The sequence below is a fragment of the Taudactylus pleione genome, unplaced genomic scaffold, assembly GCF_031769625.1.
Source record: "Taudactylus pleione unplaced genomic scaffold, aTauple2 ptg001441l, whole genome shotgun sequence".
Taxonomy (NCBI): Eukaryota; Metazoa; Chordata; class Amphibia; order Anura; family Myobatrachidae; genus Taudactylus; species Taudactylus pleione.
The window spans coordinates 593,799-665,887 of NW_028285840.1; the positions used below are offsets into that span (position 1 = coordinate 593,799).

Below are 72,089 nucleotides of genomic sequence, written 5' to 3' on the forward strand. Positions count from 1 at the left end.
GTTTTTGGAGAGGGGAGACCCCTTCTTGTGACAGTCCCAACCTCCCTTGAGATCCCTGGCTTGGCCTGACCGGCCTGGGGTGAGAACGCTTTGGCCCTGGAGACCTGGTAATAGGGTCTCCTGGCTGTGGCATTACACCCTGGTCAGTTTGGGTCTGGTGCTGGTTTTACATATAGGGGGGCCCCTACGCAATTTTTATCCCCCTATATTTAAAACCAGGATTGGCCCTGCAGCCTGGTGCTGGTTCCTAAATTACGGTGAAACCCCACTCGTTTTGTTGCCCATAATTTTAGGAACCAGGACTGGCTGGCAAGTCCGGGGCTGGTTATGCTTTTGGGGGGGACCCTACGTCATTTTATTATTATTTTTTAACCCGTTTTTTAGTGGTACAACACAAGCAGTCTTCAAATATCTCACTGACATGTGCAGGCTGCTTGTTTGGGTGAGTTTGGCAGAGAGAAAACACTACAATCTCGGGTGAGTAATCTCATCTAAACTCGCAACTAGGGGAAGAAATCTCGATCTACTTTACCATCGGAAAAGTCACTTTCACCTAAACTCACTTCTTAGTAAATTTGCAAAGTTGAAAAACGGAAAACTCATTCCAGTTTCGGCAAAGTAAAAAGTGTTTTAAAAAAAAAATAAAACTCGACCAAACTCGATTCTTATTAAATTTACCCCCTAGGTATCAATGGGTAATTGCAAATGAGATTTCCCTATTCATTACCTCCTGCTTCCTGTATATACCAAATATTATCTCCACCATCACTACCTAACCCCACAGCCCACACCCATGGTCCTGTCAGTTAATGTAATGTGTGCACCTGTCTACATGTTTCCCTCTAAGAATGGGCTTCAAGGGGCTGCAAGATGGATTTCTGCCTGAAATTTCCAGCTGAGAACATGTTATCTGTAGGTTCTGGGATCATCCTCCCCATACACTGTACATTACCACTGAGGGTCACTCACTATGGCGACAGTCCCTGAAACGTCCAAACAAGTACTTATCCTTCCTCCTGGCAGCATTATCAGAGGAAAAGGCCTTTTCCAGGGTCACTGCTTCCTGAATCTCTCTACAGTAACCCATGAGCGCGTATGTTGCTGCCAGTGGGTCTGTGCAAGGTGCCCCCAGTGCTGGTATAATGATGTGTAGGAAGAACCAGAGTAATTAGGGGCCCCAGTGCTGGTATAATTAAATATAGGAAGAACCAGAGCAATTAGGGGGCACAGTGCTGGTATAAAGAAATATATGAAGTACCAGAGTAATTAGGAGGCACAGTGCTGGTATAATGAAATATAGGAAGTACCAGAGTAATTAGTGGGCACAGAGCTGGTATAATGATGTGTAGGAAGTAATTAGGGGGCCCAGTGCTGGTATAATAATGTCCAAGACTTATCAGAGTAATTAGTGGGCACAGCGCTGATGTAATAATGTGCGCAAAGGACTATCAGAGTAATTAGAGGGCACAGTGCTGGTATAATGATGTGTGGGAAGTACTATCAGAGTAACTAGGAGGCACAGTGCTGGTATAATGATGTGTGGGAAATACTATCTGAGTAATTAGAGGGCACAGTGCTGGTATAATGATGTGTGGGAAGTACTATCTGAGTAATTAGAGGGCATAGTGCTGGTATAATGATGAGTGGGACGTACCAGAGTAATTAGAGGGCACAGTGCTGGTATAATGATGTGTGGGAAGTACTATCTGAGTAATTAGGAGGCACAGTGCTGGTATAATGATGTGTGGGAAGTACTATCTGAGTAATTAGGGGGCACAGTGCTGGTATAATGATGTGTGCAAAGTACCAGAGTAATTAAAGGGCACAGTGCTGGTATAATGATGTGTGGGAAGTACTATCTGAGTAATTAGGGGGCACAGTGCTGGTATAATGATGTGTGCGAAGTACCAGAGTAATTAAAGGGCACAGTGCTGGTATAATGATGTGTGGGAAGTACTATCAGAGTAATTAGGAGGCACAGTGCTGGTATAATGATGTGCGGGAAGTACTATCTGAGTAATTAGATGGCACAGTGCTGGTATAATGATGTGTGGGAAGTACTATCAGAGGAATTAGGGGGCACAGTGCTGGTATAATAATGTGCGAGAAGTACTATCAGAGTAATTAGGGGGCACAGTGCTGGTATAATGATGCGTGGGAAGTACCAGAGTAATTAAAGGGCACAGTGCTGGTATAATGATGTGCGGGAAGTACTATTAGAGTAATTAGGAGGCACAGTCCTGGTATAATAATGTGCGAGAAGTACTATCAGAGTAATTAGGAGGCACAGTGCTGGTATAATGATGTGCGGGAAGTACTATCTGAGTAATTAGAGGGCACAGTGTTGGTATAATGATGTGTGGGAAATACTAAGAGTAATTAGGAGGCACAGTGCTGGTATAATAATGTGCAAGAATTACTATCAGAGTAATTAGGAGGCACAGTGCTGGTATAACGATGTGCAGGAAGTACTATCAGAGTAATTATTGGGCACAGTGCTGGTATAATGATGTGTGATAAGTACCAGAGTAATTATTGGGCACAGTGCTGGTATAATGATGTGCGATAAGTACCAGAGTAATTATTGGGCACAGTGCTGGTATAATGATGTGTGATAATTACTGGAGTAATTATTGGGCACATTGCTGGTATAATGATTTGTTATAAGTGCCAGTGTAATTTTTGGGCACAGTGCTGGTATAATGATGTGTGGGAAGTACTATCACAGTAATTATTGGGCACAGTACTGGTATAATGATGTTTTATAAGTACCGGTGTAATTATTGGGCAAAGTGCTGGTATAATGATGTGTGATAAGTGCCAGTGTAATTATTGGGCACAGTGCTGGTATAATGATGTGTGGGAAGTACTATCACAGTACTTATTGGGCACAGTGCTGGTATAATGATGTGTGATAAGTACCGGTGTGATTATTGGGCACAGTGCTGGTATAATGATGTGTGATAAGTACCGGTGTAATTATTGGGCACATTGCTGGTATAATGATTAGTTATAAGTGCCAGTGTAATTATTGGGCACAGTGCTGGTATAATGATGTGTGGGAAGTACTATCACAGTAATTATTGGGCACAGTGCTGGTATAACGATATGTGATAAGTACCGGTGTAATTATTGGGCACAGTGCTGGTATAATGATGTGTGGGAAATATCAGAGTAATTATTGGGCACATTGCAGGTATAATGATGTGTGATAAGTACCAGAGTAATTATTGGGCACAGTGCTGGTATAATGATGTGTGATAAGTACTGGAGTAATTATTGGGCACAGTGCTGGTATAATGATGTGTGATAAGTACTGGAGTAATTATTGGGCACAGTGCAGGTATAATGATGTGTGATAAGTACCAGAGTAATTATTGGACACAGTGCTGGTATAATGATGTGTGATAAGTACCGGTATAATTATTGGGCACAGTGCTGGTATAATGATGTGTGATAAGTACCAGTGTAATTATTGGGCACAGTGCTGGTATAATGATGTGTGATAAGTACCGGTGTAATTATTGGGCACAGAGCTGGTATAATGATGTGTGGGAAGTACTATCACAGTAATTATTGGGCACAGTGCTGATATAATGATGTGTTATAAGTACCGGTGTAATTATTGGGCACAGTGCTGGTATAATGATGTGTGGGAAGTACTATCACAGTAATTATTGGGCACAGTGCTGATATAATGATGTGTTATAAGTACCTGTGTAATTATTGGGCAAAGTGCTGGTATAACGATATGTGATAAGTACCGGTGTAATTATTGGGCACAGTGCTGGTATAATGATGTGTGGGAAGTACTATCACACTAATTATTGGGCACAGTGGTGATATAATGATGTGTTATAAGTACCTGTGTAATTATTGGGCAAAGTGCTGGTATAACGATGTGTGATAAGTACCGGTGTAATTATTGGGCACAGTGCTGGTATAATGATGTGTGATAAGTACTGGAGTAATTTTTGGGCACAGTGCTGGCAAAATGATGAGGAGTGCTGTGGACAATGGAGGTGGGTGCTCAGACTTTGCCCCTATCCTACATCTTCATATGAGTATAGTCTGTGTTGTACATCCTACTGTATGGGATCTATAGGTGAATTTACACCATGGACAGGCTGAGGCCTCCTGTCTGTATGTTGTCTATCTCCATGAGGTTAGTGTGCAGGTCTAGGAGCCAGGTCTGGGTGTTGGGCAGGGAGACACCTCAGGCCTCTTCCTAGAAAGGAGAACTAGATAGAGGGAAAGTTTCCCTTCCATAAATAAGCAGCTGAGCTGTGAGTTATTGTCTAAGAAGTGAAAGGACAATTTCTGTCCCGGATGCAGAAAGCAGAAGAGAAAGTTGCCAGAGCCATCACCCCCTGGTTTCTGGGCTACCGCTGATGGGGGACAATAAGTGAGAGATGAAAATACGGGATCTGAAACCTCACTTTCTTCTTCTGTACGGAAAGTGACCACTTGGTCCTGTGCAGGAAATTCTTGCAGAATCTGTCTCATGAATTCCCGACCCACATAGAGCTGTCCGTCACTTTGGCAGATCCCCACTGACTTACTGGGTGAGGTGAGTACACGCTGAACGCATAAAAACTAAATATCAGACCGTCAGACAATCTGCCAGAGATTCATTATTTTTAAGCTTTGTTCTCTGTCCCTCAGATCAGTGCATAGGAAACCTGAATATTATTTGTGACCCTTCATAATCAGCACAGAGGTCAGAGCTATCGGGGAAGATTTATCAAAGCTTGGGGAGAGATAAAGTACCAACCAATCAGCTCCTAGCTGTCTTGTTACAGGCTGTGTTTGAAAACTGACAGTTAGGAGCTGGTTGGTTGGTACTTTATCTCTCTGCAAGCTTTGATAAATCTCCCCCAAAGTCAGCTCACCCTGAGAAAACCTTCTGAGAGCTGGCAATGATTATTCTGTCTCTTGACTGGGATAATTATTTGGCATAGTGCTGGTGGTGGGTTGAAGGGGGGGTTGTGTTGCTCTATATTAGGAGAAGAGCTGAGATGATCTCTGTAATGGAGAAGAAATTGTGCCATCCTGTCCTGCATGTGAAGACAGTGGGCGTTGCCCGTATGAGGGTGGCTATGCCCTGAGCGCTGTAATATACAGGTGTGACTGGCTGGGCATGAGGAGACCGGTCTGAGCACCTGGAGACAGGGCTATCCTCGCTTCCGGTTATGAGTACTCCATGTATAAGACTTCTCTCCTTGTCATGAGTTGGACACATGTGCCCTGAGAATATACGTAGGAAAGGATGCACAAGGCGCTCTCACATGTATATGTGGTATAAGACTCATCTTTAGGTGTACAAGAATATATACTACACCCTGTGTGACCTAGAAATGCTGCTTGGCAGTGATAGTAATAAATTCAGAAGTCACCTTGTCCTAATTATACACAATAATATATTATCGAGCATTCACGTGAATATTTACTACCACCAGAAAAGATGGCTGTACGGCGTAATCTGGAGTACCAACAGAAAAGATGGTGGTACTGCGTACTCTGGAGTACCAACAGAAAAGATGGCAGTACTGCATACTCTGGAGTACCAACAGAAAAGATGGCAGTACGGCGTAATCTGGAGTACCAACAGAAAAGATGGTGGTACTGCGTACTCTGGAGTACCAACAGAAAAGATGGCAGTACTGCGTACTCTGGAGTACCAACAGAAAAGATGGCAGTACGGCGTAATCTGGAGTACCAACAGAAAAGATGGTGGTACTGCGTACTCTGGAGTACCAACAGAAAAGATGGCGGTACTGCGTACTCTGGAGTACCAACAGAAAAGATGGCGGTATGGCGTACTCTGGAGTACCTACAGAAAAGATGGCGGTACTGCGTACTCTGGAGTACCAACAGAAAAGATGGCGGTACTGCATACCGCTGAATGCAGCCAGAAATATCTCTGTTTAACTCTTAACGGGGAAATGTACTAAAAAGTGTTTTGTGTGGCAGTTTCTATTCGAGGGTATCGCAAAGCGCAGCTCTTATGGTGGAGAGCTGTCCTTTACCATTTTATTCGCATTTCTAGGTACATGCCATGGTTATTAACTGCGGTATGTACCCGATAAGATGCGGGATGCCCTATATGAGGACCATGGTAAATTTAGCAAGATGTGAAGTGAATGAGACAGCGACTGTTCTTTTACCTACAGAAGTGTCATTACACATTTTTGCTGCAGTCGCTCTAAGAAGCCCCTCTCGGTGTGCCAGGTCCCGCGAGACTCTGCTAGCGCCAGGCGTTGCGCAGTTATACAAGTGTCGCATAACAAATGAATCAGCACTGTCTGTTAATGCGCGACGCTAGCAGAGTAGCTCAGCACCTGGCGGCTCACTCACGCCAGACAAGTTGCGCTGTGTGGCGTATTGAGGGTAGATGTATGAGGGCGCAGCTGTACAGTAACTCCGGGCAAATGATGAGGCAGATTGGCCCAGCAGATGTACGGTGGAAACTCTCTGTATAGACGTGGGGTATAAAACCAATCGCAGCGCACATTTTTATTGTGTGAATGAGCCCCAGTGTCTTTCTTTACAGACAAGATGATGCTGGGAACTGGGCTTGTTATCCTGGCTCTTCTCGCCTTGGTGAAGAGTGAAGAATCTCCATGCGTGTCGGCCACGCCGGGTCTGCCGGGAATTCCCGGGATACCAGGGAGAGATGGGCGGGATGGCCAGAAAGGAGCCAAGGGGGAGAGAGGTAAGCTCATATTAATCTGATGCTATGAAATGTGCCGGATCCGGGAAATCCGGAGGTATGCCATGTCTGACACTGCATATGTAATGACTGTGTGAGGAGCAGCCGCCATCTTGGTTGTTTTCATGTCTGCAATGATCCATGAAGTAAAATTCCCCCATGAACAGCTTATTATGTGTAGGTGAATGTATGGCGGGGATTGAAGTAGGTACTTATCATAGCATGAAGACACAAGGTGCTTCCTGAGAGCATTAGTGAGCGCTAGGTGACATGAAGTGATAAGCTTAGCATCAATTAGGGAACGGTACAGGGAGACTCTGAAACAAGAAAAAGAACCTCAGGGCCTCTGACCTCATTTCTTTCTGTCTTATTATGAGGAGCCCAATAACTGTCTGCGCGATACATGGAGACCCCAATCTCCAGGATAGAATCAGCACCTCCTATTGTCACAGTCTCTCTCTATCTGGCCTATATGTAATCGCCTGCTAGTTGCAAGCAACGGTGTAATTCCGGCCAACCTGGTTTTGCCTTTTAAGTTATTACTGCTTCTTGCTAAATTGCCAAAATTGGCCTGGTTCCTGCAACTAACAGGCTAGTACCTGAGGACAAATGGGTCTCGGTCTCTCTCTCTCGTGCTCTCTCTCCATCCTCTCCCCCTCTCTCTGTCACTCTCTCCCCCTCCCTCTCTCCCCCTCTCTCCCTCTCTCTCTCCCCCTCTCTCCCTCCCTCTCCCTCCCTCTCTCCCTCTCTCTCCCCCTCTCTCTCTCCACCGCTCTCCCTCCCTCTCTCTCCCTCTCTCTTCTCTCTCCCCCTCTCTCCCTCTCTCTCTCTCACCCCTCTCTACCTCCCTCTCACTCCCTCCCTCTCTCTCTCTCGCTCCCTCTCTCCCCCTCTCTCCCTCCCTCTCCCCCTCTCTCTCCCTCCCTCCCTCCCTTTCTCTCTCCCCCTCTCTCACTCTCCTCCCCTCTCCCTCCCTCTCTCTCTCCCTCTCTCTCTCCCTCCCTCTCTCCCTCTCCCTCCCTCTCTCTCTCTCTCTCTCCCCTTCTCCCTCTCTCCCCCTCTCCCTCCCTTTCTCTATTTCACTCTCTCCCCTTCTCCCTCCCTCTCTCTCTCTCTCTCCCCCTCTCTTTCTCCTACATCTCATATACTGTATCTGAGGTAAACATATGTAAATATAGGAAAAATATCAATCCTGACGCCGGCATCCCGACAGGGGGCCTGATTCACTACCGATTGCAACTGCGATTACGCACGCAATTGGCCGATTGTTGCATTCTGCGCAGGTGTATTTAGCGCAGTGCACATACGTGTACCGAGCACTGCGATCGGGACTGCGGTGACTATGCAGACCCATCGCAGAGTCATTGACAAGAAGTGCCGTTTGTGGGTGGTGACGAGGGGTGGTCAGCGAAACCCAGGCGTACCAGGGCATTTGAACGCCGTTGCAGGGGTGCAGGGGCGTGCATAAATTAGCCACTGCGATGCCGTACGCAGTCTGAGGACTCATAGTGTGCGATGAGGTTAGCAATTCCTGAGTAAGGTCAGAGCCTGTGCAAGTGTGCGTGAGGCTTCGATAGTAGTACCTATGATTTTGCACTTTGCAGTCTTGCTAAAAGGCATAGCGATCGCAATGGATTAGTATACTATCACAGTGAGACTGCGTGTGTAATTGCTATTGCAGTCGCAGTTGAGATCCTTACTGAATCAGGCCCTGGGTTAGGGTACCAACACCTGTCAGTAAGTACCCTCACCCTTCCTGCCACAGCCTAAACCTAACCCCCCCCCTCCGCAGCCTAATCCTAACCCTCCCCCTAGTACCTAAATCTAACCCCAATACTTACTGTATGGGTGCCGGTGCCAGGACTGTGACTGGTGTCGAAATTCCAGCGCCCGCATTCTGAGCGCCAGCATCCCGACAACCAGGATATAAACGACATCTCTAGTAGACATATACAGAGGGAAAGAGCATACGTCTCCATATTGTCATGTTCTGGAATTCTGTAAATAGAAATGTTGGCAGTCAGACCTGATGAGGAGAATAAAATGGAGGAGCCCTCACAGGTACCTGAGGAAAGTCTACACATGATGTATGTACTATAGCTGGAACCTGGAGTAATGAGTGTTATTCTAAAGTGATCTTATCATTTACACAGGTGCCCCAGCAGGCTCTTCCATGGATGGTGTGAGAGGTGAAAAAGGAATTAAAGGGCACCCAGGCCCACTGGGGAAAAATGGCCCTAAGGGACCTGCTGGGCCTCCAGGTGAAAAAGGAGAGGTTGGCTCTAAAGGTGACAATGGGATGCCTGGCAACCATAAGCGTCAACACCAATCGGCCTTCACAGTGGGCAGACAGACGATAGAAAATCCCACCAAAAATTCACCCATCATATTCAGTAAAGAGATCACCAATGACCATCGGGACTACAATGTGTCCACAGGGAAGTTTGTGTGTCGTGTGGCCGGACTCTACTACTTTGTGTATCACGCCTCCCACAGGTCCAACATTTGTGTCACACTAAATGTAGACAATGAACGAAAGGCCAGTTTCTGCGACCACATGTCCAACGAACAGCAGGTCACCTCAGGTGGGCTCCTCGCCCAGCTGCAAAAAGACCAAGAGGTGTGGCTGTCCGTCAACGACTACAATGGGATGATTGGGACTGCCAATGGTGACAGTGTCTTCTCAGGGTTCCTTGTGTTTCCAAATTAATACCTTACTGTAGGCCAGAGCATAGCTCTGTCCTGCCCTTCAGCCAGGTACCGATAGCACTTACACAACCAGCAGGGCTATTGTCAGACTCAGGGGTCTTACTGATAGGTCTGCTATGAAGTGGGTGGAGCTGGCCAGATCTGAGGTCCTGCATGGGACATAATGCCTAATTCATAAACCATTTAGTTATTGGTCACTTACCACCTGCTAACTCCCCCAGGGGCCTATTCATCATAACTAAAAAATCGATGGAGGTAATCAGGTTTAGAACTCGCATGGAGTTCTACCTAATTACCAGAGGAATTCATCATTCCTCCACCCTATAACTATCTATTCTGAAAAGCTGTCATTAATGCGATGTAATCAGTGCTGCGCATGCGCCGTTACTTTCACAAAACCGGCGCGTGCGCAGCACTGGCTACAGCTATGGTAATTCTGTGTGCTTAGCACTTTTGACTACAAACTGTAGATTGTAAGATCCTCAGCCTACAGACCTTCTCTGTATTTCATTCCTATATTTTATTTAGATCAGAGCAGCACTTCCAGATCACATAAATCATTATACTGATGTCTTATTATAGCTACAACTTACTGTCTGATTTCTTTTAGCTGATTTTCTTTGTTGACTATGAATAAAATCTGAATGTGCACAGTTCTTGGTGTTTTTGGTGTTAGGGGTCCGTCATTACACAGGTCCCTGCCCCCAGGGAGTGGCCTATAGGAGGCTTCCCTCCATCATCTCAGACCGTATGGAGTTAGCGCTTGGGTGCTAGGGGTCATTCATTACACAGGTCCCTGCCCCCAGGGTGTGGCCTATAGGAGGCTTCCCTCCATCATCTCAGACCATATGGAGTTAGCGCTTGGGTGCTAGGGGTCATTCATTACACAGGTCCCTGCCCTCCAGGGTGTGGCCTATAGGATGCTGCTCTCCATCATCTCAGACCGTATGGAGTTAGCACCTGGGTGCTAGGGTCATTCATTACACAGGTCCCTGCCCCAGGGAGTGGCCTATAGGAGGCATCCCTCCATCATCTCAGACCGTATGGAGTTAGCGCTTGGGTGCTAGGGGTCATTCATTACACAGGTCCCTGCCCCCAGGGAGTGGCCTATACGACGGTGCTCTCCATCATCTCAGACCGTATGGAGTTAGCACCTGGGTGCTAGGGGTCATTCATTACACAGGTCCCTGCCCCCAGGGAGTGGCCTATAGGAGGCTTCACCCCATAATCTCAGACCGTATGGAGTTAGCGCCTGGGTGAGCAAAATATACCATAAACGACAGCTGAATAGACGGGTCATCGCCATCCCAGCTCTGTTCATAGACTATAAATTCAGGAACATGCAGATATACGGGTACACAATAGAATGGTTACGTAAAGGCCTCTGAAACGGGTTGGGTATGAAATACTGATGGCTTAAAAGCCGCCGGTTCAAATACCGACCTTGGAAGCCCGACACATCAAAATTCCAACGCCGGCTGGTAAATATATTTAACCCTCCCCTCTCCGTCCCCCAACCCTCCCTTGGGGGTGCCTAACCCTAACCCCCTCTCCCCGCACCCTAAACATAACCCTCCCAGGGGGTGTCTAACCTACCCCCGGGGGTGCCTAAACCTAACCCTCCCCCCCACAACTAACAGCACACGACTCCAGACTTACCTACGTTCGTAATGCCAGGCGTCGGGATTTCGGCATGGGGCTGTTGATAGGCGTCGGTATTTGGATGCCTATCTTTAGTCCCACGCCGGGCTTTTAGTGTCGGGATTCTGGCAGTTGGCATTTCGCCCACCGGGATCCTGACTACAACCCCTCTGAAACATGGCCTGTTCTGCCATATAACCATATAGTACAAACCTTTGGCACAGTTTCTCTGATTCCTAGTTAGTACCACTTACCAAAGTGACCACAATTGCTGGCACCTACTCTCCCAATGATAGGTGTAATATGGAGATAAGTGGGGATACATAACACGAGATCTCTCAGTGATCACATTTATAAAGTGATCATTAATGTCCATCACCGCTTACTTACCCGTGGTAAAGTCCGCTGAAATTCTTCATCCAACTCTTGCCAGGACAGCTGCGAGATATCTAGCGGTAAATTTATCAAACGTCGATTTGCTTGTCAATTTGAAAAGTGATTTATCTCTTCTGAAACCGACTCAAATCGTAGACAAACCAAGGATTTTGCCAGATTTACTATTATTCAATTTGGTGTTGGATTTGCAAATCGAATTCGATTTAGGTCGATTTGTGAAAGTAATTTGTTGTTCAATTTTACATGTTCATGTACAAATCAAACGGCAAATCACACTTCAAACCGAACTGCAAATCCCCGACAGCATAGAACTGCTTCATGTTTTCACTTTCAGCATTAGCAGTTCCTTCTCACACAGTAAGATGCCTGCATGTATCTGTTTGTAAAAAGTGAATAAAGAGTTAAAACTTAAAACAAATTGACGTGAGGTCCCCCCCAAAATGGAACCAGCCCCGGACTTTGCAAACCCAGGTCTGGTTGACTAAGTACAGGGAAAAAAATTGCGTAGGGTCTCCCTGTAATTCACAGAACCAGCCCTGGACCCTTTCTAACGGGGGACTGATGCCACAGCCAGGGGAGCCCTATCAATGGACCGCCAGCCACAGCATCAGCCCTGACCGTTAGTCAGCCCAGGCCAGGGATCCCTGGGAAGTTGGAGAACCCTCCAATAAAGGGGTCTCCCTCTCCAGGGCACCCCTAGCCTAAGCTGATAGCCCGGGGCTATCCCCGCCACAACTGGGCGGTGGGTGGAGGGTTGATTGTGTTAGTGTAGTGTAAAAATAGAAGAATATAACCATTGTCTTACAGTAGAATTGCAGGTCCCAGCAAGCCTCCCCGGCATGCTGGTACTTGGAGAACCACAAGTACCAGCAAGTGGGGCATTAAGGGCACACTGGGATCTGTAGTTCACCTGTAAAGAAATGTTGAAAGAAACACACACACACACACCTTACACAGTATAAGTTTAATACAGAGGCAACATTGCCTCCATTTTGTGGAACAGGCCAAATCCCTGCCTCCAAACAGCCACAGGCTGCCAATCAGGCTTCAGCTCATGGAGCACTGTGACCGTGATGGCACAAGCCTTTCTGTACATGCACAGAGCTAGTCCTGCACACGCACAGACGCCCCACCATCGGCTATGTACATAGACCATCGGTATTACATACATATCTGTATCAGGGCCCTTGTTTGGGGACTGGCATAGAGTGGCAGGTAGGTAAATAAGATGAATAGGATGGATGGAAATGGTGCCAGCACACTGATTGGTGGGCTGTTGGGTTACAATAATCAAGGTGGGATATAGGGCTTGATTCATTACCGATCGTAAATGTAGTTACGTACGCAATCGGCCGATTGTTGCGGTCTGCGCATGCATATGCATCGCAGTGCACGCGCACGACGACTCCACTGCGATCGGGACTGCGACCGCAGTGACTACGCAGTCCCATCGCAGAATGATTGACAGGAAGTGACCGTATGGGGGTGGTTATGTGGGGGGGGTGGTCAGCGAAACGCAGGCGCGTCAATGCGTTTAAACGCTGTGACAGCGGCGTGCATAAATTAGGCACTTCGATGCCATACGCAGCCTGAGCTCTCATGTGCAATGAGGTTAGCAATTCCTGAGCAAGGTCAGAGCCTGTGCAAGAGTGCGTGAGGCTGCGATGGTAATCGATGTTCCTGGTGATGTCAAATAAACACATGGAGGGTTAATACTTGTAGAAACACGGGGCCTGATTCAGACCTGCTCGCTAGATGCGGAATCTCGCTCCCAGCATATGCAAATTCAGCTAAGTGACGTCAAGGCATGCGGTCACTTTATGTATGCAGATGCCCCCCAGCCTGTCTTTAACTGCCCACTAGTGAACGTCATCTCCAGGAAGTATATACAACCATCGGTACATTGGGTTCCACCGGCACTGACCGCAGCGCTTGCGGTTGACTGTACCCTACTGCAAGCACTGCGAACACTTCAGTGTTTTGTTCAACCAAGTGACGTGTCCTATGACGCTGCCTGGTAATTATGCACTCCTCTGAAACGGCGTTAAGACGCTCAGGCACGCCTGCGTTCGCACCTCCACTCCCCCGTTTCCAGTGGCCTGCCCCTGTTACCACCCACAAACGGCCTCTCCTGTCACTCATTCAGCTGGGCTGTCTCTGCTGGGCTAGCGTACGCTTCCCGATCGCTCGGACTAGTTCACGCACACAAACTGCTATGCATACGCATGCGCACTTTACAAAACATCGCTCCGAGCGATCGCTTGCTAGCGAACGGGTCTGAATCAGGTGCACAGATACACTAATTACTGATCCCAGATGTTACCGATATGACAGCACCACATATACTGTAGTTATATTATCATTTATCAGACAATTATAATAATCTATAATATACAATAATGGGCCTGATTCAGACCCACTCGCGAGCGGCTGTCCGCTCGCAAGTGGGTCGATGGTCTGCACTGAGCATGCGCACAACGGAGGGAGCTCCGTCGTGCGCATGCGCCAGACACGACGAGCGAAGGACTTTCCTTCGCTCGTTGTGTCCGATCAAAGGGGGCGTGCTGTCAATGTTGATTGACAGCACGCCCCCTTTGGTGGGCGTGCCGGGGGCGTGCCTCCCTGACGGGGGCGTTCCCACGGGAACGCCTCCCGTCAGAAGCCGGCCCACTGACATCACTAGTGATGTCAGTGGGAGTGATTTTGGCTCTGATAGAGCCAAAATCACTCCGGAGTTTGCGGTTGAAAACCTCAACCGCAGGCTCCGGCTCGCAATTTCGATGGTCGCGATGGTCACGACCATCGCGGCCATCAAAATGCACGGTCGTATAGCCTGTGGGTGGTGACCCACAGCTATACGAGCGTCCAGGAGGACGCTCCATGAAAATGGAGCCCGGCCCTCATTCAGAGCGTGCGCTCTGCTCAGAGCGTACGGCTCTGAATGAGGGCCAATGTATTTCTATTTAATGTTGCACTTAATTTATACTAATGTAGTGGTGAAAGGAATTGTGGGGCTTGCTGATCTTTGGACGAATCACCCCGGAGCTCGCGGCGAATCAGAATGTTAGTTATCGGGGGCCATACAACTTCCGATAATTAACATATTAAATAGGTCTTTTGTAAAGCTCAATAATGCTCCAGACAGGCCTCAGATTATTGGGACTATTGCTGGTTACCCTGAGCTGAGTACACACCAGAAAGTGATTAAAGACATTTCTGAGTGTACAGCTCACACTGTTATATGTTCTGTGGTTGTGTGACCCCGGCTGTCTCTTTACATGTCTGCAGTCTGAGGTCTCTGACACTCTAACGTTACCGTACAAGACATGACGTGGGCTGAATCACACGACCGCAGGGGTCTCTGACGCTGGAAATGTAAACAAGACGTGTGCTTAGTAATACTCTGAGAAATTCCCGCTCCGTGAGTTTTTATTAAACACTGTGAGTAATGAGAAATGTCATGCAATTATTACTAAGGGTGAGAAAGTAGGAAGAGCTCTAGGCACAACTGTTACACTTATTATAGAACATGATTAATATAAATTATATTATTGATCCTCAATATCCCATCAACTCTTCACGCTTAATTATCTAATAAATTCCATTCTGAAATAATAGTATGAAATAGAAAGGAGAGTATTCTCAGTGATAAGAGACACATCCCATCCATTGCTATTAATGATTGTGATATTACAGTGGCCCTCATTCAGAGCCGTACGCTCTGAGCAGAGCGCACGCTCTGAATGAGGGCCGGCCTCCATTTTCATGGAGCGTCCTCCTGGACGCTCGTATAGCTGTGGGTCACCACCCACAGGCTATACGAGCGTGCATTGTGATGGTCACGATGGTCGAGACCATCGCGACCATCGAATTTGCGAGCCGGAGCCTGCGGTTGAGGTTTTCAACCGCAAGCTCCGGAGTGATTTTGGCTCTATCAGAGCCAAAATCACTCCCACTGACATCACTAGTGATGTCAGTGGGCCGGCTTCTGACGGGAGGCGTTCCCGTGGGAACGCCCCCGTCAGGGAGGCACGCCCACCAAAGGGGGCGTGCTGTCAATCAACATTGACAGCACGCCCCCTTTGATCGGACACAACGAGCGAAGGACTTTCCTTCGCTCGTCGCGTCTGGCGCATGCGCACGACGGAGCTCCCTCCGTCGTGCGCATGCTCAGTCCATAACATCGACCCACTTGCGAGCGGACAGCCGCTCGCGAGTGGGTCTGAATCAGGCCCAGTGTCCGCACTCACTGGGGAAACTAACAGGAACATAAAACACTTCTTTGTCCGCTTTGTGCAGAAATCTTCCAGTAACTTCTCTGAAGAGGAAACACAGAATAAGGATCTGAAATTGTGGATTCAAAACAAACAGAAATTCTTCATGTGCAGAAAGTGAGGACATCTGGCTTCTTGGTTTCATTCTTAGGTGACTTCTGCTTTTCCCGTTGTGCAATCATTGTTTTTGTGGCCAGTATGTGCGACATCTCCCAAACACTGATTTCTGCCCCCTACCCAGATAGCAAGGTGAGTGGCCATCTCCTAGCTATCCGAAACACTGATTTCTACCCTCTATCCAGGCAGCAAGGTGAGTGCCCATCTCCTAGCTATCCGAAACACTGATTTCTACCCTCTATCCAGGCAGCAAGGTGAGTGGCCATCTCCTAGCTATCCGAAACACTGATTTCTACCCTCTATCCAGGCAACAAGGTGAGTGGCCATCTCCTAGCTATCCGATACACTGATTTCTACCCTCTATCCAGACAGCAAGGTGAGTGGCCATCTCCTAGCTATCCGAAACACTGATTTCTACCCTCTATCCAGGCAGCAAGGTGAGTGGCCATCTCCTAGATATCTGAAACACTGATTTCTACCCTCCATCCTGGCAGCAAGGTGAGTGGCCATCTCCTAGCTATCCGATACACTGATTTCTACCCTCTATCCAGGCCGCAAGGTGAGTGGCCATCTCCTAGCTATCCGAAACACTGATTTTTACCCTCTATCCAGGCAGCAAGGTGAGTGGCCATCTCCTAGCTATCTCTGGGGTCCCCACCACAATAGAGATCATTATATTATGGATAAAGGCTGACACTGGATAAGACCAGTAGATATTTGTGACATTACCAAGGAACATGAACAGTAATACTTTCTAAGGATTTCCAGAATTCAGTATTCAGTTCAGGATTATTAAAAATATTTAGATTAGCTTTGCTGAGATTTAGATCTCTGATTTTACCTCTTACTGCTTGTCCCGGCTTCACACTGATTACTTCTAATGTTACTCAACGATGACTACATCTGAAATTATTATCCAGCGAAAGTTGACATAATGAGCACAATTTGTATTGATTCCTCTGGAATAGCTTTAGAGATTGGAGATCACCAAATGCCAATTAGATGCTGGTTACAGACATTACAATACATTAATACTAGTAAAATATTGATAAGACCTAGGTGTAATGTTGGCAAGATAATGGTGAAATAATTTTTGTGAAATGTTGGTGAGATGCTGATGAAATGTTGGGAGCTGCTGGTGAAATATTGGGAGATGCTGGTGAAATGTTGGTGATATGCAGGAGAAATGTTGGGAGATATTAGTGAAATGTTGGGAGATGCTGGTGAAATGTTGGGAGATGCAGGTGAAATGTTGGGAGATGCTGGTGAAATGTTGGGAGACGCTGGTGAAATGTTGGGAGATGCAGTGAAATGTTGGGAGATGCTGGTGAAATGTTGGGAGACGCTGGTGAAATGTTGGTGATATGCAGGAGGAATGTTGGGAGATGCTGGTGACATATTGGGAGATGCTGGTGAAATGTTGGTGATATGCAGGAGAAATGTGGGAGATGGTGATATGCAGGAGAAATGTTGGGAGATACTGGTGAAATGTTGGAAGATGCAGGTGAAATGATGGGAGATGCTGGTGAACTGTTGGGTAATGCAGGTGAAATGTTGGGAGATGCTGGTGAAATGTTGGGAGATGCTGGTGAAATGTTGGTGATATGCAGGAGAAATGTTTGGAGATGCAGGAGAAATGTTGGGAGAAGCTGGTGAAATGTTGGGAGATGCTGGTGAAATGTTGGGAGATGCTGGAGAAATGTTGGGAGATGTTGGTGAAATGTTGGTGATATGCAGGAGAAATGTTGGGAGATGCTGGTGAAATGTTTGGAGATGCAGGTGAAATGTTGGTGAGATGCAAGAGAAATGTTTGGAGATGCAGGTGAAATGTTGGTGAGATGCAAGAGAAATGTAGGGAGATCCATGTAAAATGTAGGTGATATGCAGGAGAAATGTTGGAAGATACTGGTGAAATGTTGGGAACTGCAGGTGAATTGTTGGGAGATGCTGGTGAAATGTTGGGAGCTGCAGGTGAATTGTTGGGAGATGCTGGTGAAATGTTGAGAGATGCAGGTGAAATTTTGGGAGATGCTGGTGAAATGTTGGTGAGATGCAGGTGAAATGTTGGTGAGATGCAGGTGAAATATTGGGAGATGCAGGTGAAATGTTGGTGATATGCAGGAAAAATGTCTGAATATACTGGTGAAATGTTGGGAGCTGCAGGTGAAATGTTGGGAGATGTACTGTAGGTGAAATGTTGAGAGACGCTGGTGAAATGTTGGGAGATACAGGTGAAATGTTGGTGAGATACAGATGAAGCGATCAATTCAGTTAGGCACAAATTAGGTCCTGCGAGCTCGCACCGCAAATAGCATTGCTCTTTCTGAGAAAATTCACTGGTTTTTTTGTGCGCACACCCTGAGCAGGTGAAAAGTTAGGAAAAGTGTTTCAAGGTAAAAATGGTACACTGCTCCCAATGAATGCAGCACAGGTATGTGGAAGTATAAATGATGTGGGACAGATACAGTATGTGGAGGTGTAAGTGATGGGGGACAGGTTTGCAAAGGTGTAAATGATGAGGGACAGGTATGTGGAGGTGTAAATTATGTGGGACAGGTATGTGGAGGTGTAAAAGATGTAGGACAGGTATGTGGAGGTGTAAATTATGTAGGACAGGTATATAGAGGAGTAAATGATGAGGGACAGGTAATCTGGAGGTGTAAATGATGTAGGACAGGTATGTGGAGGTGTAAATGATGTAGGACAGGTATGTGGAGGTGTAAATGATGTGGGACAGGTATGTGGAGGTGTAAATGATGTGGGACAGGTATGTGGAGGTATAAATGAAGGGGGACAGGTATGTGGAGATGTAAATTATGTGGGACAGGAAGGGTGAGGTGTAAATGATGTAGGACAGGTATGTTCAGGTGTAACTGATGTAGGACAGGTATGTGGGTGTGTAAATGATGTGTGACTGGTATGTGGAGGTGTAAATGATGGGGGACAGGTTTGCAGAGGTGTAAATGATGAGGGACAGGTATGTGTAGGTGTAATTTATGTGGGACAGGTATGTGGAGGTGTAAATGATGTAGGACAGGTATGTGGAGGTGTAAATTATGTAGGACAGGTATATAAAGGTGTAAATGATGAGGGACAGGTATGTGGGGGATGTAAATAATGTGGGACAGGTATGTGGAGGTGTAAATGTTGTGTGACAGGTATGTGGAGGTGTAAATGATGTGGGACAGGTATGTTGAGGTGTAAATGATGTAGGACAGGTATGTGGAGGTGTAAATGATGGAGGACAGGTATGTGGAGGTGTAAATGATGTAGGACAGGTACGTGGAGGTGTAAATGATATGGGAAAGGTATGTGGGGGTGTAAATGATGTAGGACAGGTATGTAGATGTGTAAATGATGTAGGACAGGTATATGGAGGTATAAAAGATGTAGGACAGGTATGAGAAGATCTAAATTATGCCTGACAGGTATGTGGAGGTGTAAATGATGTGTGACAGGTATGTGGAGGTGTAAATGATGTGTGACAGGTATGTGGAGGTGTATATGATGGGGGACATGCATGTGGAGGTGTAAATGATGTGTGACAGGTAGGTGGAGGTGTAAATGATGTTTGACAGGTATGTGGAGGTGTAAATGATGAGGGACAAGTATATGGAGGTGTAAATGATGGGGACAGGTATGTGGAGGTGTAAATAATGTGTGACAGGTATGTGGAGGTGTAAATTATGTAGGACAGGTATATAGAGGTGTAAATGATGAGGGACAGGTATGTGGAGGGGTAAATGATGTAGGACAGGTATGTGGAGGTGTAAATGATGTTTGACAGGTATGTGGAGGTGTAAATGATGGGGGACAAGTATATGGAGGTGTAAATGATGGGGACAGGTATGTGGAGGTGTAAATTATGTAGGACAGGTATATAGAGGTGTAAATGATGAGGGACAGGTATGTGGAGGGGTAAATGATGAGGGACTGGTATGTGGAGGTGTAAATGATGTGGGATAGGTATGTGGAGGGGTAAATGATGTAGGACAGGTATGTAGATGTGTAAATGATGTAGGACAGGTATGTGGAGGTGTAAATGACGTAGGACAGGTATGTGGAGGTGTAAATGATGTAGGACAGGTATGTGGGGGTGTAAATGATGTAGGACAGGTATGTGGAGGTATAAATGATGTAGGACAGGTATGTGGAAGTGTAAATGATGTAGGACAGGTATGTGGAGGTGTAAATGATGTAGGACAGGTATGTGGAGGTGTAAATAATGTAGGACAGGTATGTAGATATGTAAATGATGTAGGACAGGTATGTGGAGGTGTAAATTATGTAGGACAGGTATGTGGAGGTGTAAATGATGTGGGACAGGTATGTGGAGGTGTAAATGATGTGGGACAGGTATGTGGAGGTATAAATGAAGGGGGACAGGCATGTGGAGATGTAAATTATGTTGGACAGGAAGGGTGAGGTGTAAATGATGTAGGACGGGTATGTGGAGGTGTAACTGATGTAGGACAGGTATGTGGAGGTGTAAATGATGTGTGACAGGTATGTGGAGGTGTAAATGAAGGGAGACAGGTTTGCAGAGGTGTAAATGATGTAGGACAGGTATGTGGAGGTGTATATTATGTGGGACAGGTATGTGGAGGTGTAAATGATGTAGGACAGGTATGTGGAGGTGTAAATTATGTAGGACAGGTATATAGAGGTTTAAATGATGAGGGACAGGTATGTGGGGGATGTAAATAATGTGGAACAGGTATGTGGAGGTGTAAATGTTGTGTGACAGGTATGTGGAGGTGTAAATAATGTAGGACAGGTACGTGGAGGTGTAAATGATGTGGGACAGGTATGTTGAGGTGTAAATGATGTAGGACAGGTATGTGGAGGTGCAAATGATGTAGGACAGGTATGTGGAGGTGAAAATGATGTAGGACAGGTATGTGGGGGTGTTAATGATATGGGAAAGGTATGTGGGGGTGTAAATGATGTAGGACAGATATGTAGATGTGTAAATGATGTAGGACAGGTATGTGGAGGTGTAAATGATGTAGGACAGGTATGTGGGGGTGTAAATGATGTAGGACAGGTATGCGGAGGTATAAATGATGTAGGACAGGTATGTGGAGGTGTAAATGATGTGTGACTGGTATGTGGAGGTGTAAATGATGGGGGACAAGTATGTGGAGGTGTAAGTGATGTGTGACAGGTATGTGGAGGTGTAAATGATGTGTGACAGGTATGTGGAGGTGTAAATGATGGGGGACAAGTATATGGAGGTGTAAATGATAGGGACAGGTATGTGGAGGTGTAAATGATGTGTGACAGGTATGTGGAGGTGTAAATGATGTAGGACAGGTATGTGGAGGTGTAAATGATGTAGGACAGGTATGTGGAGGTGTAAATGATGTAGGACAGGTATGTGGGGGTGTAAATGATATGGGAAAGGTATGTGTGGGTGTAAATGATGTAGGACAGGTATGTAGATGTGTAAATGATGTAGGACAGGTATGTGGAGGTGTAAATGATGTTTGACTGGTATGTGGAGGTGTAAATGATGGGGGACAAGTATATGGAGGTGTAAATGATGGGGACAGGTATGTGGAGGTGTAAATTATGTAGGACAGGTATATAGAGGTGTAAATGATGAGGGACAGGTATGTGGAGGGGTAAATGATGCAGGACTGGTATGTGGAGGTGTAAATGATGTGGGATAGGTATGTGGAGGGGTAAATGATGTAGGACAGGTATGTAGATGTGTAAATGATGTAGGACAGGTATGTGGAGGTGTAAATGACGTAGGACAGGTATGTGGAGGTGTAAATGATGTAGGACAGGTATGAGGGGGTGTAAATGATGTAGGACAGGTATGTGGAGGTATAAATGATGTAGGACAGGTATGTGGAAGAGTAAGTGATGTAGGACAGGTATGTGGAGGTGTAAGTGATGTAGGACAGGTATGTGGAGGTGTAAATGATGTAGGACAGGTATGTAGATATGTAAATGATGTAGGACAGGTATGTGGAGGTGTAAATTATGTAGGACAGGTATTTGGAGGTGTAAATGATGTGGGACAGGTATGTGGAGGTGTAAATGATGTGGGACAGGTATGTGGAGGTATAAATAAAGGGGGACAGGCATGTGGAGATGTAAATTATGTTGGACAGGAAGGGTGAGGAGTAAATGATGTAGGACGGGTATGTGGAGGTGTAACTGATGTAGGACAGGTATGTGGAGGTGTAAATGATGTGTGACAGGTATATGGAGGTGTAAATGAAGGGAGACAGGTTTGCAGAGGTGTAAATGATGTAGGACAGGTATGTGGAGGTGTATATTATGTGGGACAGGTATGTGGAGGTGTAAATGATGTAGGACAGGTATGGGGAGGTGTAAATTATGTAGGACAGGTATATAGAGGTGTAAATGATGAGGGACAGGTATGTGGGGGATGTAAATAATGTGGGACAGGTATGTGGAGGTGTAAATGTTGTGTGACAGGTATGTGGAGGTGTAACTGATGTAGGACAGGTATGTGGAGGTGTAAATGATGTGTGACAGGTATATGGAGGTGTAAATGAAGGGAGACAGGTTTGCATAGGTGTAAATGATGTAGGACAGGTATGTGGAGGTGTATATTATGTGGGACAGGTATGTGGAGGTGTAAATGATGTAGGACAGGTATGTGGAGGTGTAAATGATGTAGGACAGGTATGTGGGGGTGTAAATGATGTAGGACAGGTATGTGGAGGTATAAATGATGTAGGACAGGTATGTGGAAGTGTAAATGATGTAGGACAGGTATGTGGAGGTGTAAATGATGTAGGACAGGTATGTGGAGGTGTAAATAATGTAGGACAGGTATGTAGATATGTAAATGATGTAGGACAGGTATGTGGAGGTGTAAATTATGTAGGACAGGTATGTGGAGGTGTAAATGATGTGGGACAGGTATGTGGAGGTGTAAATGATGTGGGACAGGTATGTGGAGGTATAAATGAAGGGGGACAGGCATGTGGAGATGTAAATTATGTTGGACAGGAAGGGTGAGGTGTAAATGATGTAGGACGGGTATGTGGAGGTGTAACTGATGTAGGACAGGTATGTGGAGGTGTAAATGATGTGTGACAGGTATGTGGAGGTGTAAATGAAGGGAGACAGGTTTGCAGAGGTGTAAATGATGTAGGACAGGTATGTGGAAGTGTATATTATGTGGGACAGGTATGTGGAGGTGTAAATGATGTAGGACAGGTATGTGGAGGTGTAAATTATGTAGGACAGGTATATAGAGGTTTAAATGATGAGGGACAGGTATGTGGGGGATGTAAATAATGTGGGACAGGTATGTGGAGGTGTAAATGTTGTGTGACAGGTATGTGGAGGTGTAAATAATGTAGGACAGGTACGTGGAGGTGTTAATGATGTGGGACAGGTATGTTGAGGTGTAAATGATGTAGGACAGGTATGTGGAGGTGCAAATGATGTAGGACAGGTATGTGGAGGTGAAAATGATGTAGGACAGGTATGTGGGGGTGTTAATGATATGGGAAAGGTATGTAGGGGTGTAAATGATGTAGGACAGATATGTAGATGTGTAAATGATGTAGGACAGGTATGTGGAGGTGTAAATGATGTAGGACAGGTATGTGGGGGTGTAAATGATGTAGGACAGGTATGTGGAGGTATAAATGATGTAGGACAGGTATGTGGAGGTGTAAATGATGTGTGACTGGTATGTGGAGGTGTAAATTATGGGGGACAAGTATGTGGAGGTGTAAGTGATGTGTGACAGGTATGTGGAGGTGTAAATGATGTGTGACAGGTATGTGGAGGTGTAAATGATGGGGGACAAGTATATGGAGGTGTAAATGATAGGGACAGGTATGTGGAGGTGTAAATGATGTGTGACAGGTATGTGGAGGTGTAAATGATGTAGGACAGGTATGTGGAGGTGTAAATGATGTAGGACAGGTATGTGGAGGTGTAAATGATGTAGGACAGGTATGTGGGGGTGTAAATGATATGGGAAAGGTATGTGTGGGTGTAAATGATGTAGGACAGGTATGTAGATGTGTAAATGATGTAGGACAGGTATGTGGAGGTGTAAATGATGTTTGACTGGTATGTGGAGGTGTAAATGATGGGGGACAAGTATATGGAGGTGTAAATGATGGGGACAGGTATGTGGAGGTGTAAATTATGTAGGACAGGTATATAGAGGTGTAAATGATGAGGGACAGGTATGTGGAGGGGTAAATGATGCAGGACTGGTATGTGGAGGTGTAAATGATGTGGGATAGGTATGTGGAGGGGTAAATGATGTAGGACAGGTATGTAGATGTGTAAATGATGTAGGACAGGTATGTGGAGGTGTAAATGACGTAGGACAGGTATGTGGAGGTGTAAATGATGTAGGACAGGTATGTGGGGGTGTAAATGATGTAGGACAGGTATGTGGAGGTATAAATGATGTAGGACAGGTATGTGGAAGAGTAAATGATGTAGGACAGGTATGTGGAGGTGTAAGTGATGTAGGACAGGTATGTGGAGGTGTAAATGATGTAGGACAGGTATGTAGATATGTAAATGATGTAGGACAGGTATGTGGAGGTGTAAATTATGTAGGACAGGTATTTGGAGGTGTAAATGATGTGGGACAGGTATGTGGAGGTGTAAATGATGTGGGACAGGTATGTGGAGGTATAAATAAAGGGGGACAGGCATGTGGAGATGTAAATTATGTTGGACAGGAAGGGTGAGGAGTAAATGATGTAGGACGGGTATGTGGAGGTGTAACTGATGTAGGACAGGTATGTGGAGGTGTAAATGATGTGTGACAGGTATATGGAGGTGTAAATGAAGGGAGACAGGTTTGCAGAGGTGTAAATGATGTAGGACAGGTATGTGGAGGTGTATATTATGTGGGACAGGTATGTGGAGGTGTAAATGATGTAGGACAGGTATGGGGAGGTGTAAATTATGTAGGACAGGTATATAGAGGTGTAAATGATGAGGGACAGGTATGTGGGGGATGTAAATAATGTGGGACAGGTATGTGGAGGTGTAAATGTTGTGTGACAGGTATGTGGAGGTGTAACTGATGTAGGACAGGTATGTGGAGGTGTAAATGATGTGTGACAGGTATATGGAGGTGTAAATGAAGGGAGACAGGTTTGCATAGGTGTAAATGATGTAGGACAGGTATGTGGAGGTGTATATTATGTGGGACAGGTATGTGGAGGTGTAAATGATGTAGGACAGGTATGTGGAGGTGTAAATGATGTAGGAGAGATATGTAGATGTGTAAATGATGTAGGACAGGTATGTGGAGGTGTAAATGATGTAGGACAGGTATGTGGGGGTGTAAATGATGTAGGACAGGTATGTGGAGGTATAAATGATGTAGGACAGGTATGTGGAGGTGTAAATGATGTGTGACTGGTATGTGGAGGTGTAAATGATGGGAGACAAGTATGTGGAGGTGTAAGTGATGTGTGACAGGTATGTGGAGGTGTAAATGATGTGTGACAGGTATGTGGAGGTGTAAATGATGGGGGACAAGTATATGGAGGTGTAAATGATAGGGACAGGTATGTGGAGGTGTAAATGATGTGTGACAGGTATGTGGAGGTGTAAATTATGTCGGACAGGTATGTAGAGGTGTAAATGATGTAGTACAGGTATGTGGAGGTGTAAATGATGTAGGACAGGTATGTGGGGGTGTAAATGATATGGGAAAGGTATGTGTGGGTTTAAATTTTGTAGGACAGGTATGTAGATGTGTAAATGATGTAGGACAGGTATGTGGAGGTGTAAATGATGTAGGACAGGTATGTGGAGGTGTAATTGATGTAGGACAGGTATGTGTAGGTGTAAATGATGTAGGACAGGTATGTGGAGGTATAAATGATGTAGGACAGGTATGTGGATGTGTAAATGATGTAGGACAGGTATGTGGAGGTGTAAATGATGTAGGACAGGTATGTGGAGGTGTAAATAATGAGGGACAGGTATGTAGATGTGTAAATTATGTAGGACAGGTATGTGGAGGTGTAAATGATGTAGGACAGGTATGTGGAGGTGTAAATGATGTGGGACAGGTATGTGGAGGTGTAAATGATGTAGGACAGGTATGTGGAGGTATAAATGAAGGGGGACAGGTATGTGGAGATGTAAATTATGTGGGACAGGAAGGGTGAGGTGTAAATGATGTAGGACGGGTATGTGGAGGTGTAACTGATGTAGGACAGGTATTTGGAGGTGTAAATGATGTGTGACAGGTATGTGGAGGTGTAATTGATGGGGGACAGGTTTGCAGAGGTGTAAATGATGAGGGACAGGTATGTGGAGGTGTAAATTATGTGTGACAGGTATGTGGAGGTGTAAATGATGTAGTACAGGTATGTGGAGGTGTAAATTATGTAGGACAGGTATATAGAGGTGTAAATGATGAGGGACAGGTATGTGGGGGATGTAAATAATGTGGGACAGGTATGTGGAGGTGTAAATGTTGTGTGACAGGTATGTGGAGGTGTAAATGATGGGGGACAAGTATATGGAGGTGTAAATGATAGGGACAGGTATGTGGAGTGTAAATGATGTAGGACAGGTATGTGGAGGTGTAAATGTTGTGTGACAGGTATGTGGAGGTGTAAATGATGTAGGACAGGTATGTGGAGGTGTAAATGATGTGGGACAGGTATGTTGAGGTGTAAATTATGTAGGACAGGTATGTGGAGGTGTAAATGATGTAGGACAGGTATGTGGAGGTGTAAATGATGTAGGACAGGTATGTGGGGGTGTAAATGATATGGGAAAGGTATGTGGGGGTGTAAATGATGTACGACAGGTTTGTAGATGTGTATATGATGTAGGACAGGTATGTGGAGGTGTAAATGATGTATGACAGGTATTTGGGGGTGTAAATGATGTAGGACAGGTATGTGGAGGTATAAATGATAGGGACAGGTATGTGGAGGTGTAAATGATGTATGACAGGTATTTGGGGGTGTAAATGATGTAGGACAGGTATGTGGAGGTATAAATGATGTGTGACAGGTATGTGGAGGTGTAAATGATGTAGGACAGGTATGTGGAGGTGTAAGTGATGTGGGACAGGTATGTGGAGGTGTAAATGATGTGGGACAGGTATGTGGTGGTATAAATGAAGGGGGACAGGTATGTGGAGATGTAAATTATGTGGGACAGGAAGGGTGAGGTGTAGATGGTGTAGGACGGGTATGTGGAGGTGTAACTGATGTAGGACAGGTATGTAGAGGTGTAAATGATATAGGACACGTATGGGGAGGTTTAAATGATGTGTGACAGGTACGTGGAGGTGTAAATGATGGGGTACAGGTATGTGGAGGTGTAAATTATGTCTGACAGGTATGTGGAGGTGTAAATGATGGGGGAGAGGTATGTGGAGGTGTAAATAATGTGTGACAGGTATGTGGAGGTGTAAATGATGGGGGACAAGTATGTGGTGGTGTAAATGATGTGTGACAGGTATGTGGAGGTGTAAATTATGTGTGACAGGTATGTGGAGGTGTAAATGATGGGGGACAAGTATATGGAGGTGTAAATGATGGGGACAGGTATGTGGAGGTGTAAATGATGTGTGACAGGTATGTGGAGGGGTACATAGTGTGTGACAGGTGATTTCAGTCGGATGTCAGTGAGATGTGGTGTGATGTTGCTGAGATACAGATGAGATGCCGGTGAGATGCAGGTGACATGTCAGTGAGATACTGATCCATGCTATCATGCACATTTTGTAGCTGAGCTCTGCAGTGCATCTTGGAACCTTTCACAGAGTACAGTATACACTTACAGTCAGGTTGGGTACACAATCCCAGCGCTGATAATGCCGGCCCTCACCTCCCATAGACTAACCATAACCCTCCCCTCCCACAGGCTAACCCTAAACCCTCACCTCCCACAGGCTAACCCTAACTCTCACCTCCCATAGGCTAACACTAACCACCAGCCACTCCCTGCAGCCTGACCCTAAACCTCAGGGGCATTTCTCGAGAGGAGGGGGCCCGTGTGCAGTCTCTGTCCGGGGCCCCCTCCTCTCTCTCCAGCGGCTGGTTGCAATCAGTGGCGAGCGCCATACCTGTAGACTCTGGACACTTCAGAGTGTGCCCAGAGTCTACAGCACATGCGCAGGTCACCGGGAAAATGGCGCCGTGGACATTTTCCCTGTGTTTTCCCTACTGCACATGCGCAAAATGCCGGGAAAATGGTGGTGGTGGGCACCGACGTGTGACTCCGGAGACGGAGAGGTAAGTATTAAACATATGTGTGTAGGGTGTGCTGTGTGGGCCCCCCTGGACCCATTATAGATACACCCCGGCTAACCCTCCCACAGCCTGACCCTAACCGCCACCCCCTCCCCGCAGCCTGACCCTCCCCTCCCACAGACTAACCATAATCCTCCCCCTAGTGCCTAACCCTAAACCTAACCCTAATTCTCACCGACGGGATCGCAGCTTTCGGGATCCGGCACCGGGATTCTGTCCGCTGGCACTATCTGTGCCGGCATGGTGACTACACCCCCTTATGTCTGATCTCCATCCTATAAACATTGAATGCACTGGACAGATGTCTCCTCTGTGGTGGTTGAGTTTACAGGATTTGCCGGCCCTGGAATTCTTCAGTTTATGAGACCTGCATACTGTAAATTTACCACATGTTCACACAGGAACACAGTTCTTCTATGTCTACAGTAAGTATCCTGCTTTGTGCTTCCACAATATGAAATATATTTGTGCAGTAATATTATTAATTTCTCCCTTGATGTTCTCAAAAGGTCTTATATTTACAGTATAGAGCCATTACATACTAGGTCTGATTCAGAGCCGGACACTCTTTAAGAGGGCTTGTTTTTTTGGGGGGGGTTGCGGCCTCCTGGCTGCTCGCTAAGCTGTGGGTGACCAACCACAGCTTTTGCGCGCGGCCAGGTGATGGTTGTGACCATTGGCGCTTGCGACGAGACCCTTGTGGTAGGGTCTCATCTGTCGCAAGCCCCAGAGAGCTTCCTGCTCTAACAGCCTCCGTTTGTGTTGCCACCCCCCTCCCCACCTACAAAACGGGGCGAGCTGTCGATCAACATTGCCAGCCGCCCCTTTTGTAGTGAGTCCTGGAGCGAGAGACTTTCTCTCTCGCTCCAGGGGAATGCACATGCACGTAGCGCGTGCGCAGTACCCCACCATCGACCCGCTTGCAAACGCCCACAACCCATACTTGCCGACTTTATAATAGCGATGGCATCGACCATCGATGATTTGAAATCATCAATGGTTTATGGCCGGTTTTGAATATTTTTACCATTGATGAGTAAGAGCCAATGGTTCTTAGCCATCAACGAATGAGTGGGAGACGATTTTTTTTTTCTTTCAGAAAGGACAGAGCTAAGCACCGCCCCTGTTATTTGATTGGCCCACGGCCCGCCATTCTTCCCCACAGAGGCGGCTATCCCTACTTTATAAATCTCCTCCCTGGGAGAAGCCTGGGGAGGAGATTCTGTTGACATCTTTGGGGAAAAAGGCAGCGAATTGCGGGCCTGTGAGTAGGTGACGGAGCTAAATGACGCAATTCGCTTCATTTTAGCCCCACCCTCTACTCACGGACCAAAAAATTCCCGGTAAAATCTCCCCATCCTTCCCACTACACTAGGCAGTGGACAGATGGTTGGAGATCTGCTTACTCTTCCAGGGGTGCGGGGGGTTACCCAAAAAATCGGGAGCCTCCCACAACTTTTGGGAGAGTAGGCAAGTATAATACAATAGCTATGTATAAAGTTCACAGATATACAGTATATGAAAGCGATTCAGGTGTATAAAGATATCTGAGGTAAAGTAGTGATATTGGGGGGACATATATAACCTGCACACAGCAAACTTCCTGTCAGTAATCCAATCACTCGGCTAGGGATGGACATCGGAAGCCTAGCACCAAATGGTCCCTGGGCTTCCGGCATCAAAACATGCAATATGGCTACTAGCCATCGCATCATAACCAATTAACCATGCAACAGTACAACTATTGATGGTTATTCTGTATGCATGTACAGAAGCAGCCAGGAGCTTAGGGCCTGATTCAGACCCGGTCGCAAGCGCTGAGCGCTCGCAACCGGGTCGATGGTGGCCCACAGCGCATGCGCACTACGGAGCCGGCTCCTTTGTGCGCCTGCGCGAGACCCGGCTAGCGACGGGCACTCCGTCGCTCCAGGTCTCACAACAAAGGGGGCGAGCTGTCGTTTGGGGGTGGCCCCACTGACATCACGAGTGATGTCAGTGGAGAGATTTCGCCTCTGTTAGAGCCGAAATATCTCTGGGACCTGCGGCCACGAGACCCTACCACAAGGGTCTTGTCGCAAGCCCGATGGTCGCGATGGTCTTGGCCATCGTGACCATCATCATGGCCGCTCGCTGTAGCTGTGCGAGCGGCCAGGAGGCCGTTCTAAAAAAAACAAAAAAAAAACCCAGCCCTGATTCAGAGCGAGCGCTCTGTCAGAGCAACTGGGTCTGAATCAGGCCCATAGCTCATACGCACATACTCTAGGCTGCGGACCCCACTTCCAAGAGTCCAAGAGTCTGCTGCTGAATTCAAACAGTCAGACATCGGATGGGCATTGGCAGTAGCATCCGATGGCTGGCAACCATAGCAACCTGGTATTTGATAGGAAAAGTACTACCATCGAATCGGGAATATTGATGATTGTTAACCATCAGTTTCCGATGTCCATCCCTACACTCAGCTGCATAGTAAAGGGGAATATTTCAAAGTTCTCTTTAGATATGGAATCTTTAATACATTTGTGAGTGTTAATAACAGCTTCTTAGATTCAGTGCTTCTCCACTCAAGCCCCGGAGAGGGGATGTAGCTGCCAACTTTTGGGGGCTGGGGCGGGCTCTTTACGTCATTAAGCCCTGGCCCCCCTCGGCAAAATGCAGATCTGGGACTGCGATGTTGCTCGCAGTGTCCCAAACACCGCAGCGTGATTGAGGTGCTGCTGAAATTTGCGAGCGGTGACGAAGAGCATTCCAGAAAATTAAGGCATGTCACCCCATTTTCCGGGCATGCTAAAGCCATTGGCTGGATCCTTGAACGCTAGTAAATGTCTTACTGGATATAATGGTGCAGCCCACAAAATGGCTGCCTCCATTCTAAATAGAAAATATGTGCCCTCATAAATTGTTACCATTTTGAAAATGGTAAAGTTGGCTACAAACATATTCTAGATTTGTAGGGCAGTCACTGAGTTCCAGATCAGCAGGACAATCCTGAACAGGAGAAAAATGTATTCCTGTCACAGTCACTGTGGTGCTGATTTATTAAAGGGCAAAATGGCCCATCGCCAGGAACATTGTTTTTGTCAGAAATAGATATTTCGCTCACTTCACCCTATATATGAATGGGTCACTATGGCCGACTAGTGCAGTGATAAGAAAACACAGCAGAAAGTTCTACTTGTGTGATTGTTTTGTGTCCCACTTTGCAGTGGTTCTCGATCCTCGGAACCCGGAACAGAAGCCCACGGGATGCTGACCACACTGTGTATCGTCGTCTTATCTATCCCATTAGTCGAGTTACAGAACTGCCCGGCCCGCATGCCAGGATTGCCAGGAATTCCTGGAGTTCCCGGGCCTGATGGGAAAGACGGAGTAGATGGAGATAAGGGAGACGTGGGTAAGTCAGAGCATCATAAGAATGGGTAGGAAGTTGGAACGGTAGGATGAAGTCTCTTCCTGTTTATAATATAATGTCTCTTGTACACAAGGTCCTCCGGGAGTCTTCGTAGGTTGGAGTAAAGAAGATCATAGGGGGGACCTTGGTCAGCCTGGAAACCCTGGAAAAGTAGGGCCCAAAGGGCCAATGGGTCCGCACGGCCCTCCGGGTCCCAAAGGTCAAAAAGGCATAAAAGGTGTTTCCGGAGAATACAAAGCTGAAATCTCTGGATTCTCTGTCAAGAAGACGACACCAGGAAATCTGAGGAGGGAACAGCCCATTCGCTTTGACAAGGTTATCATCGATATAAACAATCACTATGATGTGAGAACTGGAAAGTTCACATGTGGGTTCCCTGGTATCTATTACTTCACTTACCATGCCTCCTCCAGGGGCCAGCTCTGTGTCAACATTGCCAAAGCTAGTGGAACCAAAACTGAAAAGTTGGTGATGTTCTGTGACTATGTCCTCGGCAGCTTCCAGGTGACCACAGGTGGGGTAGTGCTGGATCTGAAGAAAGATGACTCGGTTTGGCTGGAGACCACAGACAAGAATAACCTCCTGGGGACAGAAGGGGCAGACAGCATTTTCTCTGGTTTCATGCTCTTCCCTGGCTCCTCAAATTGATCAGAAACAGTTACATTTCGATCAAGCACTATCTGCCCATGTTCCATTTCCATCTAGTGCTACCGACCTATGCCCAATTTCTACTCAGTGCTAAGTACCCATGCCCCATATCTATCCAGTACTTCCTACCCATGTCCTATTTATATATAGTGCTACCCACCCATGTTCCATTTCCACCTAGTGCTACCTACTTATGCCCAATTTCTACCCAGTGCTAAATACACATGCCCCATATCTATCCAGTACTTCCTACCCACGTCCCATATCTCACTAGTACTACCCATGTCCCATATCTATCCAGTACTTCCTACCCATGTCCCATATCTCACTAGTACTACCTACCCATGTCCTATATCTATCCAGTACTTCCTGCCCATATCCTATTTCTATCCAGTGCTACACACCTATGTCCCATTTCCATCTAGTGCTACCTACAGTACGCCAAATTCCTATCCAGTGCTAAGTACCCATGTCCCATATCTGTCTAGTACTACCTACCCATGTCCCATATCTGTCCAGTCCTACCTACCCATGCCCCATATCTGTCCAGCACTACCTACTAATGTACCATAACTGTCCAGTCCTACCTACCCATGCCCCATATCTGTCCAGCACTACCTACTAATGTACCATAACTGTCCAGTACTACCTACCTATGTCCCATATCTGTCCACTACTACCTACCCATGTCCCATATCTGTCTAGTACTACCTACCCATGTCAATATCTGTCTAGTACTACCTACCCATGTCCCATACGTGTCTAGTACTACCTACCCATGTCCAATATTTGTCTAGTACTACCTACCCATGTACCATATCTGTCCAGTACTACCAACCCATGTCCCAGATCTGTCCAGTACTACCTACCCATGTCCCATATCTGTCCAGTACTACCTACCCATGTCCAATATCTGTCTAGTGCTACCTACCCATGTCCCATATCTGTCTAGTACTACCTAACCATTTCCCATATGTCCAGTACTACCTACCCATGTCCAATATCTGTCTAGTGCTACCTACCCATGTCCCATATCTGTCTAGTACTACCTAACCATTTCCCATATGTCTACTACTACCTACCCATATCTGCCTAGTACGACCTACCCATGTCCCATATCTGTCTAGTACTACCTACCCATGTCCCATATCTGTCTAGTACTACCTACCCATGTCCATTTCTATCTAGTACTACCTACCTATGTCCCAGATCTGTCCAGTACTACCTACCCATGTCCAAAATCTGTCTAGTGCTACCTACCCATGTCCCATATCTGTCTAGTACTACCTACCCATATCTTCCTAGTACGACCTACCCATGTCCCATATCTGTCTAGTGCTACCTACCCATGTCCATTTCTATCTAGTACCACCTACCAATGTATTATATATATCTTGTACTACCTACCAATGTCTCAAATATATCTAGTACTACCTACCCATGTCAATATCTGTCTAGTACTACCTACCCATGTCCCATATCTGTCTAGTACTACCTACCCATGTCCCATATGTGTCTAGTACTATCTACCCATGTCCCATATCTTCCTAGTATGACCTACCCATGTCCCATATCTGTCTAGTACTACCTACCCATATCTTCCTAGTATGACCTACCCATGTCCATTTCTATCTAGTACCACCTACCAAAGTATTATATATATCTAGTACCACCTACCAATGTATTATATATATCTAGTACCACCTACCAATGTATTATATATATCTTGTACTAACTACCAATGTCTCATATCTAGTACTACCTACCAATGTCTTAAATATATATATCTTGTACTACCTACCAATGTCTCATATATATCTAGTACTACCTACCTATTTCCATTTCTATCTAGTATTACCTACTCATGTCCCATATTTAGAACATATAATAGGATATGATTCATTAACAATTCCACACATATTTTCCTAGCTGTAGCTGTTACACACTGGTCTACAGATATAATGCAGAAACTTTAATAGTTTTTAAATATTGGTGCCACATTCAATTTCCATATATATATATATACATATACACAGACAGCAACAAAAACCAATACTTACCTGAATTCTCGCTCCTGTGCCCACCGCCGTCCGCTTCTCCGTTCTCCTATAATATTTAGGATGGCTATTGGGATCATATAGTAAATATAAGAATGGGTCTCAATTCCTACACCTACCACTAGGGCGCAGCACATACCCAGAAAAGCACAAGTTTCCAGAATGGTGCTCCCTGCAATTAAGGGAAATCCCTTACTGTATGTGGAAGCTCCGGAATGACTAATTATAACGTTGAACTTTCACCTGTAATCACCAAATAGAACGCAATGGGATGATTGTTGCGTTCTGCGCATGCGCGAACAAGCAATTGCGATCAGAACTGCGATTGCAGAGGCTACGCAGACCCAGAGCAGAGTCATTTATAGGAAATGCCGTTTGTGGGTCGTGATGGGAGGGTGCCAGTGCGTTTCAACGTCGTTGCAGGGTTGTGTATAAATTATCCACTGCGTGACTGATAGCGTGCATGGCTGTTAGCAATTTCTGAGTAAGGTCAGGGCTTGTGCTAGTGTGCATATGGCTCCGATGTTACTCGATGTTACTGATGGTTTCGCTATGTTGCCCTAGTATATGGATGTGAGTAAAGGGAAGTGGGCGTCCTTATGTCCGGATGCGATCACAATGTGAATGCAAATATTTAAATAGCACCGCTGATATTAGCAACTGCGCTGCGTGCGTATAAGCAGAATAGCGATCCGCAGTGAATCAGGACCTGTATAAATTGAGGGGCTGATTCAGACCCGCTCGCAAGCGCTATGCGCTCGCAAGCAGGTCGATGTTTGCCCCCTGCGCATGCGCCGCCTCCGGCGTGCGCATGCATGAGACCCGGCCAGCGATGGGCGCTCCGTCGCTACGGGTCTCACACCAAAACGGGGCGGCTGTTGATTGTGATTGACAGCTCGCCCCATTTTGGAGGCGGGCAGGGGGGGTGGCTGGACAAACGGAGGCGTTCATGAGAGAATGCCTTCCGTTGGTGGGCGGCCCTACTGACATCACTAGTGATGTCAGTAGGTGGACTTCCTGCTCTATTAGAGCAGGAAGTCCACTGGGGTTTGCGATGGATGAGACCCTACCACAAGGGTCTCGTTGCAAGCCCGATGATTGCGATGGTTGCGACCATCGCGACCATCACCTGGCCGCTCGCAAAAGCTGTAGGTGGTCACCCATAGCTTAGCAAGCGGCCAGGAGGTTGAAACAAACAAACAAAAAACGCCCTGATTCAGAGCGAGCACTCTTAAAGAGCGTGCGGCTCTGAATCAGGCCCTAAATCCTCCTACAGCAAAGTAACTAAGGCCCTCATTCAGAGCCGTTCGCTATTTGCGGTCGTTCGTTTTAAAACAAGGGGTGGCTATTCAAATGATCCGTACGCACATTGCAGTCTGTTCACACCTCTAAGTCTGAACGAGCGAGCAAAACATACGCTCGTTTATTTGTTAAAAACGCCCCCTGGCCGCTCGCACTATACGTCATGTCCGCTATTTATTAGATTAATCGAGTACATCGACCAGCGTATGAACTGCTCGCTATTCTTGTGGTTGGTGTTTGCTACCACAAATTTGCGAGCAGTTCTGGCTATAAAATAACCCAGTGACGTGAACAATGACGCTGCTGTTTTAAATATACACACCCATAAAACGCCCGTTTTGACCTTTAAGCACGCCTGCGTTCGGATCTCCACTCCCCATTTTCAAGCACCTTCCCCTGTTACCACCCACATACGCCTCATTCTGTCATTCAAAATAGCAGGCACTCGCTATATTGCGTACCAACGATTTTCGGCCGCACTGACTGGTTCGCGCATGCGTACTAAAAACCGTACGCATGCGCAGATGTGCAAACATCGCTCGGAACGAGCGTACTGCCGCTAACGAGCGGCTCTGAATGAGGGCCTAAGACAACAACAGTTATAGAAAACAACCAAAGCAATAAGGGTCATTTACGTAGCAGAAAATTCCGTATGTGCTGCAGTATCAGGAATATTTACGATATACCTGAGATCCAAAAATCAGTGATTCGGAGAAGTAAAGTTGTAGCTAATGATGCGGGTGACGCGGATTTGTTTGTAGCAGGGGCGCCATTGTTGGAGTTTATTTTACCGGCACAACCGCGAGAAAGCAGAACGATGGCTGCCGTATAAATGTGCACAGCGCAGTAACAGGCTGCATATGGCAGTGAGCTGCCTGTGTGTTTTATTTCTGGTTCTGAAATGTCCACAAAATGTCTTTCAAATATTTTTTGATTAATATTGGCAGTAATTGAAAACGTGCTATAAATAGAGTGCTAGCTCTTCTGTCTTCTCATTCTGTCTGAATATGACTCTTGTTAATTATGTTTTGTGTAATAGCTTGAGTCTAATCTTGTATGCTTTCCATTACAATTGCAATACTGTATGTTCATTCTTTGAAATGAGAAATGAGTTAGATAAATATGTACAATAAAATACAAACTGAGGCCCTCATTCAGAGCCACTCGCTATCTGCGCATGCGTACGGTTTTTAGTACGCATGCGCGAACCAGTCAGTGCGGCCGAAAATCATTTGTACGCTATATAGCGAGGGCCTGCTATTTTGAGTGACAGGAGGAGGTGTATGTGGGTGGAAACAGGGGAAGGTGCTTGAAAACAGGGAGTGGAGATCCGATCGCAGGCGTGCTTAAAGGTCAAAACGGGCGTTTTATGGGTGTGCATAATTAATATAGCAGTGTCATTGACCACGTCACTTGGTTTTTTTAACTCAGAACTGCTCGCAAAATAGCGGTTGAAAATACCAACCACAAGAATAGCGAGCATGTCATATCCTGTTCGATGTACTCGATTAATCTAATAAATAGCGGACATGACGTATGGTGCGAGCGGCCAGGGGGCGTTTTTAAGAAATAAATGAGCATATGTTTTGCTCGCTCGTTCAGACTTAGAGGTGTGAACAGACTGCAATGTGCGAACGGATCATTTGCATAGCCACCCCTTGATTTTGAACGAACGACCGCAAATAGCGAATGGCTCTGAATGAGGGCCTGAATTCAAACACGGTGACATGAAAATGTGCGCGTGGGGGCTGGTGACGAGGGAGCGCTGCAGTAGTTTCTGTGTCATCAAAGAGAACAGCTCCTGAATCTGGGGGGGGGGGAAGGTTCCAATGGCGGCACATCTGATGTCCCCCTGGTTTCAGCAAAGGGCGCTTCCCTAATTCTTGAGGACAGTTTACACTAGGGACGTGCGCCGGACCATTTTTGCTGGATTTGGATTTGCCAGACCGCCGTGGCAGGTTTTGGGTTTGGATTTGGATTTTTTACAAAAATGTACAAAAATAAGCTAAAATCACATAATTTGGGCTATTTTTTTTGTTCATAGAGTATTATTAACCTCAATAACATTAATTTACAGTCATTAGACCACCTCACAGCTCACAGTATTGTTTTCACCATTATTGGCCAAAGGCTGCAGTGAGCTGACTGGTTACTAAGCGACAGAGCAGCAGCACAGACACAGCAGCTTAAAGCACATCTATGAAACATTACCACACAGCAGTGGCAGAAATAAAAGGTAGTGCAAGATGGAATTTTCCTTGGGCCCTCCCACCCACCTAGTGGGGTATGGCCAGCAGAGTCACAGTGCTTGTATACACAGAGGGCTAAGGCCCAAGGAATCACAGTGCTTGTATACACAGAGGGGTACAGCCGAAGGAGTCACAGTGTTTGTATACACAGAGCTACGGCCCAGGGAGTCACAGTGCTTGTATACACAGAGGGCTACCTCCAAAGGAGTCACAGCGCTTGTATACACAGAGGGCTAAGGCCCAAGGAGTCACGGTCCTTGTATACACAGAGGGCCAAGCCCCAAGGAGTTGCGGTGCTTGTATACACAGAGGACCAAGGTCCAAGGAGTCACAGTACTTGTATACATAGAGGGCTAAGGCCCACGGAATCATGGTGATTGTATACACAGTGGGCTATGGTCCAAGGAGTCACAGTGTTTGTATACACGGAGGGCTAAGGCCCATGGAGTCACAGTGCTTGTATACACAGTGGGCTATGACCCAAGGAGTACCAGTGCTTGTATACACAGATGGCTAAGGCCCAAGGAGTCACAGTGCTTGTATACACAGAGGGCTAGGGCCCAAGGAGTCACAGTGTTTGTATACACAGAGGGCTATGGCCCAAGGAGTCACAGTGCTTGTATACACAGAGGGCTAAGGCCCAAGGAGACATGGTCCTTGTATACACAGAGGGCTATGGCCCAAGGAGTCACAGTGCTTGTATACGCAAAGGGCTAAGGCCCAAGGAGTCACGATCCTTGTATACACAGAGGACCAAGGCCCAAGGAGTCACGGTGCATTTATACACAGAGGGCTACGGCCCAAGGAGTCACGGTGCTTGTATAAAGTACACAGTGGGATACAATACCAAAAAAAACTGTTTTTTCAAACTTTTATAAATTTTTAGACTTTTTTAAAAATACAATTTTACTTCTTTTTTTTTTACCCTGGAGCAGATGGGCATGTGTACAGCGCAGCATACATCAGCATGCCTTGTACACACAGCCACTTGTGAGTCTGGACACAACCACTTTAATCAGCAGAGTAGTGCAGCATACATCAGCATGATGTGTGCCCCCTACAGTCACTTAACAGCACAGCCACTAGTCTGGAGTCTTGAGACAGCCACCTTATTGCAGAGCAGTGCGCAGCCTGCATGCCGAGTAACAATTGGCGCCGAGTCCCGGTCACGGCGCCTTATATAGTACCAAGTCTTGCGAGAATCTGACGTCGGGAGGATGACGTTCGGTCTCGAAGTGGGATCCGAGTCAGACGGGAACATCCATGCCGCTGCTTGGGTGGACTCGGATCCCCAATGTTCGGAGGGGTTCGGATTATACAGAATCCGAACTGCTCATCCCTAGTTTCCACTAGTCATAAAATTAGAGGTCTCCTTTGACTGTAAACTAGACATTCATTATATATATATATATATATATATATATATATACACACACACACCAGCCAACAGGTCAGTGGTCTGCGACACACTAAAGAGTTTTATATGTTAGCCACTCTATTACTAGTTTGATATACACTAGCTAAAAAATTTGAGGTCTACTATATACACTAGCCACTAGGTTAGAGGTTTATATACACTAGCCACCAAATGAGAAATCTGCTATACACTAGGCACCAGAATGGAGGTCTGCTATATACACTAGCTACCAGAATGGAGGTCTGCTATATACACTAGGCACCAGAATGGAGGTCTGCTATATACACTAGCTACCAGAATGGAGGTCTGCTTTATACACTAGGCACCAGAATGGAGGGCTGCTATATACACTGGGCACCAGAATGGAGGGCTGCTATACACACTAGTTACTAGAATGGAACTCTGCTATATACTGTACACTAGGCACCAGAATGGAGGTCTGCTATATACACTAGGCACAAGAATGGAGGTCTGCTATAGACACTAGCTACCAGAATGGAGGTCTGCTATAGACACTAGCTACCAGAATGGAGGTCTGATATATACACTAGTTACCAGAATGGAGGTCTGCTATATACACTAGTTACCAGAATGGAGGTCTGCCATATACACTAGCTACCAGAATGGAGGTCTGCTATATACACTAGCTACCAGAATGGAGGTCTGCTATATACACTAGGCACCAGAATGGAGGTCTGCTATATACACTAGGCACCAGAATGGAGGTCTGCTATATACACTAGCCACCAGAATGGAGGTTTGCTATATACACTATGCACCAGAATGGAGGTCTGATATATACACTAGTTACCAGAATGGAAGTCTGCTATATACACTAGTTACCAGAATGGAGGTCTGCCATATACACTAGTTACCAGAATGGAGGTCTGCCATATACACTAGCTACCAGAATGGAGGCCTGCTATATACACTAGCTACCAGAATGGAGGTCTGCTATATACACTAGGCACCAGAATGGAGGTCTGCTATATACACTAGGCACCAGAATGGAGGTCTGCTATATACACTAGCTATCAGAAGTTAGGTCTGCTATAGACACTAGTTACCAGAATGGAGGTCTGATATATACACTAGTTACCAGAATGGAGGTCTGCTATATACACTAGGCACCAGAATGGAGGTCTGATATATACACTAGCTACCAGAATGGAGGTCTGCTATATACACTAGGCACCAGAATGGAGGTCTGCTATATACCCTAGGCACCAGAATAGAGGTTTCCACCAGATTAGACATTTGCTGTACACTAGCCATCAGATAGAAGTTCTGCTTTATACACAAGATAACAGATTAGAAGTCTAATCTAAAAACTAGCTACCATATAGATGGCCTGCTATATGCAGTAGATGCTGTGTTTGTGGCTGTGCTACAGGTATATCTGAGTATTACTGCACTGTTATGTTTGTATGCCTGGCACTATGGGTATGGGGGTGTATGCTGGGCACTGTCTGGGTATGTGGAGGGTGTATGCTGGGCACCGAGTGTGTATGGGGGTGTATGCTAGGCACTGTGTGAGAGTGTGGGTATGAGGGGGTGTATGCTGGGCACTCTGTGGGTATGGGAGGACGGATCCTGAGCACTGTGTGGGTATGTGGGTTGTGCATATGCTGGGCACTGTTTGACTATGTGGGGTTGTGTTTATGATGAGCACTGTGTGGGTATGGGGAGTGTTTGCTGGGCACTGTATGGGTATAGGGGTGTATGCTGAGCACTGCATGGGTATGAGGGTGTTAACTGGGCACTGTATGGGTATGGGGAGTGTTTGCTGAGCAGTGTGTGAGTATAGGAGTGTATGCAGGGCACTGCATGGGTATGGGGAATTTTTGCTGGGCACTGTATGGGTATGGGGAGTGTTTGCTGGGCACTGTATGGGCATGGGGAGTGTTTGCTGAGCACTGTGTGGGTATAGGAGTGTATGCAGGGCACTGCATGGGTATGGGGAGTGTTTGCTGGGCACTGTATGAGTATGGAGGTTTTTACTGAGCACATGTGGGTATGAGGGCGAACATGCTGTACACTGTATGGGTAAGGGGCATACATGCCTCCCTTCCCGCATCCTGCAGGAGACTCCAAGTTCAGTGCAGGACACACACCTGAGTGGCAATAGATACGCATCTAATGCGACCATGCCAGGCAAGTGGTTATAGCAATTGTTGGACCAGATACCCAGCAAACACATATCCTACATGAGGTAACATCACTCTGCATTTATTTTTGCTATTTCCGCATAAAGGAAAGGTATACAGTACTTACATGGGAAAAAGTTGTTACCACTTAACTGATAATTATTATTTTTTTTTTTTTTTAAACATGCTCAGAAATTGTCAGGTTTTTATTATTTAATAAAAGTATTTTTAAGAATATAGTAAAATATTTTATTTAAAAAAAATATATCTATGGGGTTGTTTTAAACCCCCTTCCCCCATGTCCTAAATAACTTTCCACCCCCCATTAGCACTAGATCCCTGGTGGTCATAAAACATATTGATATTAACCCACCACCAATCAAATAGGAAACTTCAAATCCTTAAATTTATCAAATATACTACTAGACATAAAACACAAAACCTACAGAAGGGTAAAACAGAGGGAAAAAAGGGAGGGTAAAAGGGTAGAGCAGTTATCATATGACCAATTTAATATTTTATTATTATTTTATCCCCCTCAGCATCATAAGCTTTTATTTTTATCCCTCCCCCACTTATGCCAGATCCCTCACCCCCCAGGTGGTTGCCCTCCTGCCCCCATGGACAACCCACCCCCACCATGCAGAGATCAGCTTAAAGTGCTCCTCGCACTTTGATCTCCGGGTGCACGCGCTCCAGAGTCCTGTTCACACAGCAATCTGGGTGCACAATTCTGGCAATGATGTCGGCAGTCACAGACCACTGCATCACTGACTAGAGGTTCGGGAAACAGAGGAGATCCATTCTGCACTTGTACAGAAAGGATTTCCTCTTCTACAGCCAGGGCAAGGACTGGTGCTAGATAGTCATATGTGTGACTGACAACCAGGTCAGCCTGAGCACTACTGGCTGCTGTCATCACACACAATGTGCTAGTTACGTGGTTAATAATTGTTTGCCTTTCTGCCAGTGTCTGTGGTCACAGAGTTGCTTGATGGCAACAAGACCCCCTACCTGTTCACTGTAAATTATAAAATCCGGTGGTCATGGTGGTGGTGGTGGTGGAGGTTGTTGCAATGACAGTTCATGTAATAGCAGAGCACAATATCATACACTTTGTTAGTATTACATAAATTTCCACCAGATTTATCCAGATATCTGAACCTAGTTTTTAATAGCCCAAAGGTTAGTTATATCACTAATCAAGTGGATGTATGTGCTTCGTTATACTTATGCTCGGCAGGAGTCTGGGAAAGTGAAATGGAGTCAGAAGCCAGGAGCAACAGCCATAGCCAGAATCACTTGTATAAAATAAAAAATAAAAATTATCATATATTGCTTGGAACCTTTCAAGTTCACAAAAAAATTAGACGTCACTTACCCAGCAGTCATCAATCAGGCAATTATCCTATCTCAAACTCTGCATAGAGGGATGAATTTCTGAGGCTATATGCATTGTGGCATAAACCAGGATAGTCAGTTACAACGCTCATAATTTTTAGTTTTGTATCATAAATCACCTGCACATTCATGGAATAGACATTGTGCTGCATGCTATAAATCTGCCCATTATCTTTAATTGTTCTCAGCCCTATATGTATGCAGTCTATAGCTCCCACAACACTATTAAGTCATGCCACTGTGACTTTTAGCTGGGAAAGCAGATGTAAGTATAAGAGTGGGTGTCCATGGCTGCCATGAATTGAGTGAGATGGCAGCTGAAAGTTGGCTGCTACCTGCCTAGCTCTTTAGAGGTGACTGATTGGATGGAGCCAGTGACAAAATATGCAGAGCACACATCAGATTGTGTAGGTCTGATACAGCATGTAACTGTGCAGTGCCTGGCTCAAGCCGATCCTTGATGAGGTCACACAGGTTCAATAAATTGGAAAGGTTGAGGTGGAACATCTGAATTACTTTGCCATCAGACACTGAATTGAGATTTAACTGCCCACAGAAGAACCTAGGCCTGTGTAGGCTCTGTGGTACCTTTTGAAGCTGCTGTTGGTCCTTTGTTTTTGCCTCCTGGCTCCTCTTACTCAGGCAGTGGTGAATTATATATCTCAGGTAAGTGCTGAGCATAAAGTAACCTTGAAAGGCCATAATTCCTTCAGACACTGTGCACCACAGGATGAGTCATTACCCAACAGAATGCGTTTTACAATCGTTGCCCAACAGAATGCGTTTTACAACTCAAACATGCCTGTCAGTTGGTAGTCTATTATTTAGGTGGCTTATGGCTTATCTGTTGGTTTTTGGTAAATTTACAAACAAACGCATAGTAAATCTGTGTGAAGTAATCGGTAGTTGGTCAACGTTCTAAAGTGTTCTGTAATCTGTCTTTTGGTCAGTTTTCCATTACTTTGACCTTTAGTTAACGGTCAAGTTGGCAAAACAGACGGAAAATCACCCAAAATCCCCAAACCGGCCTGTAGTAAATTAGCTGGAGGACTCCTGTATACATTTGTTATGATGGCCTTGAAAACAAGTTACCAGTCTATAGTTCCAGTTCTGCATTACACCCAGGATACAGAAGGAAGTCAGACAGACACAACATAGATAACCCATTTACTAGTACAGAGCCGGCCTGCTCCTCAGCTCTGTGATTATGTGATTACAGCCATCATTATTTTATAATCACAGTGAATCAATTATATACCAGGCTATTACTGTGCACAGCGACGCAACCCAGTCTGTTTTCATTCCCTGGTAAAATAATGATGGTAACATTTCATTCTCTGCTTCGGTCATTTCCATGTACAGTATGTATCTTTTTGGACTTGTGTCTTTATATGCACAGACTCACAGGCTCCTACAGTGTAGATGCTAAGTAATATTCCTTATTTTACTGGCAATCTGCTACATTACACAATATGCAGTCTGCACCATACATGTAAAATATGTAACTATGGAACATAAACAGCCACCGCAATTTACAACCAAACAACTCAACACTAAATAGTGCCCCAGCGACTTTGCCGCATAGCGCAGATTAACATTTCCCTAAGAGCAATTTCATTGGCGATTAGTCTACAACAGTAATAATAAATAAATATATATATATATATAAATATATAAATAACTTACAGGTAAAATGGAGTAAAGTGACTTAAATGTTGTTTTAGTCAAAAGTCATATTATGTAACTATTGGTCAATGCGTTAATTAGGTGATAGAGTTGCGCTTTAGACCTCAGCCAGTTGTGTAGAGGCGGTGAACTGTTTTAGTTAAAAAGAAAAAATTCCAAAAACTACATGATGCTATAAACAAGTTGTTCTCACGGGATATACATATCCCGATGATCGGGACGCCGGCTGCCGAAACCCTGGCGCCGGAATCCCGATCACTTAGAGAACACTGGCACCGGAACGCAGCATGACTGGGAATGGCGATGCCGAAATCCCGGCAGCGCCATCCCGATTGTAAGAAGACCAGGGCAAGGTACGTATCAGCCGCGGGGGGTGGGGGAGGGTTAGATATAGGCACCTACGGGAGACTTAGGGTTAGGCTGCGGGAGGGGGGGAGCTTAGGGTTAGGCTCCAAACAGTGGGGGTTAGGTTCAGTCACCACTGGGGGGAGGTTAGGATTAGGCACTAATGGGGGAGGGTTAGGTTTAGGCACTTGCCGGGAGGGTTAGGGTGCAGGGTAAGGAGGGTTAGTATAAGGGTCCGAAAAAGGAGGGATAGGGGGTAAATAGGACAGGGGAGCGTTACTTACTATTATTTTGGGTTTCTAATAATCGGGACGCCGCCGTCTGTATTTTATACCGATTCCGTTCTCACAATTGAAAGTTTTACTCCAAATTTGTTGAGGTTTTTCTGTATTTCCGACATTTTAATACTATTTTTAACTCAATATTTACAGAAATTTTAGCTAACAAAAAGTTTGGAAATGGTAACTTGTGGTTTTCAGGGGTTTTACTTGCGGATCATAAACCGAACCATTTGCTAAAAAGCAAATTGCAAAGCAAAGTGCGTGTTTTATCACTGCATGTTCTAAATCCGCCATCCCAAATGTAATACATGGTAGGTACAGTATACAAGCCATCACACATATAAATGGGGGAGGGGTACTTGAAAAGTGATAAAGTAGAGAGCAAAGTACCATCCAATCAGCTCCAATCACAGCCTGTAAAGTGACAGTTAGGAGCTGAGTGGTTGGTACTTTATTACGCTCCACTTTATCACTTTTTAAAGCTAAGTACATCTCCACAAAGTGGTAATTTGCCAAACTACCTCTTATCAGTAAACTAATAGAGACAAGTATGAGGCAGACGAGATGGCTCAAACTGTGCACCGTTATCTGCCAGAACTAGTAAAGGGAATGGGATTGAAATACCGGTGGCTGAAGAGCAGTGCATGTAAGGGGCACTACTACTGTGGGCATTGTGTGTAAGGGGCACTACTACTGTGGGCATTATGTGTATAAGGGGAAGTACCGTGGGCATTGCGTGTAAGGGGCACTACTACTGTGGGCATTATGTGTATAAGGGGAAGTACTGTGGGCATTGTGTGTAAGGGGCATTACTACTGTGGGCATTATGTGTATAAGGGGAAGTAATGTGGGCATTGTGTGTATGGGGCACTACTACTGTGGGCATTATTTGTATAAGGGGAAGTAATGAGGGCATTGTGTGTATGGGGCACTACTACTGTGGGCATTATGTGTATAAGGGGAGGAACTGTGGGTATTATGTGTATAAGGGGAAGTACTGTGGGCATTGTGTGTAAGGGGCACTACTACTGTGGGCATTATGTGTATAAGGGGAAGTACTGTGGGTTTATGTGTATAAGGGGAAGTACTGTGGGCATTGTGTGTAAGGGGCACTACTACTGTGGGCATTATGTGTATAAGGGGAAGTACTGTGGGTTTATGTGTATAAGGGGAAGTACTGTGGGCATTATGTGTAAGGGGCGCTACTACTGTGGGCATTATTTGTATAACGGGAGGTACTGTGGGCATTATGTGCATAAGGGGAAGTACTGTGGGCATTGTGTGTAAGGGGCACTACTACTGTGGGCATTGCATGTAAGGGGCACTGCTACTGTGAGCATTATGTGTATAAGGGGCAGTACTGTGGGCATTGTGTGTAAGGGGCACTACTACTGTGGGCATTATTTGTATAAGGGGCAGTACTGTGGGCATTGTGTGTAAGGGGCACTACTACTGTGGGCATTGCGTGTAAGGAGCACTACTACTGTGAGCATTATGTGTATAAGGGGCAGTACTGTGGGCATTGTGTACAAGAGGTACTAGTGTATGTCATAACATGAATAAGGAACTCTACTATGTAGTGTAATGTGAATCAGAGCACTGTGGAGCAGATTCAGACCCGGACACTAAGAAGTGTTCACTCATATCTGGCCGATGTTTGCATTTTGCGCATGCATATGCATCACTATGTGCGTGCGTGAAAGATCGGGAAGCGTTCGCTCATTCAGCATAGACAGCCCAGCTGAATGAGTGACAGGAGAGGCCGTTTGTGGGTGGTAACAGGGGCTGGCCACTAAAAACGGGGGAGTGTAGATGAGAATGGAGGCGTGCCTGAGCGTTTCAACGCCATTTCAAAGGCGTGCATAATTAACAGGAAGCGTCATTGTACACGTCACCTGGCTGTGTTTTACACTGAAGTGATCGCAGTGCTTGCGGTAGGGTATAGTCTACCTCAAGCACTGCATTCGCTTCCGATGGTAACCGATGGTTGCATACACTTCCTGGAGATGACGTGCATTCGTGGGCGTTTTAAGACAGGCTGGTGGGCATCTGCATACACAAAGCGATCACACGGCCAGACATAGTGGGCGTGCTTATGCCTTGCCGTGCGATCACCTGCCGTGCCGTCACTTAGTCGAATTTGCATATGCTGGGAGCGAAAGAACGCATATAGCGAGTGGGTCTGAATGAGCTCCTACTAAGATTGTGGTACTGTCTGGGGTAATTTGAATTGGGGGGACTATTGTGTGGCCACGCCCCTTTCGTGTGAGACCACGCCCCTTTCCCTTTGTAAGAAATGGGGGAGATGCAGAAAAATTATAGATTGAAGGGGGAAGGGGCTGCCGATTACCCTAGCACCGGCCCTGAGTCGGGAGTTACATTTTTGTAAAGAGGCGCACACATTACACGAGCACTAGACAACTTTATATAGGCACACAATATATTTATTACCAGGTATTTAGATAGCGAACACATATTCCGCAGCACTTTACAGAGAGTAATCAGTTTCCTGCCCCAGTGGAGCTTACAATGGACTCGCACATACTGTACGCACTGAAACCCTGATTGTGTCTGTTGCCAGAGTCATGACTGTGATAATATGCAAATATTAGTGTCAGCCCTTCCCCTGGATAGTAGCCTGCATCTGAATGAGTAAGCGCTGAGACGTCCACTGTCAGCGTCTCAGCACGCTGTACTACTGCCATTCCCCGCCTCACCTTCACGCTCGCCAGCTGTGTATCTGGGAAAGGAGTCGCTGTCACTGACACGCCCAAGATACTCCCCAAACATGCCCACGTGACTGACTTTTTTTGTATTCACTTCTAGCCACCTCCCAGCCAGGAACGGCCATCACTTTCCTGACCCATTTCTGATACCAATTTAATGTGCTTTATTGCACACCTGAGGGAAAGGAGACGCCCTCAGTCTGGATTAGCACCCCTACCTTATTGGTTTAAAAGCATGGAGTCTTGTAATGAATATGCACACTAGTATTAGGCACAATTCTAGGTAAGTCCAACAAGTTTTATATACTGTGGTTCATTTTTGGGGCGTGGGTCCCCCTGGATTGCCTGTGTTGATCTGTTTCAGGGCACCACATTATAACACATTTTTCTTTTATAACACATTTTAACCCTTTGTTTATTATACATGTACCTCACTTTTTATTTTCATTCTTTATATGCAGCAGTAGCTGCTCCTAACTATCTCTTTCACACTGCACTTTCCTTACTATGGTGGTGCCCTGGGGCGGCTTAGCTGGGCTAGTTTGGGGGTGTCCTGCGCACTGGATTTGAATCGTAGTATGTGAGGGACCTACCCTACAGAGGTTACCTGGATATGGTGGGTAGGCCCATAACCTTGGCCAAGATTATGCTAAAAACCTCTATTGATTGCAAAATGTTATTGCATTTATATATTATTAATAATTTGGAGTTGTGCACCTGAGATTTGTCTGTTTTTGTGCCATTTCTGATACTGTCTGTCCCGATGGCAACAACGCCTCTGTGAGTACGCTTTGTGTAACGCGTGCGCCGTAGGAGTTTCCAGAAATATTTCAGCATTCGTAGTTGTAAAAAAAAAAAAAATGCTTAATTACGTGAACATTTGGCATTACGTGCAACTCTGACTTAAAAACTCACTCAGACACAGGGAGAACATACAAACTCTGCACTCATGACCTCAGTGCTGTGAGGCAGTAATGATTACCATTACGTCATCCATGCTGCCCAAATAAGGGATAGAAACAATAATTATAACAGAAACACAATCTGTTTCTTAAATGTGAATTGATTGTGGCTCAAGTGATTGATATTTACAAATTCCATCTCCAAAATACCATCGCCGGAACCTTCTATAACGTCGCGGGGACAGGGGTTGTGTAACGCGGAGATTATTGTTTTCCAGCAAGTCCTTGGGGAGAGCAAACATTTCTTGGACAAACTTTTACTTTGACAAAATATGTGCATATGATATTTCTGCCAGGAAACTAATAAATTGGCCAATTTTAGGTAACAATTACATAAAAAAAAATAGGTATGTTATCCTGAGAACTTCCCCATAAAGAATACAGCTTGAAATAATTGTGCGGGACATGAAGGAAGAATTAGCTGAGGGTCTGGAAAAAACATGAAATAATTACAGGGCACAATTACATCGGATTTCAGAGCTGGATCCTCCAACAATTACCAACCACTTCCAGCTACCCAAATATCTTACATGAGAGAGTAGAAGTACAAGTGTTCCAAGATGGGGGACACAAGCACCCTTGTCCATCATATCCTACAGGTTGAAGGGCAGTCAACGGTGTCTTTGGCTGGACCTATCTCTAGGACTGTGTTAGTAAATCCAGTACAGAAGAAGTCTCATATCATTTTTTATTCCAGCAACACAAATGGAAGAGAGATTGTCATCTCCATATTCCAGCAACACAAATGGAGGAGAGAGCAGCATCTCCATATTCCAGCAACACAAATGGAGGAGAGAGCGGCATCTCCATATTCCAGCAACACAAATGGAGGAGAGAGCGGCATCTCCATATTCCAGCAACACAAATGGAGGAGAGAGCGACATCTCCATATTCCAGCAACACAAATGGAGGAGAGAGAGCGGCATCTCCATATTCCAGCAACACAAATGGAGGAGAGAGCGACATCTCCATATTCCAGCAACACAAATGGAGGAGAGAGAGCGACATCTCCATATTCCAGCAACACAAATGGAGGAGAGAGAGCGGCATCTCCATATTCCAGCAGCACAAATGGAGGAGAGAGCGGCATCTCCATATTCCAGCAACACAAATGGAGGAGAAAGCGACATCTGCATATTCCAGCAACACAAATGGAGGAGAGAGCGGCATCTCCATATACTAGCAACACAAATGGAGGAGAGAGCGGCATCTCCATATTCCAGCAACACAAATGGAGGAGAGAGCGGCATCTCCATATTCCAGCAACACAAATGGAGGAGAGAGCGGCATCTCCATATTCCAGCAACACAAATGGAGGAGAGAGTGGCATCTCCATATTTCAGAAACACAAATGGAGGAGAGAGCGGCATCTCCATATTCCAGCAACACAAATGGAGGAGAGAGAGTGGCATCTCCATATTCCAGCAACACAAATGGAGGAGAGAGAGCGGCATCTCCATATTCCAGCAGCACAAATGGAGGAGAGAGCGGCATCTCCACATTCCAGCAACACAAATGGAGGAGAGAGCGACATCTCCATATTCCAGCAACACAAATGGAGGAGAGAGCGGCATCTCCATATTCCAGCAACACAAATGGAGGAGAGAGAGCGGCATCTCCATATTCCAGCAACACAAATGGAGGAGAGAGCGGCATCTCCATATTCCAGCAACACAAATGGAGGAGAGAGCGGCATCTCCATATTCTAGCAACACAAATGGAGGAGAGAGCGGCATCTCCATATTCCAGCAACACAAACGGAGGAGAGAGCGGCATCTCCATATTCCAGCAACACAAATGGAGGAGAGAGCGACATCTCCATATTCCAGCAACACAAATGGAGGAGAGAGAGAGCGGCATCTCCATATTCCAGCAGCACAAATGGAGGAGAGAGTGGCATCTCCATATTCCAGCAACACAAATGGAGGAGAAAGCGGCATCTCAATATTCCAGCAACACAAATGGAGGAGAGAGCGGCATCTCCATATACTAGCAACACAAATGGAGGAGAGAGCGGCATCTCCATATTCCAGCAACACAAATGGAGGAGAGAGCGGCACTCCCATGTGTGGAACAGATCCCACAATTCAGTCATACTCATTCACAGTCTCTAACGCAGTGCCTGCCCTTAATATTCACCTGTAAACCAGACTCTGCTGGGTTGGGTACGAGATGCCTGCACTCTGGATCATGGTGCTCAAAATCCCAACACCAGCATCCCAACTGGGTAACAATCCCGACACAACCATGTAAGTATAGTAACTCTTCCCCTAAACCAAACCCTACCCCCCCTGCAGCCTAACACTAACCCTCCCCCCTCAGCCTAACCCTATCCCCCCACCTAGTGTCTAACCCTAACCCCAATACTTACATTTGGGTAGTCATCGGTCAGGATGCTAGCACCGGGACTTTGACCGGTGTCGGGATTCCAGTACCCGCACTCTGAGCGATGGCATCCCAACTGCCGGGATCATAACTTCATCCCGACTCTGCTTGGGATTTGTCGGAATATCTGAAACCTGATATCCTTGTGACTAGGTCCCTTCCCTTGGTATGCAGTCGGGAAGCTGGCGGACCTAATCCCGACAGCCGGCTTCCCGACTGCTTAATCCCGGCGTGGGTTAAATGACAGACATCTAAATCTGTCATTTTACAGACGCCGATCCGAAGGGACGCCGAGCGCGGATAGCCGCAGAGGGGGGGAGGGTTAGGTTTAAGGTTCCCGGGGGTGATTTAGGATTAGGCACCCCCCGGGTGGTTAGGTTTAGGCTAGGGGAAGGCGGGGGTTAGGGATAGGCACCCCCAGTGGAAGGTTAGGGTTAGGCACCCCCCCGGGTGGTTAGGTTAAGGCGGCAGAGAAGGGGGGGGTTAGGTTTAGGCACTTAGAGGGGGGATTAGGGTTAAGCACTGGGGGGGAAGGTTAGGGTTAGGCACCCCTAAGGGAGGGTTAGGGGGTAGAAATAAGATAGTATATACTTACCTTGGACGATCGGGATTTCCTCATCTGCCGGGATGCCGCTGTCGGAATTCCAACTGCCGGGCATGGGTAAATCATACCGATTCCCTTCCCTTCACCTTAATATACAAATTAAGCATCAGGATGGCTTCCGTTCTTAATTGTAATTTTGTATCAGGTCCAACATCAGTAAAGGCTGATCACTTTTATTACTATTATTATTAGTAGTAGTATTATTAGTAGTAGTAGTAGTAGTAGTAATATTATTATAATTATTATTAATATTAGTAGTAGTAGTAATATCAGTATTATTATCATTATAAGCATTATTATTATTTATGGATGTGGTATAATTGGTGACATTCATGTCGACATGAGAATGTCGACATGATTAGAATGTTTACAGAACATCCCTGGTGTTCTAGTACACAGGTTCTCTACATTTGTTACTCTATCATCTATTATCTGTCAATGACAATTGAAGACACCTCCATTCTATCCTCACCCTGCACTTGTTACTCGAGTATCACTTATCTGTCAGTGACAACAGAAGATGTCCTGTGCCCTTCTCATGCTAACCTCATTCATCTCTTGGCTGTTGGTGACATTAGAGGATAGCTTATTTATATCCTTACTCTGCACTCACTGTTCCCAGTCCTACCCTGACCACACCACATAGGACAACATATTATCCGCCTTTACCACAGTTTGCATCATTCTATATAATGCAAATGTACATATATAGGCATTAGGGATGTGTGCCGACTAGAGATGAGCGGGTTCGGATCTCAGAGATCCGAACCCACCCAAATTTAGAGGATCCGGGGCGATCCAAGCGATCCTGCCCCGGATCCCTCACCCGAGACAAAACCTAACAACCCCGCTGTCGGGTCAAGAGGTTTTGTATTGAGCGGGCTTAACGCTGATTGGCTGAGAGAGCCGTCTGTCACGGCTCTCAACCAATCAGCGTTAAGCCCATTCAAAATGCAGAAGAAAAAGAAGATGGCGCCCGCCATCCCCCGCTGCCTGGCACCGCCGGCACCCCCCGCTGCTGACACCCCCACTGGCAGCATCTCCTGCTGCTGACAGCCCGACACCACCGCTGCCGACACTGCCGGCACCCCTGTACTGAGGACGCCGTCAGCGACCCCCACACTGCTGACACTCCCACACTGAGGACACAACCAGCACCCCTGCACTGCCGACACTGTCAGCACACATGCACTAAGGACACCGCTGGCACCTCCGCTCTGCCGACACCACCGACACCCTGCATTGAGAACACCCCTGCACTGCCGACACAGTCAGCAAACCTGCACTGAGGACACTGTTGGCACCCCCGCTCTGCCGACACGGCCGGCACCATGCATTGGGAATACCCCCGCACTGCTGACACAGTCAGCAAACCTGCACTGAGGACACCGCTGGCACACCCGCTCTGCTGACACCGCCGGTACCCTAAACTGAGCACACTGCCAGCACCGCAGCACTGCCATTACATGTACTGAGGACACCACCAGCAACCCCCAAACTGCCGACACAGCCAGCAAACCTGTACTAAAGACACCGCAGGCACCCCCGCACTGCTGACATCACTGGTACCCTTCACTGAGGACACTGCGAGCACCGCAGCACTGCCATTCCATGTACTGAGGACACCACCAGCAACCCCTGCACTGCCGACACAGCCAGCAAACCTGTACTAAAGACACTGCTGGCACCCCCACACTGGTACCCTTCACTGAGGACACTGCCAGCACCGCAGCACTGTCATTTCATGTACTGAGGATACCATCAGCAACCCCGCTCTGCTGACACTGCTGTCACAGTAAGTGCACTATTGGTGTATCCAACCCACACTGTATAACACACTGTATCCATGTTGGAAATTAGAAGCTGAACGGCCACATGTTAGTGCCACCCACTGTGTCACTTAGCTTAGTCAGCCAGCTAGCTGGATGCAACCTTATGGCCTTAACTAGATGAAGCAAATAATATTGTGAGGTGGTCAAAATTGATTGGAAATTACTGGAAATAAATGTTATTCAGGTTAATTATACTGTAGGAACAAAAACAGGCCAATTTTATGTGATTTTAGCTGTTTAAGAAAAAAATCCAGATCCAAAACCAAAACACGAAAACAAACCACGGAGGTGAGGTTTTGGCAAAACCAATCCAGATCCAAAACCAGGGGGGATCCAGATCCAAAAGCAAAACACGAGGGTCGGCGCACATCTCTAGTGCCGACCACCTTGTTGTGGTTTTGGATCTGTATCACATCGAGTTTTAGATCTGGTTTTGGTTTTGACAAAACCGCCCCTTGCGTGTTCTGGGTTTGGATCTGTATTTTTTTTCTAAAAAAAACAAACATAAAAACAGCTAAAATCACATAATTTGGGCCTGTTTTTGTTCCTACAGTATTTTTAACCTCAATAACATGTATTTCCAGTCAATTTTGACCACCTCACAGCTCACAATAATGATTAGGGCCAAAAGGTTGCATCCAGCTGGCTGGCTGACTAAGCTAAGCGACAGCAGTGGGCGGCACTAACATGTGGCAGTTCAGCTTCCAACATGGCACAGATTGGCATTGCAGTGGTAGACAGGATGGCAGTTTAATAAACTATACGACCCCTAGGAAGTTTAAAAACCAAGAATGTTTTCCTTGACTAGGTCAGAGCCCCAAAATAGTTGGAATGAGTTTATGGACTGAAGACAGGGAAAGGATGGAAGGATTGATTAGTTTTTAATTTATTTTAATGATTTGATTCTTAAATAATATTATGAGGGAAGATCAGTCTAGGATCATGTACTTTAGTTCCTAAAATACATCTTTGATCTGGAGGTTTTATAATTTTTATACATCTAATAGAAATGAGGTGGTCTTGCTTGTGGAGGTGCTGCTAGAACATACTGTAGACAGACATTTACTTTGTACACAGGGAGGTTGTTAGGGATAATGGGACCAAGACTTGCTGTTTACATCAGAGGAAATCAGGCTGTAGTTCTCCGGCTGAACTAGAACTCCCAGCATCTGTGATGTTTGCTGGGTCTACTGGAAGTTATTTGTCAACAACACATGGCGTGCTTCAGGTTACCTCAGCCTGCTTTACGCACTGTATGTACCATGTAAATATGTATGTATGTGACTAATATATACAACTCATTTTTGTATTAAACATATTTGCACTTTATTGCACACATCCTGGCAGGAAGATGCTCAGTGCTGCTGCTCATATTTGCCCACCCCATCAACTTGGTGGTTCAGATTTTAAATGAAAGGGGCATAGAGGAGATGCTGTCTGTGACCATTACAACTTCTGGACATTCATAAACTATAAAATTTAAAATGTCAGGCAGCGATGCCCCAAACAGCACATAATGCAAATTTAGAGGCTCAAGATGGAATTGTCCTTGGGCCCTCCCACCCACCCTTATGTTGTATATATGAAACAGGACATTCACAGTTTAACAAACCAATCATTTCAGTGACAGGGACTGCCACTTGTGGCTGAAATTATTGGTTTGTTTGGGCACCCACAAAACAAGCTGCCAATGCGCATTGGACATTGGTGGCAATGATCCTATACACAAACTGGCTTTACAACATAGGTAAGAGATGCTGTTGTCAAAGTCATCATCATCATCCCCATCAGTGTGTACATCCTCTTCTTCACACAATATTAGTTTGTCACTGCTGGAATCCACAATTACAGGCGCCTCTGTATTTTTTGGACTTAAGTGCTGGTAAAGGTCTTCCTCGTGGAATTTGTAATTAATTTTGATGAACATCATCTTTTCCACATTTTGGGGAAGTAACCTCCTACGACGATCACTGACAAGGTTCCCGACTGCGCTGAAAACTCTTTCAGAGTACACACTGGAGGGTGGGCAACTTAAGTACAGCAAAGCCAGTTTGTGTAAGGGACTCAAATTGCCTCTTTTTCCTGCCACTAGTGAAATGGACTGAGTGACATGCCTATTTGGATGCTATCCCTAAAATAGTCATCCACCATTCTCTGAATGGTGACCGTATTAGACGAAGTCACAGTAGACATGTCACTAATTGTAGGCAGTTCTTTCAGACACAACCAGATGTCATTAGGTTTTGCTGACTAATCTGCATCACCAGCAGTGGATCTCTTAGAAAAATTTAGTTTTTTCCTGGTGGTCGCAGAAACTGAAATAGATGCTGCCGTGTCATGTGCCGCTTGAGCTGACAATTTTTTCACCAATAGCTCATTGCATCTCTTCAGATTTGTGTCCATTGGAAAGAAAGACACAAGGTATGACTTAAACCTAGTATGACGATCCTTGGATCCTAGCAAAGTGAATGAAGGGCTTGATCTACATGTCCAGCATACTTAGCGGAATCAATCAGCTTCAGCTCCTCCTTCAGTTTCTCCAGCTGCTTTTGCAAAAGTCTGATTAGGGGAATGATCTGACTCAAGCTGGCAGTATCTGAACAAAGGGCCTAATTCAGAGGCGCTCGAAAAAAGTGAGCGCTCGCTCTGAATCAGGGTGGCTGCTTTTTTTTTTAACCCGGCCTCCTGGCCACTCGCTAAGCTATGGGTGACCACCCACAGCTTTTGTGAGTGGCCAGGTGATGGTCGTGATGGTCACGACCATCGGGCTTGCGATAAGACCCTTGTGGTAGGGTCTCTTTCCCGCAAGCCCCAGTGAGCTTCCTGCTCTAATAGAGCAGGAAGCTCACTACTGACATAACGAATGATGTCAGTAGGGCCGCCCACAAATGGCAGGTGTTCCTTCAGGAATGCCTCCGTTTCACCAGCCACCCCCCTCCCCGCCTACAAAACGGGGTGAGCTGTCGATCAACATCGACAGCCACCCTGTTTGTAGCTATCCCCGAAGCAAGTGAATTTCTCACTCGCTCCATGGCTCACGCACGCCGCTCGTGCACAGTGCCCCACCATCGACCCACTTGCGAGCACATATCGCTTGCGAGTGGGTCTGAATCAGGCCCTCAGGCCCCGATGCAGACCCGCCCGCTGCCGCTGGCAGCTCGCTGGGTCTATGGGCATTTTTTTTTTCTCCGGCCACTCGCAAAGTTGTGGGTGACCACCCACAGCTTGAGCAAGCGGCCAGGAGACCATCACGATAACCGTGACCATCGGCCTTGCGACGAGACCCTTGGGTAGGGTCTAGCTGCAGCAAGGCCGAGTGGACTTCCTGCTCTAATAAATTATAGATAAATAATTGAAAAAATATATAAATAAATTACTGGAAAGGGTAATCAAAAGGAAAAGGGTGAAAATAAATGGTGGTGGTATAAAAAGTGGATCTTACCCAAATACCACCACAATCTGTTGGAGAAAAGAGCTGTGATATGAAAAATAGGAGGGTCTGAACTTCACTAATAACACGATCTCATAAGGAAGTTCATATAAAAGGTATAAAACTATTGTTTCGTTAAGTACCCATCAAGAATAGGGCACACAAATAGTGGAAGGAGGATCCTCTTCAATTACAGTATTAGAGAGGTCAGGCTCACACATGGCAACCGCGGGCATACTTAGACTCTCCACGGGGATCTGTAACTTTTCCGAGCACCAGTTGGTTCATGTGCCTTAGCGATTTTTATTTTTTTGACACTTCTTTGGGGAGAAGGGCTTACATCATCATAAGATGCAGAACCATCAGTCATAAATAAAGGCCAAGGCCTTTTCCTTTCCTTGCCACTTTGTGTAATAAATGGTATATTGCCAATTTTTTGTTTCTCTGCAGCTAACTTAGCTTTTAATTTATTTTTTTTCTTTAACACTGTAAAACATTGCTTGTTTGATTTTAAATGCCCGGACTTAAGTCCTTGGGCATCGGCCTTCGTAGATGATGTTGATGGCCTTGCATTGTCATCATGACTGCTGGCAGCAGCTGCAAGACAGGTATGTGGTTCCTACTCTCCTCTCATTAGATCGTCCTCCATATCAACAAACTTATAATGCGTTCTGACCGTCAGTGTCACCGAACAATATTTTTTTTTAACACTGGGGAAAAGCACCCCTGAATGAGGGAGCAGTCCCTTGATGAACAACATAGTCAGCACCCCTTCTTTATAGACAACAAAGCAACCTTGCCAAGGCGGACTGACCACCTGCAAATACATGGACGATAAACTGTGGTCTGGTCGGCAGTGTCACCAAACAGTAATAGCGCAACTAAGTTGCCTACGCACGCACACAAAAAAATATATATTTTTTTTTTACTTTTTGTGGATTGATAATATTCATTTTAGTTCACTTTTATTTTTTTAACACTGGGGAAGAGCACCCCTGAATGAGGCAGCAGCCCCTTAATGAACAATACAGACAGCACCCCTTCTTTATGGACAACAATGCACCCCTGCCGAGTGCGGACAGACCACCTGCAGAGTCACAAATACGTGGAGGATAAACTTCAAGCCTTGTTGCCTATGCCCAACGTGGAATAACGGACTGCTGACTAATTGTGCCCTATGGTTATTTGAGGGAGGGGGGGATTACTGTGTTATCACCAATGTGCAGGGATCAAGCAACCGCTGCCTAGTCCTGTGTATTATAACGGCACTCAGAGCAGTCCTTTACGCACTTTCTGTACAGCAGCCATAAGAATGGTGGTCATCCAGTATATATATATATATATATATATATACAGTATATATCGGCACACAACTAAATGCGGTAGTTAAGGCTGAATATGTGCCGCAGGCAGTGGCGTAACTAGGGTATTTGGAGCCCAGGGCAAATTTGAAAAGGGAGCCCCCCCCCATGTGCGCAAAAAAATGGGCGTGGTCACTTAAAAATGGGGCGTGTCAACATGACACATCCCTTTATTTTCAAACTGAACATTCCTATCCATATGCACCTTAACCCCAGTAGTACCCCTTATACAGTACCCCCAGTATGCAGTTGTGGTCCCTCTCATGCAGGCCCATAGTAGTGCCTCTTATACAGTATCCCCAGTAGTGGTCCCTCTTATACAGCCCCCAATTAGTTCCCCTTACTCAGTACCCCCAGTAGTGGCCCCCCAAATGCAGTGCCCCACGTAGTGTTCCCCCTTATGCAGTGCCCCCAGTAGCAGTCCCCACAATGCAGTGCGCCCAGTAGCGGTATCCCCTTATGCAGTGTCCTTTTATATAGTGCCCCCAGCAGTAGTCCCCCCATGCAGTTTTCCCAGTAGTGGTCCCCTTATGCAGGCACCCTGTAGTGATCCCCCCTATCTAGTGCCCCCTGTAGTGGTCCCCGCAGTGCCCCTAGCAGTAAGCCACTTATATAGTGCCCCCAGCAGTAGTGTCCCCCCCTCCCATGCAGGGCCCCCAGTAGTGGTCCCCCTGATGCAGGCTCCCAGTAGTGACCCCCCCCCTATCCAGTGGTCCCTGTAGTGGCCCTTCCTATTATTGCCCCCAGTAGTGGTCCCCCGAGTGCAGTGCCTCTAGTAATACTAGGCCCCTTTTAGAATGCCCCCAGTGGTAGTCCCCCCCAAGTAGTAGTCCCCAGTAGAGTAGCCCCCCCCAGTAGAGGTCCTCCCAATGGCACCCCCAGTAGATGTCCCCCCCCAGTAGTAGCCACCCCCCTCCCCCGTTGTGCAGATAGGTTTAAAAATAAATAAATATATATAAAAATATACTTACCTGATTCCACGCTGCTCCTGTCCGCGATGCCGATGCCGCTCCCGCCCTCCAGTCCACCCGGGCTGGCGCGCTCAGCATTATGGGACTGACATCATGATGTCATGACGTCAGTCCCATTACCCATTACAGGAGCCGGACGGAAGTCCGGCTCTTGCAGTGGGTGCTGCAGCAGTCAATGAGAGTCTATCTGACTCTCATTGGCTGCTGTTTAACACACGCATCGCCGCCAGCGCTGGCGGCGATGCGTGTGTTATGCACAGCCTGAGCCCGCCTCCTGGTATATTGGGCAAGCGCTCAGGGGGAGGGAACGGGCTCAGGCATGCAGCACAGGACCGGCGCTGGAAGCCTAGCGCCGGTCCTCTGCAAATGTGTAGCGCTGACCGCACTCATTGCGGTCGGCGCTACACTGGCTATCTAGGGCGGGCGGGCCGGTACCGTGGCCGGCGGCGCCCCCCCGCGCCGCCGGTCCAACGGCGCCCAGGGCACGAACCCCGCTCACCCTGCCCTAGTTACGCCACTGGCCGCAGGCGCAGTGAATGTAGCTGCGGGCAGCCACGGAAGCCTGTTCTACTACCTTATGCTATATGGAGAATATGAAGGGCTGATGCAAGGGGAGGGGGTTCATGTGTCTGGAAGCGGAAACCTGTAATGCCCAATAATTTACGCTGACCGCCATATCCGTCATCATTAGTATCTGCACTTTTACCAGCTCCGTACCAGGGAACTCATTCAGAGCCGCTTGCAAGTGCTGTGCGCTCGCAAGCGGCCCAATGGTATGTGAACACACATGCGCACGCTTCGTTCTGTGTGTGCGTGAACTACTCTGCAATCGCAGGCCGCTCGCTCGCCAAGCAAAGACAGCCCAGTGTAATGAGTGACAGGAGAGGCCGTTTGTGGGTGGTAACAGGGGCAGGACACTAATGACGGGGGAGTGGAGGTGCGAACGCAGGCGTGCCTGAGTGTTCCAATGCCGTTTCAGAGGCGTGCATAATTAACACTCAGCGTCATAGTACACGTCTGTTTTTTACACTGAAGTCCTCGCAGTGCTTGCGGTATGGTAAAAAACACAAGCACTGCGATCGCTTCCGATGGTGCTCGATGTACCAATGTTTTAATACACATCCTGGAGATGACGTGCGCTAGTGGGCGTCTCTACATACGCTAGTGGGTGTCCGCATACACAGAGTGATCGCTCGCACAGCCAAAGTGGGAGTGCTTATGCCTTTCCGAGCAAGCGCCTGCCATGGCGTCACTTTGCCAAATTTGCATATGCTGGATGCGAGCGATCGCATCTAGCGAGCGGCTCTGATTGAGCTCCCAGGTGTAGGGGATCCATCAGACACCGACTTTCCTTCCCTGTACACACGGCTCCGAATCACACAGAGCATTACATACACGTCCGCCACACTCCCACAATTCGGGGCGGTTATGTGCGCTCGCATTGTCACCGCCCGGTTGCTTCCCCAAAATGCCTAATTTTATATTAATAATTAATAACAGAAAGACAGATATGTCCCAGTTCTGTACGACTCAGAATAGGGCACAAATATATACAAATGCGTACACTTGCATCTGCATGTGCGCTGTACAGTATGCCCGGAACTCGCCATTTACAGCCATGCAGAGAGATGTGACTCATAATCAGCCCCATTGTGAGCACCAGAGGGCCTGATTCAGACCCGATCGCAAGCGCTGAGAGCTCGCAACCGGGTCAATGGTGGCTCACAGCGCATGCGCGCGATGGAGCCGGCTCCATCGTGCGCATGCGCGAGACCCGGCTAGCGACGGGCAATCCGTCGCTCCGGGTCTCGCACCAAAGGGGGCGAGGTGTCGATGTTGAATGACAGCTCGCCCCCTTTGGTGGGCGGGCTGGGGGGGTGGCTGCCCTAACAGAGGCGTTCACATGAGAACGCCTGCCATTTGGCGGTGGCCCCATTGACATCATGAGTGATGTCAGTGGAGAGATTCCGGCTCTGTTAGAGCCGAAATCTCTCTGGGGCTTGCGGCCACGAGACCCTACCACAAGGGTCTCGTCGCAAGCCCTATGGTCGTGATGGTCTTGACCATCGCGACCATCATCATGGCCGCTCACAATAGCTGTGGGTGGTCACCCACAGCTATGCGAGCGGCCAAGAGGCCGATCCAAAAAAAAAAAAAAGCCCGGCCCTGATTCAGAGCGAGCGCTCTGTCAGAGCGACCGGGTCTGAATCAGGCCCACAGTTCAGTAAATCCAGAATTTCCTTCATATTGGAAGCAGAAGACCATGTAGGACATGAATGGGAGCAAAGTACATCAGATAAGAGCTGCTGGATATTTTCAAAGTTCTCCTATACTCTTATTAACTCTTTTACAGATTCCAAGCTGTTGGTACGACACACTATGGGCACCTTTCTGTTCTGCTTCTGTATGCTTGTTGTTAAGAGAGATAGACAGAGAGATATAGGGGCCTATTCATCATACGATAAATGGCTCGGTAACCTCGCGTAAACGCTAATTTCCGCATATTTTAGTTGCCGGGCCATTCATCATCAGGGGTCCAATAGGACCACCTGATATTCAGCAAACTCCACAAACTGAAAGTTTTCGGAGTTTACTGCCTTCAGACAGTACTTGTTCTAGGATCCCCGCTCCTTCCTATGGGATGGAGTTCCGGGATACGAAGAGGGATCTGAGCATATCCCTCCGCCGCCTCCTCACTACCTTGGGTCACGCATGCATAGCCAGGAAGACGGGGAGGAGCTAAGTGAGGGGACAGCTGCTTTTCGGAGCAGCTGTCCCCGCACCGGAGCAATGATGAATTTCTCCGGTGTCAAGTTTCCCCCGCTGTGAGTTGGATACTAAGTTAAGTATCCCTCGCAGCGAGATCAATACTTAATCATCGGGGGCCACACAGCCTCCGATGATGAATATGCCCCATAGAGAGAGAGGGGCCTATTCATCAACATTAAAATAACGGTTTTAAGGACATTTTCCTTAATTACCATTATTTTAGTATTCATTAACACACTTAACACAGGACATATCACTGATATCTCCTGGTTAAGTCAGTCTGCGTTAATTTCCACACTCCCCATACATTAGTACATTAGTATGTTGATATTAGTACATTAGTATGTTGATATTAGTACATTAGTACATTAGTATGGGGATATTAGTACATTAGTATGTTGATATTAGTACATTAGTATGGGGATATTAGTACATTAGTACATTAGTATGGGGATATTAGTACATTAGTACATTAGTATGTTGATATTAGTACATTAGTACATTAGTATGGGGATATTAATACATTAGTACATTAGTATGTTGATATTAGTACATTAGTATGGGGATATTAGTACATTAGTACATTAGTATGGGGATATTAGTACATTAGTACATTAGTATGTTGATATTAGTACATTAGTACATTAGTATGTTGGGGAGGCAATCGGGAAGCCGACTGCCTAAATACCGGCAGCTTGCTTCCCGACTGCCTTATCCCGGCAAGGGTGAAATGCCGGGCGTCTAGATGTAGACGCCCGCATTTCCCCGAACGCCGGGAGACCGGCGCCTGGCATCACGATCGTAGTGATGCCAGGCGCCGCGAGCGGACAGCCGCGGGGGGGGAGGGTTAGGTTTAGGGCTCCCGGGGGGGACTTAGGGTTAGGCACCCCCCCGGGAGGGTTAGGGTTAGGCTAGGGGGAGGGAGGGTTAGGGTTAGGCACCCCCGGGGGGGACTTAGGGTTAGGCACCCCCCCGGGGGACTTAGGTTTAGGCAGCGGGGAAGGGGGTGGTTAGGGTTAGGCACTTAGAGGGGGGATTAGGGTTAGGCACTTGGGGGGGAAGTTAGGGTTAGGCATCCCTAAGGAGGGTTAGGTTAGTGGATACTTACCTATCCACGATCGGGATTTCCAGCGCTGTCGGGCTTCCGCTGCTTCGCACTCTGCTTCTGTTGGGCTGCCGCTGACAGGTATCGAACCGCCGGCCTTGCGGCCGACGGTATTTCATACCAATTCCGTATGTTGATATTAGTACATTAGTACATTAGTATGGGGATATGGAAATTAGGCTATTCATCAAATTCCGAAAATTATGTCTCAGGTGGCGTATAGCGGGTGATACTTACCTGCTGTCAGCTGGGCAGATCCTCTTCTGGCTCCTTCCGTTGCTCCTAGTCCCTTCTCACGCTCCGGCTGTGCGTTCTCCCCGCCACAATGCTGCGTCTCCCCTCTGTTCCCCGATGGCACCGGGGAACAAAGGGGAGGGGAGACGCTGCCCGGCAGCAGCAGCATTATTATAAAAAATTATAACAAAAAAAAATGTAGAGCTCGCTCTGCCTGGCCGTCCTTGTAGCCGCTGGGTCCAGGTAGGAGGCATGACAGCCGGTCAGGTGGGTGGGTGCGGGGACATTTTTTTTATAAATATACAGTTACCGCAGCTGTAGGCAGTGCTACGCATGAGCCGCTTTTGTGACCGTATCGGCGCGTGCGCAGCACTGATTACAGCTATGGTAAGTTAGAGCAGGCGGGGAAAAGTATCTACAGTATTTCCCGAAAAGCTGTCATCGCAAAAATTACAGATTTTCGGAATAGATAGTTATAGGGAGGAGGAATGATGAATTCCTCCGTGAATTAGGTAGAACTCCATCCAAGTTCTAAACCTCAATACCTCCATCCATATTTTAGTAATGATGAATAGGCCCCAGAAAGAGAAGAATATATATATTGCTTTCAGATTGAGGGGCCTATTCATCACCAATAAATGGCCTGGTAACACTAGTTTCCGCATATTTTATCTACCCCTGATATTCGGCAAACTCCTGCGGGTGACGCATTCGTAGTTGCGCCAATGGGGAGGAGGTAAGTAACTCAGCTACTTCTGTAGCTGCGATACTAACCAACAGGACAGCTGCTTTTCGTAGCAACTGTCCCTGCACAGGAGCAATAATGAATTGCTCCGGTGTAAACTATCCCCCGCAGCGAGATCAATACTTAATCTTCAGTGGCCAATACGGCCTCCGATGAGGACTAGGCCCCACAGTCTTGGTGCAACAAGATTATTTTTATTAAAGGCCCCCATATAGCTCTAATGGATTCGGGCAATTCGCCAATTCCCTGATCCCCAGACGCTGGGGTTGGGGCACCGATGACATGTTGGATTTCTCTAAATTTGCCGACCCCAACCAAAAAATATGATTGTGATCAGCAAATCAGGGAGTTTAAACATAAAGAAATTCACAGCTATCCCGAAAGATCAGTGATTATCGATGGCCGACGATCAGCGTTTCCGACCAGCAAAACGGCAATTCCAGATGGATCGGGGGAACAAGGAAATTGCCATCTGACGTATGGGGCTCCTGAGTCTGATAGATTACTAGGTCCAGGTTGGGTCAGACATCTTTGGGCCTGATTAAGAGATAGACTAAGGGGCTGATTCAGACCCGTTCATTAACTGAGTACACTCGCTGGATGCGTATGCAAATTTGTCAAAGTGACGCCACGGGCAACGATCGCTCGCCAAGGCATAAGCACACCCACCGTGTCTTAGCGAGCGGCTACTTTGTGTATGCGCACGCCCAATCGCACAGGCAGAGCCGCCCACCAGCACCACGTCATCTCCAGGAAGTGTATTAAAACATTGGTACATCGAGCACCATCGGATGTGAACGCAGTGCTTGAGATAGCTTTACCCTACAGCAAGCACTGCGAGGAAATCAGTGTAAAAAAAAAGGCAAGTGACGTGTACTATAACGCTGCCTGTTAATTATGCACGCCTCTAAAACGGCGTTGAAACACTCGGGCACGCCTGCATTCGCATCTCCAACACCCCTTATTAGTGTCCTGCCCCTGTTACCACCTACAAACGGCCTCTCCTGTCACTCATTACCCTGGGCTGTCTTTGCTGGGCGAGCGAGAAGGATGCGATCGCAGTGTGTAGTTCGCGCACGCGCAGAACGAAACATGCACATGCACGTACGCAGAACATCGGGCCACTAGCCAACGCACAGCGCTTGCGAGCGGCTCCGAATCAGGGCCTAAATGTCGTTGTTTACACAGTTGAGCGATTATTGGCGGGCTGTGCGTGCATCTGAGTCGCATTCCGCGTTCATCAAATTTCATTACTGACGTCACTCACACCGAAGATTTATTCGCAAAGTGATTGAGAGGCAGGAAGCGGTTGTGAACGGCAACGGGGAGGTGGTGACTCAAACACAGGGGTGTTATTTTTGGGGGCATGTCTCAACTGGCGACTGCAATCCCGTACGCAGTAAAGATGGTGCTCTGTACATACTAGGCCCAGCCTCATGTGTTATATAAGAGTATCTCTCGGAATCAGGTGAATTATCAGTGATAGACTTTGTCAGGCTAATTATCTGCTATATCAATAATTGGGACAATGTTGCTACTTGCCCCATGTCATGTATGGGCCACTGCCAGAGAGCCGCGTCCCCCCCCTCCTCCTCCCCCTCATAGCGCCACTCTCAGTGCTTCCGCTCTGCGCCCCCGGCCTGCTCCTGGTAAGCCCCTCTTATCTGCTGGAAGAATCTCTGCATTTCACTGCTCGCTGGATTAAACAGTTAACTCCTGAGCTCTTGTACTTATGAGGAACAGACCCGTGCAGCTCGCATAAAGCTCTTTTCTCCCTTTCTAGGTCTCTGGGAATGAAAGGTCTGTGTTCCAGATATTAAATTACTCATAAAATATTTGGTCTGTCCCTGAGGCGGCTGCTGCCGCAGCCTCCACCATCCTCCGCCAATGGTCTGGAAGGGGCTATGGATGCACATCTGCATGTCGCCTCCTGTAGAAGGGTCATTCTCTCCAATGTAGAAGAGCAGCAGCCCCACAGAGCGAGACAGATTTCAGGCGGAATCAGCTTCAGGTGCTGAATGGGGAGACACCTCTATCTCCTCCAGTATCGGGGTGTGCTGCTCCCTGACACCCGGGCAGCACACCCCAATACTGGGGGTTACTTATGCTGTGGTCATTGTGCTAACACTGAAATACCCACAGGGCTTATCACAGCAGCTGAGTTTCATCCAGGGGGTTAAAGTTAACACTGGGCACCTAAAGCATTTGTAATAGGAAAAAAGCAATGTGGGAAGTCAATAGTTAATCAATATTATATATCACTGTGTATTATAGGAGCGATGGGCGCTGCAGAAGATGCATCTCCGGTCCCGGCCTCATACCCAATCCCGGCTTTCCCCTCTCCTGCCTTATATGAGCCCAGAATAAAGGTACCCGGATGGGGAACCGCTGCATCTGTATAACCTATAAATGGCGGCTCACTGTATGACTATGGGATAGGGCTTGGGGACCCCGGTACAAGGGCCGGTACTTCCGTATCTTTGCGGCCCCCTGCTGGCTACGCTACTTACGTATCTTCACAGACGAGTGTGTTCGGCTGGGCATATGCGGCGAGTGTTCGGCAAGAAATGGGGACAGAACAGTGGGGGACAAAACAGACATATCGCGCGTTGTCGGTGCCGAAATACAGTAGGGTGCGGCGTCAGCGCCGAAATACATTATCAAGAGTCAGTAGTGTAAGTAGTACAGCACCTTAAGTAGTGGCTAAGTAAGTTACGTAGCGGGGGCCGCAAAGATACAGAAGTACCCAAGGGCCTGACTCGCTACGAATCGCTATTGCGACCGCAGCTGAGATTACGCACGCAGGTCTGCCGCAAAAATATACTAATGAGTGCAATCGCAAAGCTATTATAGAGACGCCCAAAGCCAGCATGGAGATGCCCACTACCACTTTCGCACATCCGTAATACTTTGCAAACCTGCGTATACATCGGGAACATGGAGTAACATCGGCCCCTCATGCACAATTACAGCAGGTCTGACCTTACTCAGAAATCACTAATCTCGTCGCACGCAGTGAGTACTCAAGTTGCGTATGTCGTCGCAGTGCTAATTTATGCACGCCCCGGTAACAGCGTTCAAATGGACAGGCGCGCTTGCGTTTCTCCGACCACTCCCCCGTCACCACCCCCCAACACTGACTTGCCATCACTCTGTCTGCGATGGCTTTGTATCTGCGTGAGTGATCGCAGTGCAATCGCAATACTAACTCACGCACGTGCACTGCGGTGCTTATGTATCGGCCGTCTGCGTGCGCTATCGCAATAGCGATCCATGCTGAATCAGGCCCCAGATCCCAGCATCACCTCTTTGTAGTTTGGACAGCTAAATTTGGGGGAATATTTGTCAAATGGTGAAGAACGAATTCACTGCCAAAATATCTTCATTTCACATATCCTATTATTGGGGTTATCAAACACTATTCTTCTGTATGGACAAATGCCATAGAGGTGATATTTGTATATTTCTATCAATATAATCGTCTGTTATTACCGTCTTGTGGGGAAATGCCCTTGGGGTAAATACTGCGCGTGAGGACCGCACGTCCTAGTGAGTTCTTTTAAATCACTTAGGGGCCTATTCATCAACACTAAAATAACGTTTTTAAGGACATTTTCCTTAATTAACGTTATTATAGTATTCATGAACACACTTAGCACAGGAGATATCACTGATATCTCCTTGCTAAGTCCCCCTGCGTTAATTTCCACACTCCCCATACATTAGTACATTAGTATGGGGATATGGAAATAATGGTATTCATCAAATTCCGAAAATTATGTATTTTCGGAATTTGATGGTGTCACTATGCGCCACTGTGAGGTGTTGTATAGCAGGTAACACTTACCTGCTTCCAGCTGGTGAGGTCCCCCGGCGTCTCCCTCCGGCGCTCTGGTCTCTCCTCTGGCTCCGTCTGCTATGTCGACATTGTGTTCTCCCAGCAGAACACAATAAAGTTTAGAAAAAAAAAAAACTTTTTTTTTTTAACAGTACTGTGCTCTTCTGGGAGAACACGTGGCAGCATAGCAGACGGAGCCGGAGGCTCCTGCGCGCGGGCAGGTAAGTGCTGGACATGGGGGAGGTGAGCGGGGGGGGAGGAGGGGCAGGTGAGCGGAGGGGGGACACAAACTTACCGCAGGTGTAGGCAGTGCTGCGCATGCGCTGGGATTACGATTGTAACAGGGCATGCGCAGCACTGATTACAGCTGCGGTAAGGTAGAGCAGGCAGGGAAAAGTATCTATTTCCCGAAAAGCTGTCATTGCAAAAATATCAGCTTTTCGGAATAGATAGTTATGGAGAGGAGGAATGATGGATTCCTACGGTAATTAGGTAGAACTCCATGCGAGTACTAAACCTAATTACCTCCAGAGAAACTTTAGGTATAATGAATAGGCCCCTTAGTCAGATTGTTATTATCAAAATGCAGTTTATTCTATAGATGGCAATACAGACATGTGGGTATATAATCACCAGACAAATGCGCTTCTTTGCAGGTACAGCATACACAAGTGATGGAAGTACAGTTCCTAATCACCAATCCATGAACACACCAATGCAGATGGAAACATAGATTATATTCCGATAAATATGCCCACCGTGAGGAGCTAGTGGTGGACAGATTAAGGGCAGTAACCAGATTGTGATAGGTGGGAAAAATGATGTCTGTGTGTGTCCTTCCTTCATGGTGGTTGGTGCTGAGTGTCCTCCCCATACTTGCCTACGTTGTTGCCCGCTCCTCAGGTTGGAAGAGAGGGAGCGTGGAGGTTCAGAAAATGGGCAGTTCAGGAGGCGCGGCAGCACGACTGCGCCATTGCGGCCCCGTCCCCTGCTATGCAGTGCCGAGAAAACAGGCGTTGTATAGCGGGAGGGGATGTAGTCGGCATCCCGAAGGTAAGTATCAGGGTGTTAGGGGGAGGTTAGGGTTAGGTAGCGGGGTTAGGCATTAGGGGAGGATTAAGGTTAGGCACCGGGGAAGGAGTGTTAGGATTAGGGTGCGAGGAGGAGGAGGTTAGGCATAGGCACTAGGGGGGGCGGTTAGGTTTAGGCACCGGGGAGGGGGTCTTAAGTTTAGGGTACGTGGAGGGTGAGGTTAGGGTTAGGCACCAGGGGGGGGGTTAGGGTTAGGCACCAGGGAGGGAGGGTTAGAGTAGTGATTAGGAAAATACTTACGTGCGTTCTATAAGTGGGTGGCCGCGGGGAGTTACAAGTGGGAGGGGGGGCTGCGAGTGGGTGGGGGGGCCATGGGGGGGTGCTAGCGATGGAGGGAGGTGCGGGAGACTTGCCTACTTTTCCAGGTGGCCGGGAACGCCACCCGATTTTCGAGAGCCTCCTGAGCCTCCCCTTCCGGGAGTGTAGGCAAGAAGGGTCCCCCCCCCCATGGCATTTGGTGACAGTTGGTTCCCTGTGGAGCAGGTGCCCACGAGACCAATCCAGGGCACCGGCACACAATGTCTTTGCCTTAACCCATATCTGAATAAAACGCCGCCTGGCTACATTTAAGAATAACTTGTCTAACTTGTAGAACAATTAACATAAATATGCATAAAGTAACATGCACAAATAGAACAATAAATAACTATAAACTGAAAGGCATCAAAACAATTACAGTTCATGGTACACAGAAATGGGCATCGGACCACAAGTGCCTTCATGCTTTAATCACACCTCGTGGTTTCACACCGTGGCTCCAAAGAAAGATGGCGGCGTTTGCAGGTGGGAGCAGATAATGTGCATGGAGATAAAGTGCCAACCAGTCAGCTCCTAACTGTCATGTATCAGGCTGTATTTGCAAAAATGGGAGCTGATTGGTTGGCACATTATCTCTCCAGGGCTTAGTACATCCCCTCTGAGTCAGTTTGGTGATTATTAGGAGTGAGAAATGAGGATAAACTGGGGCATATTAGGAGAGAAGCGGAAGGTTAATGTCATGAAACAGACGATTGGGCGCTGATGGGAGACTTTTATTCCCCTCCGTCAGCTCCTCTAATGTCGTACTCAGAATGTTTTGCGTATTCATAAACAATAGGCTATAACCCCCTGGTGTCACCAGGATCCGATATGTTCTATCCTATACAACTTTCAAACTACGAGCAATAACCCGGGTGACTGTGCATTGTGAAAGGGCCCAGTTGAAATAAGCCAAGTCAAGCGACCCGGCATTTCATCCCTGGGGCAGGATGCACCAGACGGAAAATGCGTTAAAACCCCTGTTTACCGCATTTTCCGTATGCAGCAATCTCTTGGCCGCTGGGCTGCGATGTGGAGGGTAATGCCAGCTTTTGCTGGCGTTACCCTATAGAAGCCTATGGGCTTCTGCCGCATCGCACTGCTATGAGGGATCCGATTGGATCCCTCCCAGCATGCCCCGCGGCCGCCGCGTCAGTCTGCACATGTGTAGATGGACTCCCGGGTCATAAACCCGGAAGTCCACTGTGCAGGAGACATCGCAAAGGACAACTCTTATCGGAAGAGCTGTCCTTTGCTGTACAGATCGCATATGTTAGTGCATATGTGATCTGTACAATTGCGATGTCCAGCGGTGTTAGGCGGTAAGTATTAGTGCATCCCACCCCTGGTCAGGACAGAGCAGGGATGAACACGGATTCAACCTGGCTCGCAATGCAGTGTGAACGGGTAACGCGCGGCATCCATTCAGTTACGGGAGAGGGCTGGAGGAAGCCCAGCTAGTGAGGCTCCCCCAGCTTGACGTTATTTCGAGGCGTGTCATGCGGGCAAGCCTCCAAGCAACGTCACATAGGGGGCATGGCCTATGGTAATTAGGCCACACGCTTATTTTCAGATGCCCTTTTAATAGCCGGCACAGGGTGCTCCGACCACTGGAGCCGGCACTGCTCATACCTCCATTTTTCCAAGCAGGTGCACAGGTGTATTCATTACTCACTGACACATTTTAAAAAGATCCACAGGTGGAGCTAATTATTTCACTTGTGGTTCTGTGAGGAGACCTGGAAAACATGCACTGTTAGTGCTCCCTGAGGAATGTGTTTGGGAAACACTGCTAAACATGGTGTAGCAAAACATTTACCTGCTAATGAGCCACATAGACCAGGGGTAATCGACATGCATCCTTCCAGCTGTTGTGGAACTACACATTCCAGCATGCCCCACCATAGTTTTGATATTAGGGCATGCTAAAATTGTAACAGGGCATGCTGAAAAGTGTAGTTCCACAGCAGCATGAGGGCTGCAGGCGCTATGAGAGAGGTGGGGTTACTGAGTACATGGGTTCGGGCCTATTATACCTCTTTTCCACCAAAAACCCAGGTCCGACCTGGGTTTTTGGACATGGTTCCAACCCTGGTCAGACCCAGGTCAGACCCATTTACACTGCACCTTTTATCAGGGTTACTCCCAGGTCAGCCCTGTTCACACTGAACTCAGGTCTGCCCTGCTAAACCTGTGAGGTCATAAAAAGTGGGAGGTGAATACTCCACAACCACCAATCAGCTCATTTTAGGCATGACCCAGGTCAGATAACTCGGGTTGCACAGTTTACACTGCACCATTTCCTGGGTCCAACCCTGGTAGCTACCTGGGTTGGATTGCAGGGTGACTTGACCCAGGTTATTTTTCAGGGACCCTTTTACACTGAGCTGCGACCCGGGTAGACCCAGCAAAAACCCAGGTTTTTGCTCTGGTGTAAAAGGGGTATAAGAGGAGCCTGGCTAACTGATAAGGGGGATAAATGTTCTCCTTTACGGTGTACGGTGCCACTTTATCATGGGCCCCATAGTTTGCTCAATGGCCCTAACTGCATGTTGAATACCCCTGCCATACACCATTACCATATTATCTGCTAAAGCTTCCAGCAATTACCATGATTGTGACAAAATTTTGGAGCAGAGTGTTTGACATCCGAGAGCACAGAGGGGTCTATTTGCTAAGAAGTGTTA

The 72,089-nt window shown here is 46.9% G+C and overlaps 2 protein-coding genes across 4 annotated transcripts; both read left to right on the forward strand.

The window, feature by feature from the left end:
* The first annotated feature begins 4,437 nt into the window (after positions 1 to 4,437).
* Positions 4,438 to 10,066, forward strand: C1QC (complement C1q C chain). The gene is made up of 3 exons (XM_088463749.1): positions 4,438 to 4,570; positions 6,554 to 6,715; positions 8,866 to 10,066. Exons 2-3 carry the CDS (start codon positions 6,559 to 6,561, stop codon positions 9,420 to 9,422), a joined length of 714 nt encoding a protein of 237 aa, XP_088319875.1. The 5' UTR covers positions 4,438 to 4,570; positions 6,554 to 6,558; the 3' UTR covers positions 9,423 to 10,066.
* A 6,159-nt stretch (positions 10,067 to 16,225) lies between these two features.
* On the forward strand, positions 16,226 to 34,913 carry C1QB (complement C1q B chain). 3 transcript variants are annotated; one of them, XM_088463750.1, is made up of 3 exons: positions 16,226 to 16,347; positions 31,313 to 31,500; positions 31,592 to 34,913. In XM_088463750.1, the coding sequence occupies exons 2-3, from the start codon at positions 31,353 to 31,355 to the stop codon at positions 32,164 to 32,166; spliced, it is 723 nt and encodes a 240-aa protein (XP_088319876.1). In that variant the 5' UTR covers positions 16,226 to 16,347; positions 31,313 to 31,352; the 3' UTR covers positions 32,167 to 34,913. The 3 variants fall into 3 exon arrangements, with proteins under 3 accessions (XP_088319876.1, XP_088319878.1, XP_088319877.1); XM_088463752.1 differs by lacking the exon at positions 16,226 to 16,347 and adding an exon at positions 16,409 to 16,469; XM_088463751.1 differs by lacking the exon at positions 16,226 to 16,347 and having other exon boundaries at positions 31,004 to 31,500.
* Positions 34,914 to 72,089: the final 37,176 nt, after the last annotated feature.

Excerpts from the sequence above, each read along its gene's own strand:
- C1QC (XM_088463749.1), top strand. The coding sequence starts at position 6,559 with ATGATGCTGGGAACTGGGCTTGTTATCCTGGCTCTTCTCGCCTTGGTG. Across the intron at positions 6,716-8,865 it reads AGGAGCCAAGGGGGAGAGAG|GTGCCCCAGCAGGCTCTTCC; the intron begins GTAAGCTCATAT and ends TCATTTACACAG.
- C1QB (XM_088463750.1), top strand. The coding sequence starts at position 31,353 with ATGCTGACCACACTGTGTATCGTCGTCTTATCTATCCCATTAGTCGAG. Across the intron at positions 31,501-31,591 it reads TGGAGATAAGGGAGACGTGG|GTCCTCCGGGAGTCTTCGTA; the intron begins GTAAGTCAGAGC and ends CTTGTACACAAG.